Below are 72,089 nucleotides of genomic sequence, written 5' to 3' on the forward strand. Positions count from 1 at the left end.
ATTTTCAAGCACTAGGTTTCGTATGCAAATTATGGGAGAAGCATGTTCAAAATTGCAGGTCATGGGTCCTCTAAGCTTGGTAGCAAAAGTATGTCATTCCCTCGTTGCTTTTATAGCTGGCATCAAAGGCCATGGCAACATCACTGATCTAACTGTAACTACGGAGGAATTTAAGCAGAGTATAATTCCGCAAATCATCATTTGTCCACAATTATGTCCTAGCAGTTGCTCAGAAATTAGCCTACATGTTTTTTATTGTTTAGCTTTGGAGAGGCATGGCATCGTCCCCATCTGCTTTCCCTGACTGGCAAAGGCTCGACTTCCCTTGTTGAAGAGCCATTTCTCAGGCTGTAAGAAATTCAAAGACTGACAACCAGGGAAAAGACAGGCAACCAAACCCTCTTGCTCTTCAAATTGCAGCCCTGTCTAGTTGTGTGTGGTCTGTTGTGAACCATTACGGTTGAGCAAGCTCGAAAGCAAGCTCGATTTTCAAGCACAGCAGCCACTGGAGTACATTTAGGAATTGTGTTCATCTCCCACTGCATTCCCCGGGGGAGAAGGAGCTGCACAAGTCGAGTGTTTGTTGTCTTCCTTCAATGCGAGTTTTACATAAGGCAGAAATGCTAGTCTGTAAGCATGCATCTGTTATACACGTGGCGACCAGAAGGTGGCGGGGTCTTAACATTGACTAAGGACTGTCAGCGTCAATGTTGAATCCAAACGGATTTATTTATAAATATAACTGCTTCTTGGACTGTGTATGTTAATTTATGCTTTTGCGTCTGTTCACAGCTACACACGCACATTCACTTTCATATATTTAGAAATAGAAAACTGCTTGTTTTATTCTTCTTATTCTCTCTGTTTTTAAACGCACGTACACACACACAAACACACACATCTATGACATACTCAATTTGATTTGGAATTTTTTTTGTGACAAGTTCTCACTCTGCAACTTAGATTGTCTGGTAACTAATTCTGGACACCAGACTGGCCTCCACGTCATGGCAATCCTCACGCCACCTCTCCTGAATGCTAGAATAACGGAGGAGCCATTTGATGTATGGGTAAAATGAAATTCTACTATTTTAAAATCCTTTTGTTTTTATGGAGTTATGGATATAACCCAGGGCCCTGTGCTTGGTAGGAAAGTTCTCTACTGTATATATGCACCCCTAGCCCTTATTTTGCCTTATGCTTTAAAAAGATTCTAGTGCGGCCCTAATTATCTTCCTGTAAGAAACAGTTGGCTAACAGAGCCTTCACAGAGCCTTATCGTCTGAATTTTGCTCTGTCTGACTTGTAACCATCACACGAAGAAGACCATACTTTTATGTCCAGTCACTAGAAGAGTTTAGTTGTTTTTTGGCTTTATTTTTTGTTTGCTTGTTTATTTGGTCAATTAACAAAATGTGCAAGTGTACTATTTTAAAATGACAGCCAACATTTCAGATGTGGCAAACACTGGATTTATATAATGCTTCACTAAATCAAAATGAAAAGGGAGTGAATCTAAAAGTGGTCTTCGTTTTTTTTTTCTTTCAGAGAAGGAGAGCCCACGATTGTACTTTGTGAAACTGGGTTTAACATGCATTACAGGCTTTGTTAGTCACACTGAGCAATGTTTAGACTAATGATCAATGTGTCGTCACAGCTTGTGAACACTAGCAAATGGGACCATCTTTTTTGAAGCAGCTAAGGGAGCTTTATAGAATCAGGCGACTTCAATTAGGAATAAAATCAACTTCTGTGCTGTACTTCCTGGCATTTGTTTCTCACTCATTCAGGAGGAAACACAGCTCCTGCTTTCTGATGACCCTCTGTGTAGCTCCTCTACCCAGTGATTCTCTATGTGTCCATGCTCAGATCGTCTCTGGGTTTCCCTGTAAGCCATCTGACAGACTCCCCGAGCCTTGGTTTCCTCCCACCTTCGTTGCGTTGTCTGTCAGAATGCTTGTTGGGAAGGGTGACCCCCTTGGACTGGGCTTCTTTAGGCCCGTTCATCAGCCCCAGAGCACCTTAAAACAACTGAACGGAATAGTCACCTGTTCATAAGGAACTTGAGAGGAACATGGAAAAAAAGTCTGTGCTTTTTAACCACAACAAATCCATTCCTCAGCCCTTCCCCTGAACTAAGTCCTCACCAAACAATTAGAAAAAGGAAACCGTCATCACCAATAAACTACCTTCCAGCTATTTATTTGTTCATAGCACATAAAAAAATCAAGACCTGAGAGAAGCCCAGTGACTAAAATTCAAAAAAAAACCAGGATTCTTTAAAAATTTAAGTTTATTTAAAATAGAGAAAATGGTTGCTCCTCAGGGAACCCATAACTCCTGTCCTGTATTTCCTAACCTGAACTATGCATGCTTTAGAATCAACAGCAGTGTCTTCTGCTTTCCCCTCCTTCCGTTTCTACCCCTGCCATCAACAAGAGAAAGGGAAGCCTCACTCATCACGCATACACTATGACATTTCGACTCTCCCCTCAGGGTCCTGAAATGTCCCAGCATATGCCTATTCTGGCACAGATCAGAGGACAGCAGGCTCTGGGGACACCATATGGCCACAAGCCTGCATGTTACCCAGGGGCACACTGGGGCTTCAGGTACCCCAGCCAGGCTTCTGTGTGGTGATGGGCTCAAGGGTCTGAACTGCCTTCAAAGAAATCCTCTGAGGATCAAAGTCCAGTTTATACAGGGCTGAAAATAGGTGGTCCACCCTGGAAGTGTTTCAAAGATTCCCATTAATTGCACTGAATTATCATCCTGGCATTTGAATCATGAATTAACACCCCTACTGCCATCCGATGGCTGGTAAACACTTCTGGCTTCTGTTAGGACAAAGTGGAGATGAATTTCCCTTCCTCCAGAATATAGCATTGACTGCTCTAGAAAACTTTAGGAAGTTTTCTCCCTCTCCAACTGGCTCCAGAAGATAAAGGATAGATAGTTTTTGAATTGTGGATTCTCTTCTTGACATACAATTGGTGCCCAACTATTTTTGAAGGAAGCAAACCTTTTCAGTTTCTTTGAAGTTAAACCCAGGTGACGGAATTTCATACTGTTCTGTAGTGTTTAGCGAGACTTCAGTGCATTCTAATCCCAAAGTGATGTATTGGGTTCTGAGCAAGCAGAGATGCGAAGACAAAACACCAGGTGTCCTTAGGGAAGCCTGTGTCTGGTGAAGGAGAAAGAAATGTTTTCAAGAGGGCAAGACAAGCAAAACAGAATGGAATTACTATGGAAGATGGACAAGGATGGGCGTGGTTTTGTCTGAGGGAACCAAGGAAGAGTTCCCGGAGGAGATGGTGGTGGGGTACGTATGCTACACGCAACCCAGCAAAAGTGCTATGTGGAGCTTGGCCTGTGTTCCCGCGAGGAGTGGTTGTCTGGAGTACAAGGGCAAGCCTCTTCTGACCAATGACGTATTCGTGGAGGAGAAAAGCTGCTCCCCCGTCTGTGAATGCCTACAGCTCAGAGAGCATCAAGAAAGCAAGGGAGGGAAGGCAGCGAGAGTCAAGAATTAAGGAGCACACTATGAGGTTGTGCTCCTACAAACCACACGGAAAATGCACCCGTGACACCACAGCAGTTTGGCTGCTAAACAAGCCCTGAAGAAGGACACCAGTCGACTGCTACCACGGAAGGGGGAGACCTCATAGGCCACACCCCTAGACACAGAATGACAAGCAACTAAGGAATGCTAAGACTGGGAGAAACAGCTTTCCCAGGAATGAGCCTTCTCATTGGCTATCCAATACAAAATGGCAGCCCCGAAATCATATACATACAAGTAACACTGAACTAAGCAGTGTGTGTGTGGTGTGTGTATGGCAATAACAATTAAAAAGATGTCAAGAATTTGAGGGGAAGCAAGTGAGTAGATGATTGAGGTTGGAGGGAGAAACGGGACAGGGAAATTATATACAATCATGATTTAATTAAAAAATATTAAGACCTCTAGGATAATCTAAGTAGATATTGTGATTAATGTCATATTCCTTTTTTTTTTACGAGACAGGGTTTCTCTGTATTGTTTTGGAGGCTATCGGCCCAGCCCGGCCTCAAACTTACAGAGATCCACCTGCCTCTGCCTCCCGAGTGCTGGGATTAAAGGTGTGCGCCACCACCGCCCGGTCTAATGTCTTATTTCTAGCAAGGAGGACCTGGTGATGAGAAATACTGACAACTATGTAGCTTTTTCTGAGGATATAGACTACTTGCCATCAGTACAAATTCTAAATGTTTAGCAGGTATGGTTATGCTATTCTGCTTCCCACTTGAAGTTGTAATAATCAAATAGCCTCAAACTAACATTTGTTGTCATTCTTCTCTGGCTCCATGCTTCAAGTCAGAAGACGGTAAAGGTTTACATAAACCCAAGAGCCACCACACTTTTCTTTCTTACATACTAACAGCCATAATTACCCTTCAAGGCAATATGGTTGGCATTTTCATTGTACGTATTCTTGTTTGTTTGTTTGAGATGGGATTTCTCTATTAACAGCCCCAGCTGTCCTGGAACTAGCTTTGAAGCCCAGGCTAGCCTCAAACTTACAGAGATCTTCCTGCCTCTGCCTCCTGAGTGATGGGATTAAAGGTGTGTGCCACCACACCCAGCTTCTACACATGATTCTTAAACTGTATATTGCCAGATTGGAACTTGAATTCCAACTCAAGACTTCTTTTAATTCATATGGATAAGAACATCTGTGGGACAAGAAAGGGGCAAACACAAGTTCTCACCTGAACATAGGTACTCCAAACAAACAAACAAACAAACAAAAAACCCACCAGCACTTAAGGATATTATACTTGGGATGACAAGCTGAGGCACATTGCATTGCCAATCCTAAAACCCATTGTCTTATTCCACATGAGTTTATTTCTAATTTAGATTCCATGTGACTAGATTTCCATTCCCACTTACTTCCCTGATCATGATTACTAAGTAAGAGGAGAATGTGTGTGAATACACATACTATCTCCTAAAACTTCTGTCTAGCCTTCATCTAACTTTTTTATTTGTTTCATTAACTGAGGTCCAGTCATGCTCATATAACTTTCAATTGGGCAAGGGAATGCAATCCTATAAAACATCTAAAAGGAGAGAATAGATGGGATGTTTCTGAACATCTCTAACATGTATCAAAAGCACAGTTCCTGCCCAGAGAACTTTCCTCTTTAGGTCACTATAAAGTTTGAGCTAATGGTCATTTGAATATGAAGTGGAACCACTTGGTCCATACCCTAAGTTATCACTCAAAAAGCCTTGATGTAGGAATATAGGGGTAAAACAATATCCTCCCTTCTCAAGAATATTGCAGCTCAGTGGCAAGAAGAGGAAATGATGACATGTGTAAGTGATCCCAATGTCTTGTAACATTGCTGGAATGGAGGGAAACACAGACAGAGTGGGTTTACAGGGAAGAAGGAAGGGTTAAAGACATAAAGATGTATTTCAGAATATTTGGTGCCTTATTAGTCAGTTATTGATCACGAGAGACGAATAGTAGATGATCCCTAGATTTTAGGTTTGGTTAACTGGACAGATTCTGATACATTAATTAAGAAAGGGATCATAGCATTAAGAATAATCTTGGGAAGTAGAAGGGGGACTGTACGAGTTTCTTTTTGTTTAAAACACACTTGAGTACTGATGGGAGACTTGGATATTGATGAATATTGTTATTTAAGCACAGAAGTCTCATAAAGAAAGCTGTTTACACCTAGCAAAACAACTACTTACAGAGTGACTACTGTGGGAAGTACTTTGTAAGGTTCTTTAGATACTAAGTTCTATAAACAGGATCTATACTACCTAGGAACTATATTTGTGGTTGTTCATCAACATAATTATTCTGTCAAATCATCCCTATTATAAGAGAGGTATAAGAGTAGGGAGGCCCCAGAGGTTTCCAACCAATCTTAGAAAATGATGGCGCTCAATGCTCAAGAGGTGATGTCTGAACTGAGTGTGCAAAGTTGGAAAGAAATTCTTTGAGCACAATGAAACATCTGGGGGTTAAAATCCCTGGATTTAGATTCTTCCTCCTTCATCTTCTCATGCCAATCACTACACCCCTCGTGTTTTTTTGTTTGTGGTCATTAAAATGATTATTACAACAGCTCTACAGTGTCTGGCTCCAGGTACTTCTGAGGAACAAATGCAATGAGATATTGAGAACAAGGGGCAGCCGAGATGCCTATGGATGTTTAGCAACCATCAGTTGTCAGGGTTGTTATTTGTGGAGATTGGATGAGGGAAAGTTGCACATGCATGCGCATGCGCGTGTGTGCGTGCACACACACACATACACACACACAATTAAAAGTAAAATAAAATATTTATTTAAAAAATCATATAGCTGACCTTATGTGTGGAATAACCCCCAAGGCTATGTTATTCCCTATCTGCCAGCTTCACCAGACTTATTTATGGTCATTTCCTGCCTCTCAGTTTAAACTCCAGCCAAAGTGTGTTACACATAATTTCCAAACAACCTTACTCATCCAGTCTCTGCATATGAGCAAGATGTCTAGTTTTTCTGAGACTGAACTCATCTCCCTTACATACTCCTTTTCAGGTCCATCCAAATTTATAAGTTTTTCTAAATAATAAAATGAAATCCTATTACATAGCTATATCTACACACATACTTTTTAAGTATCTGTTCTTCTGTCTATGTGTATCGAGGCTGGTCCCATTTCCTTGCCATTGTGATAACAACGACAGGTGCGGAAATATGACCATCTTTGTTCACTAGTATTCTAACCCACAAAGACACATTCCCAGAGCAGTGAGAGTGACGCTGACTAAAGACTGTCACTGCACTTAGCAAGAAGAAATGTCACTGGCGGCCTACATAGGACTGATTTCCATAGATCTTTAAATGTAAAATCTTGAAAACAGTAGACTAAAGAATGGATTGTGACTAAAACAAAAGAAATACTAGTAGTAAATAAACTGAGCATATGTAGAAAAAAGGGGAATAAGGAGGGGAAGAAGTGAAGAATAGAGGAAGTAAACACAGTAACCAAGACATAAAAAGACTCATCGGGTTTGGTCTGTGTTAAAGAGCTGCAGAGCAGAAGAGTGGAAAGATTGTTCAAACATGTCATATTCTAAAATCTTAGACAAGCAAATGACTTCATATGGTCTGTGCAGGCAGGATTTATACACTTATGTCTATATGTGAATATATGCGTGTGCGTGTAATTCTGTATCTAGAGAAAGGGATACGTGGGAAGGCTCAGAAACAGGAAAGGTATCAGGGAAATGACATAATTAAATTTTAATGTCAAAATAGTTTTCATTGAAAATAAATAATACATTTATATGTATTTTTAAAAAGTTAACTTATACTTGATAATCATTGGCAAGAAGTTACATTCTCACTTATTTAAAGGACTCTTAGCTTTACCTTATGGAGTAAAAGAGCTGTTTCACAACCTCTGTCTGATACTTCTATTAGCTGAATGTTCTCAAGACGGACACATTTTGACAGTCTTTCTATTTAGAAGTAATCACAGTTTTTTCAAATTCCTTAAAGACTGGACAGCAGTGGTTGGAATCTAGATATTTTCAGTCTCATGTTGTGTGTATTAAAATCCTCAGGAAAATGTCGATCATTGTTGTCATTGTTCTCATGGTTTCTGCTCCAGTTCCTGCCCTGACATTCCACAGCAACGGACTGTCACACAGAAGCGGAAGCTGACATAACCCTGTCCCTCCCATAGTTTGCTTCCTCCTCTCCTTCCCCTCCTCATCTACGCTGGCCTCACCATCTTCTAAAAATGGCATGCCGGTTCCTACCCCAGGCCCTGGTTCTCACAGTCCTCTCTCCAGGTTCCATCTCTTTCTGTTGGGATCCATGCAGCCTCCTCTCAGATCAGTTTATGTGTATGGGGAAACTTAGGACTCCGCCATTAGCCACGTGGTGCTCTAAAGACGCATACAGATGTGGTAACGAAAGGGCGGAACGGAGCCGCTAACCACACCCACTTTGGGCATGACTAGAGACAGGGCGGTGGAACTGCGCTATGCCACTTTTGGGCGTGGCTGGGGCATGTATGGAGGAAGGAATAAAACACTGGACAGCAGAGCGTTTGCTCTCTTTTCGGCTTTCGGTTTGGTAGCGAAAGACTTGACTCATCTGGGTTACACGTTTTCTTTTGTGAGTAATTTCTACAATAAATAGTTACCTATACCCTCAACAAGTGTGCTATTTATCGTTGCAGCATCACTTATGAATGCCTGTCCAATGTCTCCGCGAGGCAAGACCCATGGAAAACGGTCTCTCACTTGGCAAAGACCAGTAGACTGTGGGGTAGACCAGAACTCTGCTAAATTCATGCAGCTTTTTTCTCTCTCATTACATTGCTGATTCTTTGGAGGTTTTTCATTTTACCTTGTTAGTCACATATGCAACAGCTATAATTTTCCCTGGACATTCTGTTCTTTCTCAAATGTTTTCCCCTTAGAATCAGCAGGGGGCTAATGCTTCTCAAATTTCTTATCTGGAATTACTAACTACAACTCCCAGTTCTGGGAACTTTTCTGACTCAATGGAGACAGTTAGGTACATATGAGAAAAATACACTTGGAGCATTAACCCTGTCTCACAGTTCTGGAAAGGAGAGTAAGGCAGGCATACACAGGCTAGGGGGGAAGCCTCAGGAACACAGATAGTGCCAACCATTAAGAGTAAGTTCCCTGGACACCAAGCATACAGAATCAATAATAGGATCTAGTATGATCCAATGGGGGAAATGCAATGTAAAATGTGGGACAGATAGATCCATCTTTGTCACACACAGGAGGTTGAATTGGTGGAAGAAGTATGGTATAGGGGGATGGGAAAAGCGTGACTTATCAAAGTCTGCCTTTTACAGAGAGACCGAGACATGGGACCCTCCTGCACAAATGGGAACTGTATTATAAAAGCGTATCTTGCAGAAGTGAAGTAATTGTTTCACTTTGAATATTGTTGTCCTTAAAGCATTGTGCCCATGTCTGCTACTTTTTAACTTAGTAACCACAAGTAGCTGCCAGCTGTAAGTTCTGCAAGAGGAAGATGAGTCTGGCTCAAAACTTAGTTAAGGCCTGCAAAAATGCTGGACTCTATATCTACAACAAGGTTATGCAGGGGGTGGGAAAGTGTATTTGGAGAAGCATGACAGGGAGCAATGGTGCTTTTATAATAATTATGATGTATTTCTTAAAAGTGAAAAATAGCCAATAATAAAGCTGTACCTGTAACACTGGTAGAAAAAAAAACTCTGTGTAAGTATAATTAAAGACAGCTTGAGCTATTCAGGGTCGCTTGAGTGCATCCATCTGGTAGTCAGAAGTTTTCCCTGCGGTGACACCCCTTCCTCATCTCAGGACCTGAACCCGAGCCAAGGCTGGCCCCTGGCATGTCTCCGTCTCCCCCTCCTCATCTCAGGACCTGAACCTGAGCCAAGGCTGGCCCCTGGTACGTCCCCACCTCCCCTTCCTCATCTCAGGACCTGAACCTGAGCCAAGGTTGGTCCCTGGTATATCTCCATCTCCCCTTCCTCATCTCAGGACCTGAACCTGAGCCAAGGCTGGCCCCTGGTATGTCCCCACCTCCCCTTCCTCATCTCAGGACCTGAACCTGAGCCAAGGCTGGCCCCTGGTATGTCTCCATCTCCCCTTCCTCATCTCAGGACCTGAACCTGAGCCAAGGCTGGCCCTTGGTATGTCTCCATCTCCCCTTCCTCATCTCAGGACCTGAACCTGAGCCAAGGCTGGCCCTTGGTATGTCTCCATCTCCCCTTCCTCATCGCAGGACCTGAACCTGAGCCAAGGCTGGCCCCTGGTATGTCTCCATCTCAGGCAGATCCAATGTCGCCCTTTGGCCCTCCGTGTAAAGGACCCTCCCCTCGTTGCTATCATTGCTTTTACCCTCTGTTTGTTTATGTTTTACAGAGCGTGCAATGGTCTACAACTGCTCTCTTTGCTTGTTTGCTTGCACACAAAGCCAGAAACTTCTCAAGGTCAGATGTTAAAACTCCCTGGATTGACTACTATATTCGTGACACGGAAAATGGGGCTCGGCTAATAACAGACACTGGTCAAATCCATGAAATCTTCTTGAGTCATAGAGGAGTAGGAATGAGGTGGCAGTGTCCTTCAATGAGCTGAACATAAGAAAACTTGACTGTTTGGGAAAAGGATTGTCAAATAATATTTTAACAGTTGTTTTTTTCACTTTAAAGAACTTTCTCTATTCTAGAGTTGAAAGTTAATGTAACTCATTACTGAAGTTTGCAAATACCATATGTATTCTCTCCATTCCTGTAAAGAAAGTGCTCTCTTACTCAAAGGCAAGACAAACATCCTAAGAAGGCAATTTTTGCTTTTTTGTCTTGTCATGGTTCCTAGGCATGTGGAATTAGTAACAGAAGAGAAACGTCAATTATGAGAATGGTCTAGCAGAATATTCTGCTCTGTTGGATGTCCAGCACATTTTGAGAATGTATTTTCTTCATTCCCAGCATTTTAATCTACCTCATTTATTCCAGAAATAAGTTCCTAGTTGTTATCATAATTTTCAGTCCTTTAGAAGAAAACTATGGGCTCTAGATGATGGAGGGTCTTGGCTCTTATCCTGATGATCCAAGTCCTCCAACAGGTAATCACCCATTGATTATATTTGCTGAGTACAGTTATATGCTATGAAGAAAATAGTCAAGTAAGTTTGCAGGTCTTGCTTTGAACATAGAGGATCTTTAAAAAAAAGGAGAATAACTGGAAAGTAAAGGGGGGTAATATCTGCCTTGGTTCCCCCATTTATAAAATGCTTACATTGAATTATATGGTCATGGCCATGAAAGAATTCCCAATCTCCTTGATTCTACCTGTATTTGAGATATGAGAGTTCTCTGCAAGGGCATCTCTGGGTCATCCACGACTTTCCAACAGACATGGACAGACGACAAATACATTGGTTTGATAAGGAAGCCAAAGTTAATACTGTAAATGGAGGGCGTATTCACCATGCCAGCACTGGAGAACAGTTCATAAGCTGCCGTGGCCCAGGGCAGAAGCCATGTTGTCATCTCTAGACCACCAGCATCTGGCAGCTTAGTGCAGATTTTTGGGGCCACCTCAGGCCAGTTGATTCTGGCATTGCAGGGACAGATCTCAGAAGTCTGTTTGAAGGAGTCCTCCCGGAAACCCTGGTGTGAAGAGGCGTTTGATACCCATGGGAATCAATACTTTCAGCTGGTCAATTGGCTAAAACATAGACCCAAACAAAGTGATGAAAGGAAACAGAGGAGAAAACCTGAAGGGTCTTGGACACGGGGACCTTGCAGCATAAGTAGAAGGTCAAATAAAATTTCCTCTACTCTCCTCTGTGCAAAGCGTGGAAGGTGGAGAAGCTCGCACCTATTGCAAGAAAGAAAATGGCCGGTGGGGACTGAAGTGCAGGGCACTGTTCCCAGGCCCTTGGTCTCTCTCTGTCTCTCCTCTTTGTTTCTCTCTGTCTCTGTCTCTCTCTGTTGCATGATGCTGCTCATGAAGTAGGTAAACACAAAGAGTGGACCTGGTGCGTGAATTTATTTGAAAATTAGGCCAGATACAGGCAGCACAGATTGAGTATGAAGACTGACTTTATTTGATTCATGCCGTAATTACTGATGAGTAATTCAGACAAGTTTTAAAACTTCATTTTGACTTTTCATCCTCGTCTCTGGTTTTTCTTGATGAAATCATGGACCACACAAACGAACATAGCAGCAACCAGTTGATGCTGGTAGCTGCTGTTTCTTTTGTTCAATCCTATAGTTTTTCACAGTCCCCATCATTCCCTTCACCTCTGTAGCGGTCATTCCTCTCAGACTGGTCCATTCACGGAAGAAATTGTTCTTCACTGAAACCAAAGGTGAGAAAATGCAGGGACCAAGTGTTAACTCCTTAAAAATGGGACAGTGTGTATGGAGAGACAGGAACATTATTTCTATTTTTATATATGATAATCACAGAAAATTTATAAACAAAATTTAATAGGAACAAAAATGAATTAGGTGCAAAACTTGACATGACTCAGAAAAAATTAAATACTAGTGGAAAAGGGCTTTGAGGAGTGTATAGAAGTTTTTCTATGTAAGAATTCACCTCTAACAGTTATTCATTTAACAAAGAGTGGCCATTAGGCAGTTTATTATTTTGGACATGTATAGCTTTTTTTCTCCCTGCAATTAAAATCATTTGATAATCTCTCATCACAGGTCACACATCATATGGTCATGTTGTTCAAGGCTACATTTTAATTACTCTGGCCTGAGGCTCTTCTCCAGCCCAAGGGTACCTAGAAGTCCTTTTTAATAAGGCGCTCCTGCTCCAGGCTCAGTGCAAAGCCACAGCCACTCTGCTATGAAAATGCAGAGCTGAGCTATATTCCATAAAGCAGACGCCCAGGGAGAAAAGTTAACCCAACATGTTCTGAGCTCTGCCTGGCTTCCTTCGGGGGACTCATTATGAATGAACACTGTGCTAGGTCACTGAAATATTTAAAGGTGAGGGGCAAAAGACACCAGACTGTAACCTTGTATGTACGTGTTTGTGCGCTTTTCAAGCTAGCATGTTCCTGGAAAAGGCCAGGTCAAGGCAGTGGTCTGTAATGGCGCAGGCCAACCCACTGCAAACGGAAGTGGGTGACGCCCTGTCCTTGGTCCTTAATGCGGAGCCTCCTCAGGTCCCAGCAGTGGTCATTACTCCTGAACTTGCAGTCGATGTTTATCCAGATGTACACAAATTCCTCACCCCGGAGCCCATCCTGGGTCCTGATAGCCTGTGCCAAGCACAGAATGGGCGAGTTGGTATACACCTGCTGGAGGGATCTTGGTGCCAGGGACTTGTTCCCAGCTCCACTCAGCTGTGTCTGTGTGTGCATGTGCCGGGGAGAGCTTTGCAACCAGGCAGGGAGAGTGTAAAGGCATCCCCTCCTAGCTGGAGGCCCGGAACGAGGATGTAAGTGTGATTACTGCTGACAGCTAATGGAGTGCCAGGGCCGGAGATGCTGTTTTTGGATCGCAGGTACTCAGATTCTCCTGCCAGAAAAATCTTTCCTAGGGAACTGATTGATCTTTCAAACAAAATGACTAAATTAGCCAAGTTTTTCCCCCTCTTTTATCTTAGTTCTCTTTCCTATAACCAAAGACAGGTGGTAGTTTAAAGGTGAAATGGTGGCTGGGAGACACAATGAAGGAACTGGGAACCCGCATCTTCCTCTGGCTGGAAGATGCAACGGGAAAATAAAGAGCGGCCACACTGGGCAGAACGTGGCTGGACAGGTTCTCGCTCCATTTAGACTGCTCCGGAGATTGGTCCATTGACTGGAGACGCGGCGTCAATGGATCTTGATAGCATCAATGGACATCACCAGCGATGAATCCAGGGGATATTAGGGAAGTAAATTAAGACTTGGAATAAGAAGTTGCGGCACTCACTCGCCTGCAGCTCTCACCTTCCCATGCTTGCCCTCCGGAGACAACCTGGTTTGTGTTTCTCTTCTGTGCCCCGTTAAGTCTGGCTCCTCTTCCAAGGCTCCACACTCAAGCTCTAGTTACCACTGATTTCAAATCTTCAGCAAATACCTCTCTGAGGATGTGTATCTTTATGCAATTATTATTTGTAATAGCTGTAACTGACTCCCTAATAGTGAGTCCTTCCCCAAATTTGATCCGTATTTATAAGTATCTGCATGGTCAGCAGTTATTTTAGGCACAGACAAAACTAGAGGAAACAGCAAATAAACAAGGGAACAAGCAATTTCCATTATCACATGCTTGACTTAGTCATTCAGAGGTGGGGTCCGGGTGGAAGCAGCTTCCGAGGAAACTGAGGAGGTCTCCCCTTGATTAGAACATTCTAGAAAGGACAGCTGCATTTGGATCTGCTTTGGACCTTGGAAAGTCATGCAAAAAAAAAAAAAGACCTTCCTGAGAGACAATGCCCACAGGAGAGTGGGAATAAAGGCCAGTGGAGGGACAGTGAAGAAAATGCATCCTTAAAAAACGAACCTCTATTGTCTTACACGCAGTAGACATTTACTAACCCTTGGCTGTGGGTTTGAGCTTCGTTTTGGGGGACTCTAGCATCTCTCATAGCAGCAGCAGTTTTTTCAGTATTAAATTTATCTGCACAATCATTTAGTCTCACCACACCAACATTCTGTAAAGAAAAGGGCTCTCCTATATTTATTTTTGTGTTTTGGGAACTCAACACCATTTCTGGGATAGAGTAGTATTTCAAAAATTGTATGTTTTTAACATATTTTACTATTAGTAAATTATTAATTCTTTGAGAATTTCATATATGCTGATTATGTTCACACTGACCCTTGTTTTTCCTTCCTCCCAGGTGTGTTTCCACTCCCCTCTCTTCCCCTGGAACTTCCTGTGAGCACAGTGAGTGGTCTTTCAGTTAGTATTGGGTGACTGAGTATTTGCCAGACAATAATACTTACACTACCTTTGTCCTAAATTCTGCTAAAAAGTTTCTGGTCACACTAGGAATAACCTAAGAAAAGGGCATGTAGAAAGATGATTTTAAATATAACACAGTTTCAGATAATACGATAAGAAAATTATAATAACTGAATAATAAAATCCAAGGGTTAAGACTTAAGTAAACTAGTGGCTACCATTTGCTAGATGCTTTTTTATTTGATTGACACCATAATAAATACAGGAACCTTAATTACTAGAACAATCATATTAGGTCATATTAGGCAAGTAACATTATTATTGTTCCCATTCTGTGGAAGGAATAAGATGGAAAAACCTGTAGAGAATTGTTTTCCATGCGTCATGTAATTAGAGACCTATGAGTGGATTAAAACTAGGCTCTTTCTGTTACTGTGTTTTTCTTCCCTTGAGTGAGACTTTGGGAGATACCTTTTAATAATGTAGTGGGGGGCATAACCAAGTCCCCACTCTAACTTTTAGGAACTTTGGTTTTAGTCTCTCAAATTACAGTGTCAACAATGGGGAGAGAGCAAGACTTAGTGGGTAAAGTGCTTGCCACACAAGTGTGAGGACCTGAGTTTGGGTCCCACATTTGTAATTCCATCACTGAGAAGGTTGGATACCAGACCGCTCAGGCTCACTGCTCAGGCAATCTAATGAACCAATAGATCTGGATTCAGTGAGAGACTGAGTCTCAAAAACTAAGGTAGACAGTGATTGATAGAGACACACAGAGTTGGCCTCTGGCCTCCAGATGTACATACAGGCATACTGGTGAGCACTCTCATGCTATGGGCACACACATGAACACATGTACATACACCTCACACCATACACACAAATAGAAAGATAAAATGATAGTGCCTGCCTATAGCAGTAAAATAACCGGTGGTCACTGTTCACATGTGGAATCCCAGGCAGCATGCCAGACGCTCACGCATGTGATGTCTCACCTTCATAGGGTACAAACGAGAAAGATGGGGTTCTAGGAACAGTCACCCCACTAGCCAATGTCAGTGGTGATATTTTGCCAAGGACCTGTTGTTGTTCAGATTCCAAAGCCCGAAGCATTTCTGCCTTGTTATCTTCCCTTGTTTGTGAGATCCAGTGGTATTGTAGTGTTAAAACCAAAGCAAAGGAAAACACAACAGCAACCTCTTAACGTGAGTATGTAGGATCAGCACACAGAGTTAAAGAGCTTCCTTATGTCCAAATGCGAAGACTCAATCATGGGATCCTAATACCTGAGGTGCCGACCTCGGAAGGAGGACTTGCCATGAGTTTCAAGGCCACTTGGCCTACACGATGAGTTCCAGCCAAAGCGAGCTTACAGAATGAGATCCTGTCTCAAAACCAAAACCAACCCAAGTCTTAAAGGCTGTTTGTAAATGATCAGCTCTGCACAGGTAGGCAGGGCTCCCAGGAAGTAATGCCACTGTAACAAGGAGCTCTGTGCATCCAAGGTAATTCTGACTCCTCCCCATGGCTGTCAGCCCCTTCTCTCTCTCTCTCTCTGTCTCTCTCTCTGTCTCTCTCTCTGTCTCTCTGTCTCTCTGTCTCTCTCTCTCTCTCTCTCTCTCTCTCTCTCTCTCTCTCTCTCTCTCTCTCTCCAGCCAGCTTGGTTTATTTGTTTCCATGTTCTGGAAAGCCTTGACGAGGTGGCCAGCACTGACTCAGCGGAGCTGGACCTTCACTCGGGTCCAGTTCTCAGCAGCTGCTGAAGCGCCGCACTTGCCTCCAGCAACGCGCCAGATGTCTCTCACCATAGTAATGCGAACAACTGGAAGCAATAATGTGTCTCCCCATTTGCCTAACAATCCCAACATGGACAATAACTCAGAAGACTGAAGATTTGTGCTGTAATTTAATAAACCCCATGCACATTTCTACAATTGAGCATCACATCTGTGCAATGGATCCTGGAAGTATAATATTCTTTTATAAGGGACCATTAACCAATCTTAAGTTTATAGGTTTCCTTAAATCTTTTTCATCAGCTGTTAAACTACAGTAAAGAGAAAATTGCCTCTTATGAGACGAGGGATAGTAAAATACAAAGACTGTGATTAAACGTCAATCAATTAAGGATGATAATATAATAAAATGCTGACTGATGATTAAGATGAGGACGTTCACGGAGAATTTTATAAGCAATATTATGAAATTTTAAAAGTAAATACTAGAATAAACTTCAATTATATCAATTTATATATGAGTCCTTGATATATATATATATATATATGTATATATGTATATATATGGGATTCGTAAGAATTATTTCTCAGGTACAAAGGTCCCAAAGTTGGCATTGAATCTTTGTACTAAACAGTATTTTTTTGAGCTTCTCAATTACTGTTCCCAAGTCTAGAGAATTTTAAATTTATTTCTGGGCAGAATAAATCAGGACATTTTGTTTCAGTTAGTTTTTTTAGCAGTGTGTGCAGCTGGGCAACAGTTTATGAAAATGGATTGTGTAGCAAAGCCAGCAAACAAACAAACAAACAAACAGTCCATTAGGATTGAGGTTACAGAGTGCTGACTAGAACTTAGAGCCTTGAAATAAATTTTCATTAAAGGATGACCTAAGCCTTCTGCAAGTGAGTCCTGGCAGGATGACCTCCTGTGAGGGTCAAGGCAGATCCTGCCCAGGAAGAGCTGCAGTGATACACAGTGATACCGCAGGATTCACTTCCGCCTTCCACGGTGGCGGTCTTCAGCCATCAGCTTCTCCGCTTTGGGCAAGGGTTCTATTGGAGGTCCAGCTAGTTACAGTGGGTTTGGCAACCTAGCGAGGGTCAGGTGGAGAAGTCTGAGAATGGCTTTTCCCTCCTCTTTTTTTTTCTTACTGGAATATTATTCCTTCAAGATTTCCCCCCTTTTTGTCAATATTAGTGTAAGACGTGCATCCACGTTGCCTTCCCTAAGCAATCTTTTGCCTTGCCGCTCTTTTGCTTTCCTGGCCCCGTCCGAACTCTCAGGGCTTTCAGACTCCTGCCAGTTTGCAGGGAGGATTTGAAGCTTCTTGCAACAGCTGGCTTATATGAGCCTTGAAGGAAACGCATGCAACCTGGCAGCGCATTGAAACGCTAAAGCATCTGGCAAGATAAGCAGAGACCAAAAGGTTCAGGTAACTCTCAGCTCTGCCAGGAACTGCTGGAAGAGACATGCGTGCAATTCAGTGGCAGAAACACAATTAATGAATGAGTTCCAGTGAAGTCTGGCTTCTGCCCTCACCACTCATGGAAGCCACCCAGTGAAGGTCACCAATGACCTTCTAATTACCCAATTCAATACATGCTTTCCAATCAATGTATTCTTAGGCGGCTCTGCTAGACTTGGCAGGACAGTTGAGTGACAGGCAGAAAATCACATGCTCGCAAAATAACAACTCTAGAATTTAAAACAGGTTTATTTAACCCCAAATTGAGTATCTGAGCATTAAACCAGGTAGCCTCTTATTGTTTTGAAAATATTCAAAAAGATTTAGTGGGATGAGGATGAGTTGTCCAAGCTATTAGATATTTTTTTCTTCACACAACAGATCTGGTATAGCAAGTAGTGCAGTATTTACAAACATTTTTAATCACAAGGAAAGAGAAAATGAGTACAGATGAAAATAGAGAAAGGTTTTAAAGAAGTTTTTGAAAAATAAAAAGAAGGCAAAACCAGGCTGGGGAGATGACTCCATTAGTAAAGAACCTGTCAGGCAAGAGCTAGGGCCCGAGTTCAGAACCCCAGTGCACACGGAAAAGCCGCACACTGTAGCACATACCTTTAATCTCAGCCCTGGGGAGGCACAGGCAGGAGGGTTTGAGGGACTTACCAGTCACTCAGCTTAGCTGAACTGGTAAACTCTAACTTCAGTAAAAGTCTTTGTCTCAAAAAGAAGGTGGAAAGCAATTGAGGAAGATAATGATAGTTGACCTCTGCTTCTACATGTGCACACATGTACACACACACACACACACACACACACACACACACACACACACACACACACACATCAGAGGCAAAACCCAAAGAGAATGCAAGGATCAGAAAAAGTAAAGTATTATTAAAGATCCACTCTTAATATCCTGAGAGACAAATATATGCATACTCTGTGAAACAGCAAGGACGTTTCCTGACTTGCCAGAGAGCTCTGGGAGACAGCAGGCCCTGGGGAGAGTACAGGTGAGCTTCGGTGAAAATGATTGGCTGAGAGGAGTTGCTGCCCCAGATCTCCACCTTTCCCTGGTGAAATGAAGTCACTGCATCTCTTCCCCATCCAGAAGATGTTAAAAACAGGACTGAACTAGACCCTCTGAATGTGGGTGACAGTTATGTGGCCTGATCTGTGGGGGGGGGTCCCTGGCAGCGGGACCAGAACTTATCCTGAGGACATGAGTTTGCTTTTCCCTGAGAGTAAGGAGGTTGAACACTTAAAAAAATTTTCCTAGTCATGCATATTTTTTTCTTCTGAGAATTTTCTGTTTAGTTCCATAGCCTATGTTTAGATTGAACTGTTTAACTTCTAAATGCTGAACTTTTGGGGTTCCTTATATATTCTAGGCACGAATCATCCATACCCAGATAGATAGCTGTCAAAGATATTTTTTTTCTCATTCTGTGGGAAAGTTTCCTTTCCTGAACAGAAGCTTTTAGTTTCATAAGATCTTGTTTTTGGTTGTTGATATTCCTTCCTGTGCCACTGTGACCTTATTTAGGGTCTTTAGTTGTGGTGAGTGTGTGTGTGTGCGCATGTGTGTGAGTGTGTGTGCGTGCGTGCATGTGTGTGTGCGTGCATGTGCGTGTGCATGTGTGTGATTTAAAGGGACTGGCTCGCATGATTATGGGAGGTGGAGGTGGCAGGGTTGAAATCAGTAGAGCAAGCTGGCCAGCTGGAGGTGGTTTGGGTGGGAATTTGTGTTGTAATCTTGACTCTGAAGGCTAGAGTCTGTGTTGAAGTGAGGAAATAGAATTCTTTCTTGTAGAAATTTGTAGTATACTAATGATGAATAATAACAACATTTAAAAATGCTTTTATACTCAAACCTACATTGATGTTTGAATAAACAACTGACCACCAAAACCTAGCCAAACTGATATACAAAATTAATCATCACAAAAGCCAAAACAGCACTGTGGTAGCACAATATTTCCTATAGTCTGCTGTCCAGAGTGGGAAAACGTTCAAACCATTGTATTTACATATTCAACTACAAATAAAAAAAACCCAAAATATAAAACAACAAAAAACCCTTAAAGAATAAAAAAATGATTCCCACCCAAAGCAGAAACAAGACAAAACTGTTCATCTACTCTCTCCACTTCTATTCAACATAATGCCTTAGGTCTTAGCTTGTTGAATAAAGGAAGAGAATAAAAGAAATACAAGTACTAAAAGAAGTCAAAGTAGAGATTGCAGATAATATGATTCTAAATGTAAGAGGCATTGGCCACTGGACTACAAATCTGTTAGAGCTGCTAATAAGGTCCAGCAAAATGTCAGTACACAAAGTGAACACACAAAAAACAATGTGCTTCCTAATATCAGTGACAAACACACTTTTGTCATTGAAACTGAAGAGTAAACCAGGCAGACAAATGATACAATCTCACTCAACACACACACACACACACACACACACACACACACACACACACACACACACCTCCCACTCCTCCTGTTTTCTTTATTTCTCTGGAGAATCATGAATAATACAACAACTAAGTGGGAATATGATGTTAGGCAGTTGAGCCTAAGAATCATAAGCTTAGATCTTGGGTACCAACTTGGGCTGAAAAGACTACTATAAAATATAATAACGATGCCACACGACTTGCTGCAGAATGAGTATCTTCAATTAACAGAAATATATTGCTTTTATAGTTCTAGATATCAGAAGTTGGACATCAAGATGGCAGATGCGTTGGATTCTCCAGGAAGCTGTGGAGGAGTCTGTACTGTACTCTTTCTTCATTTCCCATCAGCCTTTGCTGTGCCTTGGCAGACGTGCTACCCTAATTTCTGCCTCCTCTGTGTTCATATTCTTTCCTCTTGTATGTTTCTGTCTTCATATAAAAATACCTGTCAATGGATATAGAGGCTATTCTAATCCAGTATAATCTCCACTTGAGTTACTTAGGTGAAGTATATCTGTAAAGATACCAATTTTTGAATTCGCATATGGTCTTAAGTTTTATGTGAACATATATTTTGGGGGATATTATTAAACTTACTCCAATAAAATAAAATGTGAAGGATTGATATTTTTACTAATCACTCATACAAGTAGCATTGTAAGATTCCATTTGCTTAAAACCATCAAGCTCACTCATCATACAACTAAATTTTTGATGTATGCTAATTTAAATCAAAGAAGAGCCCTATATTTAGATAGCAAGGATTGATACTAAGGGTAATAAGCATGCCACTTTCATTGGCTCTGTTGTGGACACAGTAGACGCTTTTTTCAATAACAATGTTCCAATCCATAAAATAGACCCAAGCAGCTGATGGATTGATGTGTGTACAGTTTCCATCTTTCAGAATTTGAGGAAAGTTATATGATCAATAGTTTTGACCTATAAGCTTTCTAAACTTTTGTGGATCCCTACCCTCTAGAGATATGCTATTTTCTTTGCGCTGAATGATCTGCAAAGTGTCTGGATAAAAGTGACTAAAATTCCCCTTTCACCTCAAGAGAACAGACTGCAGACCAATTCCCTTCCTCGGCTGCCTTTACATCTAACTCTTGTGGTCGCCGCTGCTGATGTCAGCTCCCCTGTCCCCAGCTATCACCGTTGCTTTCATACAGAGATGGATGGCTGAGTAGATGGCTGGAGTAGCTATCCATCACCTACATCTTCGGATGATCAAGCCCACATTTGTGGTTCTGAACTTGGCAGCAATTAAGTACAGCCTGCATGTAGCAAAACGGCCCTTTTGTGCCATCCACGGAGAATAGGGGAATGCGAAATACTTTCTGTTTATTTAAGAATGCTACCACCCACTCACCTGCTGAGACTGGAGAGTGAGACTGCAGATGAAAAGAAAAATGAAAACGGAAAGAGGATGGGAAATGGAATATAAATATTCAGGAACGGAGACAGTGGTGTCTAGCGGATGGTGTGCTTGCTGATTTTGTCACAAGTAGTTTCTTTGTGTGTGTACTGAGGACTAATATAAAGACCACAGCGCCTTTGTTAGTGAAAGGAGTGAGATCAGTTTAATTAGATATACAACTTGGGGGCAAGAGAGGACTGCTGCTCACAGACAGGAAAACCCTATTTTCTTCATGGCCTCCAATATCGAAAGGAAAGGTATAGTAATGATTTAACAAGCATGAAGGGGAACCCAGTTCATTCTCTGGAGCACACATTTGCTGCTGTTATTCATATGGCACTTGTTAGGCAGCATGCATTGCTGACACATTGGTGAATTCCAAGCAAACACATGAATGGAACATGCAGTCTGAGTTAAGGACTTTTGAGAACAAGGATTCACGTTTCTAACTCTGTTTCACTTAAATTCCACCTTTAAAAAAGACAAAACGCCACAATTGTGAATGAAAATGGGTTAACTTTAACATAAGGAAAACATGAACGCCTTCTTCTAGGTAGACAGGGTAGCTCTTTAGAACCCACAGGAGCCACGGCATTTACTTTCTCGCTGTGGAGATAGTCACTCAGCAAATACCAACTCAGCATTAACTGTTCAAGTACAGGCTCGCAAAGCGTTTGCACTCTGGGAATGCAAGACCTTCACTTTTGGAATATGTCGATTTATTCCTTCTCTGCATCTCTAGCCTGGGTATGCTGTGTCTCTGAGGGTAGCATGTAGAAGACCTAGCAAGGTAATCCATGTTAACACTGGAATCTTACAGAACACCCCGAATGCCTTCTGCATCCTTCAATGTACAGAGATTTCTTAGGGAAGACTTCTGGAGGCTGCATCAAGACCAGTTTTAGGATAATTCGTCTGTCCTTCTTGTGGTTTTGATTATATAGAAAAGGAAGGGCTGACAAAAAACAAACAAACAAAAACAAAAGCAAGGGGTTGGGGTAGTGACTCATCTTCTCAAGGTAACTTTTAAGACAGGATTTAATACATCTGTATTTGTGCACTGTATCTCATAGTCAGCATATTTTTATACACTGACCAGTGAAATCTTTATCTATTTGAGAACTTCTGTGTTTACTGAGACTCATTAGGATGGGGATAGTTGAAATGCTGTGAAGAAAAGCAATGATATTACATTATGAGTGCAGCTGACACCATTTTTCATTCTACATAATGCTATTCTGATTGAAAATCCATATTCTGCTGTTAACTCTGAAATTCCCTTTCCAACAAACAGACAAAGCAAGCGATTATGTTTTTATTTTTTCCCTTTTAGAATTACGATTCTGTGGAGACTTGTATTCTCAAATGTACCAAGTTTAACTCCTTATTTTAATCTCAATGTGTTTTACCTGCTCATGGTAGACAGACATCTTTCTCATCTCTGCTACAGTTGTTCTTGCCTGAAATGCAGGAGAGAGTTTAACAGAGGATGGATAGATGCTGATGGGATCCAAATGTTTTGGCTGCTACATGATGGTTTAGGTGTGAGCTCTAGAAGTTTTGAGATCCTATATGAAAACTGAAGCCACCTTGTCTGAAATTAATTATAATAAAGATATTCTTGTTGAGAGAACCTAGCATTTTAACAGAAGTTGAGGTAGGGCTGAGGGCAGCCATGAGTCCCTGTGCAGGAAACAACCAAGGAAAACCCACTGGCTGGCTGGCTGGAGAGCAGTGCCTCTCCAGGAGACCAATATACAAAGTGGCAACCAGAGTGAAGGCAAGCATCCAGAAAACAGCCCGGCTGATAGACCCCATGAGAATGGGAATAAAGAGTAAAGACGTAAATATGCACCTTATTCAAAACAATTCCAAGATGGTCTCTTGCCTTAACTGCGTGTCATGATTTTTCTTTTTTATTTTTTTTTCATGATTTTTCTTAATCAGCATATTTGACTGAACAACCCCTAGTTCATAATTTTCTCTTACAAATAACTTAATGCTTCCAGATGGCATTTGTCAACAATGATTTCTGTTTTTCTTTTTTTCACCTTTGAAAGAGTTGATAAGTAGTTTAGTTACTCAGACCTAGTGATTAACTAAAGGTGATTAGTGACCAGGTGAGGACTTCCATGACTTGAATCCTAGCATCCAGAGGGTTGAAATAGGAAGATGGAGAGTTTGATGCCAGACTGAACAACTTAGCCAGACTCTTTATTATTATTTACAAAAATTAATTTATATATTTCAAAATTACTTCTTTTAGGCAAACTGCAGATATGTTTGCAGAATACACAGCTCAATCCATGAACTGTTGATTAAGCCTCTGTTAAGAAATACATGTGTTTCATAAAAGGACTGTTTTAGCCAGGGTTCTCTAAAGGAACAGAGCTGATTGAATAGATGTATGCTAAAAGGGAATTTATGAAATTGGCTTACAGAATGCAGTCTGGGTAGTCCAGTGGTGGCTAACTCATACTGAAGAGGCTGAGAACATAGAAATTCTTCAGAGCAAAAGGCAGGTAGTTTTAACAGTCCAAGTCTGGAACCAAAGGCCTAAAGGACTTACGGGCTACCAGTGGTCTTCTTGTTGATGTTGGAAACCAAAAGAAGTTCTATTAGTGGTTAAAGAATACCTCAGCAACAGCTGGATAGATGAACATGCCAGCAAGAGTGAGGGCAAGTAGGCACACAGAAAAGCTTCCTTCTTCCATGTTCTTCTATGTGGGCTGCCACCAGAAGTTGTGGTCCAGATTTAAAGTGGGTCTTCCTGCTTCAACTACATTCTGCTCAGAAAATCCCTCACAAGGACACTCAGCAGCTTGGCTCTAGTTTGTTCCGCACGCAGTTAGCAACCGAGAGTAGGTATCACAAGGACTGTTAGTATCCATGTGAGTAAATACAGAAAACCACTGTGATTGAGAACTCTTCCCATCCCCAAGGATCCTTTCTTCATGTTGTAAGCATTCCCCCAATGTAGACCAGGTATTTCTATTGAGAAAAATATTGCATGCTATTAACTGCTTACTTTCAAACACATTCTGCTTTGACATGCCAATATTTCAGTACCACCTCACCTGGAACCATCATTTATCACCTCCTTAGTCCTCCATCCAAGGTTCTCCTTTTAAAGCTCCAGCAGATAATTTTAGATGCATGTCTTACCATTGCATTGCTACACCCAAAACAAACATCTATTTTTCCCTGCCACGTGTACGTATAGTGGAGCTTCTTATTAAATATGCATGCAATCCCTGGTTGCATGTAAATGTGCCTTATCAAAAAAAAAACAAAGGAGACACTGCAACTCTGTTATTGATTGGTTTTAGAGACAGTGTAGCATCAGAGTCAATGTTTTACACTTTTATTTAAGAAAAAAAATCCCAGAAGGAGTTAAGTACTTTATCAGTGATCCTGGGTAGCGTTAATGTGGCTCATCCCTTCCTTATTTGTTAGGACGCTTTACTGTAAGTTTCTTAGACCACAGAAAGTGAAAGCTGCTTTTCACATTCATGAAAACAACTTCAAAAGCCACAGGTTTGTCTTCATGGAGAAACTACCATCACCCATGGGAAGATAGAGTGTGCCTGCTGACATCTAGAATACTATTTTGGATGTAAAGTGGGGAGGAGACTAAAACTAACCATGGTAAAATGCTTTCTGGTTCAGAGAAAGCACCAGGTATTGCCATGGAAAGCATTGTGTGAATCAGGAGAACAAAAGAGCATTTTTCAAATCCAAATAATTTTGTTTCACTAGGTGAAAATGACTTTGTATTCATAAAGATGTTGATGCCATGTAGGAGAAAACCATAAATCCATTTATAAAGAATAATAGAATACAAACTGGAAGGACAATCTATTGTCTCACAGAAGGCAATGGCTTCTTAGAACTCTCTTCCCACTCTGGTTCGAGAGTGTTAAATTACATTATTGGAAAACACACTTGGATGGGTGACTTGAGCCAAGTCTGCACACACTGGGTGAAACTGTAGCTATTGACTTACAAGCTGGATGCATGTGTCAAAATGCAATCCGGTATTTGCAGTAATAGCGAGCAGTCCTGGCTGTAAATTATTTATGGAGAGTATTCAGTGCAAACAGGTTAGAGCACACATCGTCTTCAGCCTGACTGCCCTGGGTTTAGCTCATGCAGACATTCAACTCCTCAGAGATCTGTTCTTATCACCTCGGACCCTAACAGAGGGCTTCCAGCCGCAGTCAGTTCAGTGATTCAAAGCTGCCTGGCCACTTGCTAAAGCTGCACTCAAGGTTCAGTGAGTAAACACGCTCCCCCTGCTCCCCCCCTTCCTCGCTCTCACACCCACCTGGCCCCGGCGATGTAAGGTAATATCAGACATGAAGGCGGATCGATCTCCGGGGCAGAGGCATGGCCGTGCTCCCCTATCTTTGTGCAGAAACATGGACGCATGTGAACTGCAAAGGCCACTGGTGATCGTAACGCAAGCTGACATTTCACTAATGCCATGTTTCTGAGGCTGCAGAGAAGGCTGACGATCCCGTGAAACCCTCAGTTTCCATTTAAAGAATCACAGAGCTCTGCTGCAATGGGAGGCATGGGTTGCCCCTCTGCCCTCAGCTATCCCTGTCATGGTCATTTTTATTTCTTCTCAGTGATCAACATAGGCTGGGGGAGCCTTCTGCACTACCAGGTAGACGGCCAGAAAGGTTAGAGCATCTTTTGTGCTCCAAGAATTAAACCCACAAGGGAAAACAATGCCTGCTAGAATTTCAGGAAGGCTGCCTTGCCTCCCCAACAAGCAGGCATTTAAGGATACAGACTTTAGACATCACAGGTCAGATAACTGAACATTTCACTCTACCTTCTTTGTCCTTTACGATGGAAAGATGTTATAAACTATCCACTGCCATGGATGGAAAATAACTCTATGTTGCCGTAAGAGGTCATAGGTTATATTCGTGGTCTATGAATAGGAAGTGGTTTAAGATATATGTACACGGAGGAAAGGAAGGGCTAGCTAGCACAATCCCAAAGCAAAACGAGAACACGATGGATGTTTCAAGGTGAACAAAAGCAGAAAACACAATCAGAGTGCTCTAGAACTTTCTTTAGACTTGAACATCAACTGCTAGTCTCCTAAGCGGTTTCACACCGTGTTAGAGAGTAAAGGAAAATAGTGTCCCTACAGCGAGCAGCACACAGCATGGGGAGTCAGGTGCTGTGGATCTGCCGTGTGAAAACCTTCATAGGTCTGGAGCAGGCATTAGTCTCCCGGAGTGCTTCCCGTATAATACGTGAATAGTAAAATCTTCCCTGGGAATCATTCTATTATAATAACAAGGTGGCCTGACATAAGGGAAGGGGGAAATATGGGTCTCCTGAAAAATGTGTTGATTTTTAAAATAATATTTTAAAAGCTATAATATAAACATGTCACTTCCCCAGTTCCTCTTCTTTACTCAGACTCCCTCGCATGCCCTTGTTCTCTCTCAAATTCATGGCCCCTTTTTAAATTGTTGATGTGTATGTATATGTGCATGTTTGTATATGTATATATACACAAACATCAACTGTTCTGCACACATATGCATTAATATATTTATACATATAATATGTGATATATATGTTATGTAATATAATATAATGTATATTATATTTAACATAGCATAATTTAATAGAATATGATATGTAATAATGTAACATAATACAATTTAATGTAATGTATATTACGCATAAATTAAACCTGCCTGGTTCTTACGTTACCTATATGTATATGATCTCAGGGCTGAGCACTGGGTGTTGAATAATCTATCAGGAGTCTCTTCCCTGTGGAAGATTATTTTTCTCTCACTCTCAGGATTTCCCAGTTGCCCGTAAGTCTTTGTCAGGTTTGAGGCCTTCAGCTTTCTGTCTTCCATGTTAGGGTGTGTCTTGCTGTTGCTGCTGCTGTTCAGGTCTTGTTTGGGCAATCATTTTAGTGAAACTTCCTGGGCGTGTTGTCTCCGAGCACCACATAAACTCTTGTTTGCATTTTGACTGCTTGTGGTTTTCTGTAATGGTCAGGTGATATGTTGTTATTTTATTGTGCCAAACTGAATTTCAAATAGCTTGCTGTATACATTTTTGTACAAATGTAAATATGTATGTAAATGCATTTATCTTACATATTGAGCCTCATGTGTATACTTATGTTGTCTTTAACATGCTCTCCCTCACTGCTTTCTGCTTAGTGCCAAAGGTGTTTATTTATAAGTTTACATTATAGCAAGCTTTTTGAGAGAATAGAATTTAGGTTTTATATAGCATGTGCATATAATATGTCTTCAAATAACAGTCATTCAAATGCTTGTTGAATAAATGAATGATATTAAAATGATTGTATTTCATTGAGAGTTCTTCACAACTCTTCAAAATTATTCCCATTGGGCTTTTTTAAAATTAAGCACAAAAGGCTTGTCTGGGCTTTGCTGTTTTAATTTATGTAGTTCACACTTTAGTATATACTCTTACTAACAGTTCATAACTGTGGAGCTCCAGGTTTATTGTGAGTAATGTGCCAATTACTCAACATTGCACATGATAAGCATTTAGAGTATGTTAGCATTAAGAAAGACCTCAGTTGCTTGGAACTGGAGTGACTAGAAGGACAAGACAAGCATTTGAGAATGGAACTGGATATGTGGCTAGCAGAACAGTGAGTCTTTTTTCCCCTCAATATATTTTTTATTTAAATTAGAAACATGCTTGCTTCACATGTCCATCCCAGCTCCCTCACCCACCCCTCCTCCTTTGCTCCTCTACCAGCCCCCCTAAACCGCTACCCAATCCCCACACCATTCCCTATGGAGGGTGAGGCCCTCCATGGGGATCCTCAGAGTCTGTCACTTCATCTGGGGCAGGGCCTAGATCCTCCCCTGTTTGCCCAGGCTGAGAGTGCATCCCTCCATGTGGAATGGGCTCCCAAAGTTCATTCGTATGCCATGGTGAACACTGATCTACTATGCAGGGCCCAGTGATTTCCGAGGCCTCCTCACTGACACCACATTCACGGGAGTCTGGATCAGTCCCATTTTGGCCTCTCAGCCATCAGTCTTGGGTCCAAGACTTGTCAGGTCCACTGTCTCTGTGGGTTTCACCAGCACCGTCTTGATCCCTTGGCTCATCACTCCTCCCTCAGTGAGTCTTATTGGAACAGCTTCTAGTTCTCCCGTGTTATCTCTTATCTGCCTCCTGCCTCTGTTACTGGCAATAGCTTTGTAGCTTTGTACCACAGCGTCCTAGCATCTCTGCTGGTGGCAGAATGTGCACTCAAGTAGTTCTTCCCCAACTAATCTGTCCCTGAAAGAAATGCACAGCCCCTCAGAGAATGAAAATTATTTAGAACTTTTGTGACTAAAATTTTAACTTATAAATAAAAATTGTACGTATTTATCATGTGCAACATGCTGCTCTGAAATATGTATATATTACACAATGATACAAGCTAATTAATTACATGTATAACTTTTACCACCGATCTTTTCTGTGATAATGCTTAAATCCACCTTGAGTGAATTTCATAATATAATGTTTTTCATTGTAGTTACTATAAGGTACAATAGGTCATTTGGCATTGTTTCTCCTATCAATTTTGATCATTAATTTATTTGTTGTATGTGTCTGGGGATTTTGTCTGAAAGTTTATCTGTGGCACAAATTCTAATTGGTCTTAATAATAAAAGTCCAGAGTCAGGCATTGGGGCAAATGCTGAAAGATCAGAGTAGTAAAGAAGCCAATCACTGGAGAGACCTTTTACCTTGACCAAAGTGGGCAAGATCCTGTCCCCATGAATCCTCAAACTGAATGCTGAGCTCCTGTCTCCTCTTGCCTTATATTCCTCTTTCTGCTCAGTCTTATTCCTTCCTGTCTCCACCTTCCAAGTACTGAAATTAAAAGTGTCTGACTCCCTAATTCTGGAATGAAAGGTGTGAGTCATCACTGCCTGGCTCTTTTTCTCTTTTAGACTGGATCAATCTTGTGTAGCCTAGGGTGGCCTTGAACTCACAGAGATCCATCTCCTTCTGCTTCCTGAGTGCTGGGATTAAAGTTTTGTACCACCACTGCCCGGCCTCTGTGGCTAACTAGTTTCTTATCTTTGCACTCTGATCTCCAGGATAGCTTCATTTGTGAGATCACAAACAAAACACTACCACATATGTCTGTGAACTACTTGCATGCCTGGTGCTCTTGGGGTTCAGGAGAGAGCATTGGATCTCCTGGGACTGGAGTTACAGATGTCTGTGAGCCATCACCTTGTGGGTGCAAATATTCAACCTGGTCCTCTGGAAGAGCAGCCAGTACTCTTAACCTTTATGCCATCTCTCTAGGCCCTTACTCTTTAATTCTGTCACCAACATTCTCTTTTCCCAATTATATTTATTTTAGCCCTTGGTAACCATCATTCTATGCTCTGTTTCTGTGAGTCAACTTTTTAAGTATCACATATAAATGAGATCATGTTATATGTTTCTTTGTTCTGGGCTTGTTTCACTTAACATAAGCTCAGAATTCATTTTTTAATGGAAGGATTTCCATTATTTTTATAACCAAGTATCATTTAATTGTGTATACATACAACAATTAATCTATCTTTTGATGGGAACTTTGATTCCATTTCTTGATTATGATGCTTAATAATATAGTAAAATTAGAGCACATCTATGTCTTTAATGTCTTGGTTTCATTCACTGTGAGTATTTGTGTAGTAGTGGAGTTCCTACATCAATGGATAGTTCTCACTGTAATATTTTGAGACACTTCCATAGTGTTTTTGTATTGGGTATATCAAGTTACAATACCAGCAATAGCATGCAGCGTACAGGACACTTCTCCAGTTCATCAAGATTCATCTTTTGCTTTCTTGATAGTTGCCATTTGAGTGCATATGAAGTGATGGCATTATGATTTTTTAACTTCGGTTTCTCTGACAATGTGTGGTTTTGAGCATTCTTTTCATTACCCATTTACCATGATGCCTTTTTAGGTTGTTCACCCGTTTTTAATTGGAGTATGTATTTTATTCTTATTGAGTTGTTTGAACACCTTATATATTTTGGATATATATCCTTATCAGACACATAGTTGGAAAATTCTATCCATTTCTATAGTATCTCTGTTGATTTTATCATTGGGTGTGTGGAAGCTTTTCATTTTAATAAATTTCCATTTGCCTACTCCTGCTGTCTGTATTTTTGAGGTCATATCTAGAAAAACTGTTTGCTCAGCCCACTGGCATAGAACATTTGCTTATAGTTTGAAGCTTCACATTTAAGTTTTTAACCAATTTTGAGTTGACTTGTATAGGCTATCAGACAAGCATTCAATGTCATTCTTTGATCTACGCTTCAATATTCAGTGTTCTCAATATCAGTAGCTGAAGAGATTTTCCTTCCTCCATCATATATTCTTGGCAACTTTTTCAAAACTCAATGGATTACAAGGTATGCACTCATTTCTGAGCTGTTTACTGTCCTATTGGTTGCCTTCTCCTTCATTATTATCACTTGGTAATGTTTTTTCCAAAGGTAACAAGATACTGTTATTCCAAGTGAAGCAATAGTGCAGATCAGAGTGAGACACACTGTCAAGATTGACAGTGGGCATTTGTGTTAGGGAACACAAGGGTTCCAAAATACAGCCTGGGATATCTTTATTTCTCACCTTTTATTAGTTCTTTGTATCATTTTGAAGTCATATTGTGTTCTATTCCACTTTCAAAAAACACGTAAGTAAATATATGATATAGTATTGCATAAAACTTTACTGAGACCAAAGTTGTAGTTATGTCCAACCTGTGTTTTATATGCTGCATGTGACTGCGGATACCTAGGCATGCAGTCCAACACACGTACTTAAGAAACGTACTTAAAACATGAGATTTAAAAGCCTCTGCTGTACAGTTCTTGAGTGTGGACTCTGTAGACAAGTATCACAGTGACAAATGTTTGGACACACTGGCTCGAAGTTAGTGAAGGGAAATGTAGAGAGTTGAAATAATAATGCTGCATATTTCACAAACTGTCTGTGGCTCAAGATACCTTGGACATTTGCCTAAGAGGACTGGATCAGAATCAGGGAGGGGGTGGGGAGGATGTCTAGACGGAAAGAGAAAACGTGAAGGAAGAGACGTTAAAGTACCAGGAAGACTGAAAACAGAAGTGTCCCTTACCGCCCTTGTTTTCATCAATTTCCTGCCATTGCATTCCAGAAAGTCTCTGGAGATAATGATGTAGGTGCAGCACGTTGAAGAACCAAGGAAGGAGGAGGTATGAAAGGGCCAGGTGTGAGGCCGTCAGTGCAGCTTCAAACCCTGATATGCAGAGACACTGGAGCATCTGCATCTTAGTGAAATCTCCGACGAGATCAAGTCAGTGAAAGGCACAGCAACCAGTGAAGTACCCGTCTTCACGCACTCAGAAAAGATGCCAGTATCCTTTGCAGTGGCACATTCTCAAAACTATCCAAGGTATAACATTTAAACTCATTACATAGACCATAAGTTGACCTAACAGAAAGACCTGTGCCCTGGGGGCTGAAGATCTGAGGGGTTTTCTTACATAGGGCACCTTTTCATCCAACACCCTCAATCAATACGCTAAGTCTGAGCTGAGCTTCTACTCTAATCAGTGGGTAACACTCTCACTCACAGGGCCAGGTAGCTGACAAGTGTGTCATGAGGAGGCAAACAACATCATGAAGTTATTTTTAGAGCTAACATCCCTGTAATCTCCATGACTACTTGTTATAAAAAGATCAAGGAATTTGAAAGCATGGAAATATTATGAGACAGGACCAAAGAACTAGAAGCAAATGGGGATTGTACACACATGTTTAAATGTTTTACACTTTGAGACATGCATGCAGCTCTGCGCAAGAAGATGGAGCATGAGTCACTATTACAGTGTCTCTTACAAACTATCTCTAGATGAAAACCATCACTGTTCCTTGGGATCCAGGATCTATACAATGCTGTTTTGCTGCACTGCTTCATCAGGGACTTGATATACATTTGATTCACTAAGAATTACAGAAGGAAATCAGAGTGGTACCTCATTTTCCTGTCTAATCATTCTGTCCATTGTAAGGGAAAATGAAGACTGTCTATGTCTCCATCTGCCTGCTCTTGTTGTAGCACAGTAAATAAAAGACCCAGATGCAATCCTGGCTCCACCAACCCTCCAATGGCTGCCTCTCCTCAGCGTGGCTGGAGAGTCCTGAGACTTAAATGTTCTTCTATCCTCAATGTGGCTGGAGAATGAATTACTGATACTGACTACTGAAGACCCTGCTCCTATTTTTTGTTCCCCTCTAGTGCTGGAATTACAAGTGTGTGGTTCCAGGTGCCGAGACCACCTTTGTGTGAGTTGTTTCTCTTTGGGACTGGATCAATCTTGTGTAGATCTAGATCTGGGTGGCCTTGGACTCACAGATATCCATCTACCTCTTAATCCTGAGTCTTTAAATGTGTGTACCACCACTTCCTAGCTTCTAGCTTCTGGATTTAAAGGTGTGTGTCACCACTGCCTGATCTCTATGGCTTGAGGCTGACTTTGCTTTCTGAATCCTCAGACAAGCTTTAATAAATCATAAATAATGTATCACCATATTTTATTTCACTACAAATGAAGATTCTCACAATCTGAAATAGTTTCCAAAAATTCTTTTATCAATAGAAATAAGCCTAAGATGATATTAATATTTCTAACTAGGATTTCTAATGCCGTTGGAAATACTAAAGGCATTAGAAACACTACTCACCCCCCTAAAATACTGCTGCCACATTAAATACAGGACACAGAGTTAAATTAGATTTTCATATGAATAGCCAAGTAATTGTAGCAATATACGTATTTGATACATGATTACACTAGAATATCAACCAGTGGATTTTGGAATAATTTAGCTGTCTCCTGGATTTTTATTTGCTAAGTCTGACAGTGAAATTTGAAGAAATGAGTAGCCCCCTAATCCTGTGTCGCTGTGTCTCAGTATCCTCCTCAGCATCACAAAGTCTTGTGTGGTCCCCACCCCCTTGACTTGTGTGGAACTTGGTATTTCTCTACATGCTACTAGACAAACAGAAGGAAATGTCAAATGTTCATTGCTTTTGCTGTAGAAGGCCCAGGTGCTTGGACCAGCAAAACAATTTCTTTTTCCTTGGACACTTGAACCCAAATACACTCACAACGCACACACACACACACACACACACACACATACCACACACAGGAAAAATGTGAGAAAAAAGTCACTTTCATAGTTAGAAAGCTCTCCAAACTCCTAAGATACATGTAAGATGTAACATCCTTAAAAATCATAAAGCAATCTTCAGTTCCCACTTGAGGAGTTATTTTAATGAATTAAAGCAAGTGAGAGCAATAAATGTATCTTTTATTTAACTGCCTCTTGAGATAGATGAAATGAGAGAAATACTCTACTACAGCAAAATAAAATTCAGTGTCGCCTTTGACTCTTCTTTATGTTAGAAAAGAAAGTTAAAACTTTTTTTTTTTTTACTTTTACTTTTCTTTTTCTTCTTTCTTTTTTGTTTCCCTTTTGGTAACCTGCTGAGCCCACACCAAAGAGACTAGAATGTATGGGTGAAGGTTCTGCATAGGCACCATCTCGACCTCTCCATGTTCTGTGAGTTGTGTCTGTATAGTCCTTGACAATGGGGCCTGTTGGGGAAGTCTTATGCCAATAAAGCACTGTCTGGCCAATAGGGAATCTAGATAGGAGGGACTAGGAGTCCAGGAGGACTCTGGGAAGGAGAAACACAGAGAGTCAAGATATAACGCCATGGGTTAGGAAGCCCGGAACTATTCTCCGGTAAGAGAAATACTTAGATTAACAATTATGGGGTAATTACTTAAGTCAGAGATAGCCAGTAAGAAACAAGCAAGGCCAACAGCTTCATAATTAATATAGCCTCCTGTGTGTTTATTTGGGAACTACAATGCGGCAGAGCCCAGGCGACTGGCGGGTGATAAACCAAAGCGGCTAGCAAAAGGAAAAGCTTCTCTTAACAAAATGGTGATCAGGAGTGGGATGATGAATTTCCACGCAGAATGACAAAAGCTTTAAAGGAATTTTAGAAACAGAAGAATGGAGAGAAGCACAGATTTTTGGTAGCAGCATTTTTCTCAGGTGTGCTCTGTTTTGCTAGCCACAAGCCGAGATTCACGTGGCTCGCTTACTGGAGTCTTCCTGACTTGGCATAAAAAGAAAAAGAAAAAGAAAAAAAAAAAACCAACAAGGTTCTTTTAAGAGACTCTGCTAACGATTAAAAGTTGTACGTACAGCTGGAAGTGGCAGCTTTTGCTGGATGTCAGCATGGACTGAGGCGGTAAACTGGAGTCACGCTTACGCCCGCCATCTTGAAACGGCAGTTTAAAACAACCTCGGTTTTAACAGATAAGACACGTGGCCAGTAAAGATTTACAGTAAAGTCAGACTTGGATGAACAAACCTCTAAAGGTTTACAGTGTGTTTAAAAATATACGTGAGATTGAGAGAGAAAATGAAACGGCAAAGTGGTAAATAAATACAAAAGCCGGCGTTGTGGTGGCGCACGCCAGTAGGATTTACTCCAGAGGCAGAGGCAGGCAGATTTCCAAAGAGAAACCCTGTCTCAGAGAAAAATAAATTAAAATAAATAAAGTAATAATATGTAAATAAATAAACCACGTAAAGATGGAAAATACGCAGAGAGTCTGGATACTGTACGCTATTATGTTTTTCAGTTTTTTCATTGCTAAGGAAGGAACAACTAAAGTACACTTGATTATAAATGCTGCTGAATTAATTCAACTTCTATCTTTTAAAAATGCCTTGACTTCAAAATTTAAGTATAAGGATATGTTACTTGGAAAAGGAGTTTTAGTTTATGTTTCCACAGAAAATGAAAAGCTGAGGATTCCTTCCAGGCTTCTGTGGTTTGACGAACCAAGACCCCCCCAGAAGCAGTGGACCAGGTGTTCCAACAATTGAGACGGCTAAGATGATGCAGCTTTACAGACCCCAAAAATACGGATTTATACAGGTTTCTGAGTTTTGTCATGATCCCCATGGTATGAACAACGCCCCCTTCCAGCATGAAGCAGTTTGGAATGAGCGACGTCCTAATTCCCATCTTGTTTATGAATCTTTGTTTTCATTTAAATGGGATTGTTTATAATTGGCTAGTGATCACAGCCAATCTTTTTTAATGGTAAAAAGGGGAATTATGTTATGGGTATTGTTTTTCATTTATTGATACAAATTCAAGGTCAATTTTGTGATATGTATATTTCTCCTCTTGATTAAGTATTGTGCTTATACTGATCTTTTAAAATATAATGCATAATTGAATACAGACTACAGATAGTTAATGATAATAAAATTTATAGTTAGGTAAGTTAGGTTTTCTAGATATACAGAAATATATTTGAGATAGATAAACAGTCTTCAAATCTCTCAAAGACCTTCAGAAAATGGCATTTAAAATGGTTTAGGGTTTTTCTTGACAATGAGAAATATCTGCTCTTGGCAGCACCAATTATGTCTGAGAGGAAGATGGGCATCGAAGAAACTTGTTATGGAGTTTGCTTTCAACATGGCAAGATTAGCCATTTGGGCAAGAAACTGCTCTTGTCTAGATTGTTTGACTGTTGTTGTATAATATGGGCATGCAGGACCCACAGGAAAGTGACTACTGAACTCAGTCTTACAGGGTTCCTGCTTCATGAAGAGTCTACGAGACTTTCTGCAGGACAAAGAAAAATGACTGACAGACTGCCAACCCAGATGGACAGTTTGAAATTTCCTGCTTTGCTGAGAAGTGTTCCAGACAAATTGTGGCCTATGGCCTGAAGATGGATGCCCCAACATTACAGAGGAACTTTGGGTGACTGTCCAGGCAGTAAGATATCTCTGTCAATCCTAGTGTTTATATATTATCCTTCTGTGGTCTTTGATGGAGTTGAAGACAGATAGTTATAATTATAGTTTTCCTTAGTTATGATAAAAGATAAGCTACATATAGGACTTTGGGCTCACAAGAATGGGATGGATGATATTTTCTTTAAATCTTGCTAAATGTTAATAGACAAAATTGTAACTGTGTTCTTACTTGATAACTGTTCTGTTATATACAATTTGACTGTGTTAAAGTTAAGACCTTTCTTTTTGTTTAAACAGAAAAGAGATGTTGGGGAAGTCTTATGCCAATAAAGCACTTTATGGCCAATAGGGAATCTAGATAGGAGGGACTAGGAGTCCAGGAGGACTCTGGGAAGGAGAAACACAGAGAGTCAAGATATAATGTCATGGGGGTAGGAAGCCCGGAACCATTCTCCGGTAAGAGAAATACTTAGATTAACAATTATGGGGTAATTACTTAAGTCAGAGCTAGCCAGCAAGAAACAAGCAAGGCCAACAGCTTCATAATTAATATAGCCTCCTGTGTGTTTATTTGGGAACTACAATGCGGCAGAGCCCAGGCGACTGGCGGGTGATAAACCAAAGCGGCTAGCAAAAGGAAAAGCTTCTCTTACCAGGGGCCTTGCTGTGAAATTGTGGAGGGCAACCCTTTACCTTAGCAATGGTCTGGATTGTTTGGGGATTTCCATGGGACCACCTTGGCCAACAATGCAATTGAGTGCAGCCCAGTCCCGCTACTGGATACTTTGTTTTGTGGCAAGAGATGGCCTGTTGAGACATCATATCTCCCATTATTAGACCTCATGAGGATCACCTTCTATTTTAGGGAGTTTTCATTACACTTCAAATACCACCCAATTCTAGATGTCTTTATCCACTGTAGCAGGAATTCTATTTAGTCTTAGTAATAAAAACCCAGAGACAGATATTGGGGTTAAAGCTGAAGATCAGGGAAGCAAAGTGGCCAGTTACTAGAGAGTTCTCACCTCTACCAGCGCTCATACCTAAAGGGAGATCCTGTCCTCAGACTGCATCTCCAGACTGTATCTGTCTCTACCAAACCTCAGACTGCACTGAGCTCCTATCTCCTCCAGCATTATATTCCTCTCTAGTGCTGGAATTAAAGGCTGAGATCACCTTCTTGTGAGCTCTGTTTCTCTTTTAGATTGGATTAATTTTGTGTAGCTCAGGGTAGCCTTGAATTTAACAGAGATCTGTCTGGCTCTATCTCCTGAGTGCTGGGATTAAAGGTGTGGGCCACCACTGCCTGGCCTCCACGGTGAACTAGCTTTGCACTCTGATTTTCAGGCAAGCTTTATATGCTAGATCGTAAACAACAAAATATCACTCCTCTCCACATTCTCTCCCTCTACCTTATCTCCCCTCCTCTCCCTGTCGGATCCTTCCATTCTCATCCTCTCATAAAATTTATTCTAGTTTCCCCTTCAGAGAGACCCAGGTGTAGTTCCCTCCCCCTCCCCTTCTTTTTAACCTATTCTTCATGCTAGAAAAGAAAGTTAAATTTTCCAACTTTTGCCATTTTCAGTGTAATCATACCAAGTGAAAACTATGTAGATTAAAGGACAGATAATCATTTCTAGGGATATTGAGTTTTACAGCTGTAAGAAAGGAAAGTCTAATTTTCTTATGTACATAGTTATTTTTGTACTTTTGTCATGTAGCTCACTAATTAAAGAATGAATTGATAGTTCCATCTCATAAGTAACTTAGAAACATTTTCAGGGAGGTTCTGAGGCACATGTAATAATTCACACGATTAAGAGCTAACTGAGGACCATTAAATGCTGTTAAACACTACTTAAAGTAATATGTTTCGGGAGAAAAGGATACAGCAATCAGATAAGGACAATCAGGGGTTTTTTAGGAAATCAATGTGGCTATGAAAATTCAAAATGTGCTAAACTTAATTCACACCTGCTAGCAACTAGAAGAGAAAATCAGATACCTTAGTCAGGGTTTCTATTGCTGTTTTGAAACACCGTGACCAAAAGCAACTTGGGGAGGAAAGGATTCATTTGATTTATTCTTCCACATCATAGGAACCTGAAGACAGGAGCTGGTACAGAGGTCATGGAGGAGTGATGCTTCCTGGCAAGCTGTTTATGGTTTGCCCAGTCTTCTTTTTATAGCACCCAGGACCACCAGCCAAGTGGTGGCCCCATCCACTTGAGCCCTCCCCCATCAATTACTAATTAAGAAAATGCCCTATAAGCTTATCTACAGCCAGGTCTTATGGAAACAATTTCTCAAGTGACACCCTTCCCTCTCGGATGACTGTAACTTATGTCAATTTGACATAAAATGAGACAGTACTACAGATTCACATCCCTAAATGGCACATGGTATGTTAGCCTACTAGGAGAATCTAAATTGGTCTTTACTCAGAAACACAGAGCATGTGGGGAAATGATGTAATGGCGGTGAGGATTGAGGATGCCTTTGCTCATGGCTCTAATGGGGTCGGGCATTTCTGAGCAGCTTGCAGCAGCACCAGATCAGGATCCCTCCAAGTCCAGGTGTTCAAACTTCTTCCCAAAGCTTCAGTTCAGTCCTCATTCACTGCACTTCCAGCCATGTTTGCAGAAGTAGTGACTCTCTCATCATGGTTTCTGTTATGTCTTTCTCACTTCTACTTTTATTCATTTTTAAAGTTATGATTGTAGCCCTCTTAATGTTTTTGATACATCAATGGATGGAGACCCACAATTTGAAAAGCCTCAGGCCAATGGACACAACGTTTTCTAAGAACATAAGAAAATGTACGTGGTATAATATCTATGTATGTATACAAACATAAATAACTGTACCAATCAAAATGTAAGCCTTAGATTTTATAGATGCCATTAACAATGTGCTTGAGTTCATGAGACATCTTAAAGAATGTCTAAAAATATGATTTTATCACACAGTTGAGTTTATCTCATCAGTACCAAAATGACGTGTTTTTTTTTACTGTTTCATAGAATTTAGCTTACACTTAATATAAAGTTCTTTTAACTAGTAAGAAGAAATAACAAAGCTGACCTTAAGAACTTTTGTTACCTCTCTCCTATAATTATTTTGGTAAGGATTTTTTTTATTTCCCAGGCAAAATCTGTGTGGCCAAGCAGATGAGTATGCTACTCATATGTTTCTACATATATGGCTAGTATATACTTTCACTTAGACATGATTTAAATACTAAGTAGTCATGAGCTCAAACTTTTTATTATTGCTGGATTTTTCCAAATGACAAATATTTTAAGTAAAAATCACCCAGTTAGATGTCCCCCTTTTACCGACAAACTATTCAGTTATTTCACTTTTCTGTAATTGCAAAGAATGTCAATTCTCTAGAGTTTTAGTTCTTTCTCCTTTAATAATATTTGATTTGGTCCTTTTTTCATTTGTTGCAAGTGAAGCAGACATTTCTTTAGTTAAGCTCTAGGGGAGGTGAGATCATCATGTCAGAGAAGGTCTCTAGAAGGGTAACAGCTTCCCTTGAGAAAGGTAGCAGGGAGCCTGAGAGAGAGAAAGGAGCAGGAAAAACACCCCTAAAATGGTTGTACTGGAGATTAAAGTCACAGGGAATAGCTAAAACAAGGGCCTGAATAAAGAACAATAGAAGCAAATGGCCCAAGTGCAGGTAAGGATCATGTCTGATGTTTGTAAGTTCTTACACACAACGGGAAGCTTGGAATGTTCCCAAACAGAAGAGTAGCATGATTAAAATTTCATTTGTGGAAGGTCACTTTGGCAAAAATACAAAAATTGGATTGATACATGAGGCTGAGGATTTAGTGAAGAGCCATGGCAAAAATCCAGAAGGAAAAAAATGACAGGTATTGGTTTTAGACTGTGGTAGAAACCAAAGAGGGGACAATCCTTCCAGGGAAACTTATGAGACCAGTCTTGTTCCCACAATACTCCCATTTGATAAAGGTTTGGTACAGAGCTGGCGTTACTGTTGAGACGTAATTGGTTCACAGGATGTAATTCTCATTATTGGATGAATTCAGAGCTGATTGGGCTATTGGAAATTGAAGCCTGGTTGGAGGAAGTAGGCCACTGTAGTTTATTAGATTATCACATGCCTTTGAAGAGTATGTCTTGTGTCTTAGTTAAGGTTTCTATCGGTGTGACTACATCAACTCTTACAAGGGAAAACATTTCATTGAGGTGGCTCTCTTACACTTCAGTTCCATTATGACCATGGTACAACATGGTGGTGTGCAGGGAGACATGGTGTTGGAGAAGTAGCCAAGGGTTCTACATCTTGCAGGCAACAGGAAGCGGACTGAGACACTGGGTTCTATCTTGAGCATATATGAGACCTCAAAGCCCACTCCACAGTGACACACAATTTCTTCAATAAGACCACAACTCTCCCAAACAAGGAACACAAATCCCATTAGTGCTACTCCCTTTTGGGACCATTTTCTTTCAGACGGACACATCTAGTCTCTGAATCCTGTATCTTTTTTCTCTTTATTTTTTTAATTTAAATTAGAAACAAGCTTGCTTCACATGTCAATGCCAGCTCCCTCTCCCTCTACTCCTCCCCTGCCCCTCACCAACCATGAACCCTATATCTTATTTCCTGTTTGCCAAGGGATGAGCAGCTTCTTGTGTCACATCTTCCCATATTTGTACACTGTTTATATAAAGTCTTTCATCACAGCAATGAAAAACTGCATAACACAGGAAGACTTGAAAAAGAGGACTCCTTTTTTCTTTTTTGAGACACAGTTTCTCTGTGGCTTTGGAAGCTGTCCTGGAACTCGCTCTTGTAGACCAGGTGGGCCTCAAACTCACAGAGATATGCCTGCCTCTGCCTCCTGAATGCTGGGATCAAAGGCGTGTGCCACCACCGCCCAACTTAAAAGAAGACTTCTTGAGTGGACACCAGTATAAAGGGAGCATCATAAAGGTCACGCAAAAAGATAGAATCACACTCAGGCTTGAAGTGTTGAATTGGCTGGCTGTGCCCTTCTTTGGCTGAGATGTGCTCAGCCAAAGAGATAATGGGGTGTTTTAGAAATATGAGACTTTATGGTAAGCACATTACTGATATCCAAAGATTCAGAAAATCAGGAGCTTAGGGCATCACACCGCATATCCACTGTAAGGAGTTTGAGTTTTATGCAAACTTCATTGGGTAGAATGAACATCTTTAGGCAATAGAGCACCTATTGTGTGAGATGATGCAGACGTGTTTCAATACAAGCTGAGAGGTTTCCACAAAATGCACTGCTAACCCACCCGCCACTGAGGTGGGAAAGCAGCCAGAGCAGGTGGACAGTGTGGATATCCGTAGTTACGGGAACAGAATGCACGAGTGAAAATGGAAGGACTTCTATTTTCTTAATGAGGCCAAAGGCACAATCATCTACTAAGCTGAATGGAAAATGGTGCAATACAGGTTCTATTAATCAGCTTCATCTGTCACAATGCAATATAGCAGACCAAGTGACACAACAGAAATTTACCTCAGAGTTTTAAAGGCTATAAGCACATGATTAAGGTACTATCTAGTTGGTGTCTAATAATGGCTATCTTTCCCTCATGTCCTCACATGACATCAGGAGAGACATTTCCATTATTTGAATGCTTTAAGCACTGCTTAGTGGCCATTTCAATAGGAGAATGGAAGGCAGTCATGCTAAGGGTGATTTGAACTGTGTGTGTGTGGGCGAGCAATAAGTTTAGAGGAGAAGAATTTTAGTCTGCTGCTTAGGAATTGTTCTTGTGATATTTTGTTGTAAAAAGTGGTTGCTTTTTGTCTGAGTCCAAAAATTTTGCTGGAGGCTAATGTGAAGACTTTTGGGTTAATTCTGTTGGCAGAGGAAATCTCAAAACAGTCTAGTATAGAGTCTGTTGTGTGGTTTCTAGTGTCCACTCTAATGAAGATATATAAAGAAAGGGAGCGAGCTGAGCAAGGAAAAATGTTAGAGGAGAAAAGGAGCACCGGAAAGTGGAATGGAGCTAAATCCTGTGTTCAAGGAGATAAACAGATGAAGACATGGAATAAAGGGAGTGGTGACCTCAGGACAAGATCCCACCCAGGTAACTTTCCAACTTGTGACAAGGAACTACAGAAAAGGTGTGAGCTGGCTATGGTGGTGAATATCTTTAATCCAAAGGCTGGGAAGGCAGAGGGTGGCAAGATGTCTGAGTCTTGTCTACAGAGCAAGTTAAAGGACAGCCAAGCGTAGGCGGTGAAGGAAAATAGAAAGATGGCGAAGATGTAATTGAACAAGGGGCCATGTTACAGCCCTCATAAGCAGCAGAGCTCGGCAGCTTTGTCCACATGGTTCTGGAGTTAAGGATAGAAGGGAGGAGTTATGGAATTTGCTTGTGTGACCAAGAAAAGCCACTTAAGCCAGACATGTGTCAGGGTTTTCCCTGAATAGAGGCCTAGAGAGGCCATTGTGTGAAGCTGTGAAGTTAAAGCCTGGGTTGCCTTGGAGACCCCAAGATGTTGGAGCTGTCAGAATCATGGAATCCCTGATGAGGAGAGCTGCCAACAGGGAGTGGAACCAGTTCAAGTCAAAGAGGGTGAAAGGAGTTGGAGATCTGAAGAGTATTTTGACATCAGGCATGGGGATGCAGAGTTTGGAGTTTGCCCAGCTGGTTTTTGCTCTTGTTTTGGTCCAATGTTACCTCACTATCCTCCCTTTCCTGTATTTTGGAATAGTAATATATATTGCTTGGAAGCATGTGATCTTTTTTAAAATATTGTTATTATTTTGATTTTATAGGGAATTAAAATATAATGCTAAGAGATTGCATGAATTTCAGAAGAGACATTGGACTTTATACTTTTAAGTAAGTTTGAGATTATTATAGACTATGGGGACTTTTGAAGTTGGACTGAAAGAAGCTTTGCATTCTGGTATGGCTACAAGCCTTTGAGGGCCATGAGTGGAATGTGGTTTCTTGAAAAAAAAACCAGTCCCCAAAGGAAGTGGCACTAATAAGAGGCATTGCCTTTGTTGGAGTAGGTGTGGCCTTGTTGGAGGAAGTGTGTCACTGTGGAGGTGGGCTTTGAGGTCTCATATATGCTCAAGATACCTCTCAGTGTCTTAGACCACTTCCTGTTGCCTGCAAGATGTAGGATATTAGGCTACTCCTCCACTATCATGTCTGTCTGTATGCTACCACATGTTGCACCATGAGGATAATGCACTAAACCTCTAAAAAGGTAAACAAACTCAATTAAATGTTTTTCCTTTAGAAGATTTGCTATAGTCATGATGTCTTTTCAGAGCAATAGAAACCCTAACTAAGACACCATGGTACTGGCATTTCTGAAACTGCTGGGGTCCCTTGCTGCAACTGGGCTGCACTTTTACCAATACCCCTCATAGGGTCACTTTGTGGTGTTAAGTCTCAATTTCTGTGCCTGACCCTTGTAATCCTGAGCCTTCCACTGCCACTGAGGCTGCACCTTCACGAATGGCCTTTCCTGGCCTCTCATAGTGCCAAGTCTTAGCTGTTTTCCATGACCCTTCATATCATCAAAACAAGTACCACCTGAGTGACTCTTACACATTACCAAAGCCAGGGATGCAACATTGGCCACCTTAGAACACAGCTTTTCTGTGCTCTCAGGAAACACTTCCCAGATTTCCCCTCAGTGGTGCTGGTCTCTTCTTAATTACTGCTAATTTCTTAGCCCCAGCTGACCAGCATCAATTGTTCCATTAACACAAAGGTTTCACCTCAGTGGCGCTGGTCTCTTATTAATCTGACCAGAATGTCAGAATCATAATTGAAAATAGCAAACAATTCTCATAGAGTTTTCAAATTTCCCTCTGAAATTTCACCAGCCAGGCCTCCATCCTCTTCACTGCTCTCAACAGTCTTACCTCCCACAGAACATTGCACTGAGCGCTGAACATTCAATGGCTTTTCTAGTCCAAAGTTCCAGTCTTTCCAGAATCCTCCCCCAAACATGGTGAGGTCTGACAGAGAAGTAACCCAATCCTGGTCCCAACTTGTCTTAGTTAATGTTTCTGTTGCTTCACCGAACCCCCTTGGCCAAAACTTAGGTTGGGGAAGAAAGGGTTTATTCAGCTCACACTTTCATTTAGATGCCTATTACCTAATGAAGTCAGGGAATTGTCTATCCTGATTTCTCTTTGCCTGTATTAAAGTTAATTTATTTCTGTTTATTCATGATTCCAAACTTTAAATATCTGGATAAGAACACTATTGCCCTTTATGTCCAGTCTTCCATTGACATGAAAGTTAAGTGGATCCTGGTACCTAATGAATTCTTTATTTGGAAGCAGATAAGGATTGGAGCCAAACAGCAGGTGAGGTAGGCTGCATAAAATAGGCCAGAGATAAGGGAGAAACAAGGAAAGAAAGATGCTAAGGACTTGAGTGGAAGCCAAAGTGAGGCTTGGACAAGGGCATAAGTGCCTCAGCTTGTGTTAGTTTCCTCCTATTGCAAATAGACAGCTGCTTTCCACTCCTTGATACTCCTCAGCCAAACACACAGTACACTTAAAACCATTTGGGGTGGCTTTGCTGTTTCTTAGAGGGAGCAGGGAAGGGAGTCTTGTCTTTCCACCATCACATGGAAAGGACTCAGAGGAAGACAACCACACAAAGCAAACAAGGAAATTAATAAGACACGGTTTATCACAGCTTCCACAAGACCCAATATATTTACTCTTGACTAAGGGTCATTTTTTGAAGGTTTAGTTTTATTTGCAGATAGTTAGTGCATGCTATTTCAAATTGAAATCCTTTCACAACTTCTGTTCAAATTGAAGTACTGTTCACACTCCAAGCCTCCCAAACCTTGGCCTTTCACTATAGCTTTGGATGCGGCAGTAAGGAATCTGCCTTATCTGAGTAATAATAGTTACTACTGAGATATCTGACATTCTTTACTGACCTCAGATATGACAACAAAGATGACTTTCTAAATTCGGAACTTGAGTAATTCAACCCCTTGTATACAAGTCAGTTTGTATCTTTATTGGCTTTAGGGCAGTTCATATGGGTTTCTTAATTAGTTTACTGCCCCACCCCACCCCAGTACCTATAAATTCTATCTTGGTTGCTTACTTCTCATTAGGAGATACTTTCCCATACAGATGGTATTTCTAAAAGGCTAGATAAAGAGGGTTGCCCATCCTTTCCTTTCTTTGAGTTTCCCTATCCGTCTAATACCTGGAGGGACCATTCACCAGTGCTGGTGGAATTGACGAGCAGATGAATAAATACTAATTAATGCCCATTTTGACTCACCTATTGGGAAAGCCAGGGAAATTTTTTTATAGAAGTATCTGCTGACTAAAGAACTTACTGACAGATGGGAATAAAGTGGCCACTTTATTTTCCAGGTTCTCCTAAATATCTGTGCGGCTCAGGGCTTTGTGGGTTTCCTCTGCCGGTGATTACAGACGTGGCACGTGGAGAATAGACTGCAAGGCAAAATATATGCAGGAAAAGTGGAAATCACCAAGGAAAAGGACTGAAGAGGAAATCAATATGAGGGGAGAGGTCAACAAGCCTCCTGCTGTTAGTCTGTCAAAATGTATTTAATGGGTTCATTGGATACTTTTCACATTTAAGAAATTGACATGAGAAAGGCTTAGCCTGTAATAATTTTTTATCTCTCACTTACAAAATAGCTTTATTCTCTTTTTCTTTGGAGAATTTTATCTCTGATCTCAGTATTGCATTCTTTTCCAAGGGTTTCAAGTGTTATCGTAATTGTGATGAAGTGGTTTCTAAATAGATCCGAATTAATCCTAAGTAGTTCATTCTGAAGTTATAGACAGATTAACTTATCAAAGTGCAATTCTAAATTTAGGTATTGAAATTAAGCAAAGAAACAATACAGCACAGGGTATATCCAAGAGACTATTAACATATTTATCCAAATGGTGTCATGTTAATTGTCTTTACAGCTTGATTAATCTTTAATCAACTCTATTGCAAGTAAGAATTCCAGTAAGAATAAGAGTAACAAATATAAAAAATCAACTAATTGTCAGCAACAGATTTTGCTAAATGACTTTAAAAATTAAAAGTCCTCGCACCTGAAACCACACAGATGTTGTCTTTTAAAGCACTGTGTATTCCCATTTGATGAAATTCTTACTTATTTATGTTTTTATTTTTAAATAGGTCTGCTATCACCTTACTAGAGATTTAGATTTTTGTGTTGTTCTGGCATATTTAATAAAAGTACCCTTAAGTAAGCTAAAAATATTAATTCATGCAATGACTCCTGAGCTATACACAGAGATTGCATTAAACTTTAATACCTTGAAAATTCAGGATGGTGAACTTGTATGTGATCTTCTATTTCTCTCTTTAAAAAGATTAAGCTATTTCAGTTCAAGACCCAAATTTCCTTTTTTTGAGCCCCTGACACCAATTTCTGCAGGCCCCACTAGCATTTTGTATTTCAGTGAAGATCTGTCTCATTGATTTTGTGAGCATTACTACAGAAGTGAGGTATGGCTTGGGATGTCTGTTTACACAGTTAGCCCCTTCCCCTGGACCTAGCACCACTGTTTACAGTAGATGGTGTTACTAGGTCTCAAGATTATCAGATGATAAATCCTTTGAGAATCAAATGGGACTCATTACACATCCCAAGATACGTTGTGATTTGAAATTTGTGAATTAATATGGAAGACACTACTAAAACCCAAATAGGTCTTTTCGTATTTTTTTCATTTTCAGAATGTTAGCTATTAAGCATTCATTAACAAAAATTATTATGTTTGTTGTTGTTAAAGCATCTTGCTAGATATTGATGCAATCAGTGATAACGCAGAGACACTGTCCTTTCAGAACTTTACCTGGTAGGCAAACCCTAATGCAAACAAAAACTATTGATATTACTGTGTAACAAAGTGTCAAAAAGCTGCAGAAGCAACACACACGTCTTGTAGTTTCTGTCAGTCAGGAGTCTGGGCACAGTATAACCAGATTCTGCTTCTAGAGTCTCAACAGCTGCAATTAAAGTATTAACCAGGGTCAGTGTCAATCTCATCCGAGTCTTACACCTTTCCCAAGCCCCCATGTTTTGAAGAATTAATTTATTAGGAGTTACAGAACTTAAATGTGGTAGGAACATTTCTCAGCCCAATAAAGCCCTAAGCCCTCTTCTGGTCCCTGTAATAAATCAGACCCACCAGAATAATATCCCTTTTAGTTAGCACATGGGGACCTGACTAGGGGCCTTTCAGCTTCTTCAGATGATACAAGTGGAAGGCTGGTTTCACACCATATCTACAGGTCCTACCTGCACTCAAGGGGCAGAGATCATTAAAGAGTGGGAGTTACTGGGTATCTTACAGTGTTGTGTGCTACCTATCAGAAGAGACACGTTTAAGAACACGGTAGCAAGTGACTGGTGAATGTAGGGTGGTGTTAAGGAAAGATTACGAACTTCAGTTCATCATGGACATAGTGGATTCTTGGAAGATATTATCATTATTTTTGTGCTACTTAGAAAGAAGATGCATTCAAGTTTTATAAAGAGTTTGTGCTGCTTAGTTTTTTTTTTGTCAACTTGAAACAAGCTAGAGAATCATCTGTGAAGAAGGAACCTCAACTGAGAAAATGTCTCTCTTGGATCGGTCTGTGGGACATCTGTGGAGCTCTGTCTTGATTAATGACTGATGTGGGAGGACCTGGCTCACTGTGGGAAAGCCACCTACAGTCAGGTGTTCTTGAATTCTATATAAAACCAAGTTGAGCAAGCCATAAAGAGCAAGCCAGTAGGCAATATCCTTTGTGGTCTCGGTTCCAGTTCCTGCCTCCAGGTTACTGTCTGGCATTACTGCTCTAACTTTACTTCATGAAGGGCTATAAGCTGTATGGTGAAATAAACCCTCTTCTCCCCAGGTTACTTTTGGTCATGATGTTTATCAAAATAACAGAAAGCAAACTGAGACATACTCTAAAAGCGGAATTAGACAGGTTGTACAACTAGGAGACCACAGATACGTAATAGGGGTTCAATATCCATGCCACAATCACCAAATTCTAGAAAAGCAAAGATCTAGACAAGCTTGTGCCCAATTGGAAAATAGTTGGGTCTCTGTGAGTAGATTTATTTTTCTTTTTGAGGTAGGGTTCCCCCATGTCATGGGACTGGCCTTGAAATCTTTCTATTTCAATCTCAGGTTGCAGGGGGGGGGGGGAATAACACACATGGGTCACTGTGCCTAGCCAGATAGTGGGCCATAACACTTGTTAAGACATCTACAGTTCAGCTTAGAATCTACTTCAGACAAAATACAAGTGTGCCAATAGCCGCTCTGACAGTGAGAACGTAATTCCTGGAAGGAAGAGGGGTGGGCAAAACAGCTGAAGATAAAAAAGAGGGAACATTAAGAACAAAGCAAGTTGCCGGGCGTTGGTGGCGCACGCCTTTAATCCCAGCACTCGGGAGGCAGAGGCAGGCGGATCTCTGTGAGTTCGAGACCAGCCTGGACTACCAAGCGAGTTCCAGGACAGCCTCCAAAGCCACAGAGAAACCCTGTCTCGAAAAACCAAAAAAAAAAAAAAAAAAGAACAAAGCAAGTTTTGAACTAGTTATTACTTGCTTGAGATCTAGAAATCTGAGGAACTTTCTGAAAAGAATATCAGAATTTTGCCTTCTGGGGTAAAAGAGAAAGAGATAGTCTCATTGCTTCCTGGAATCTCCCAGTCAGCAAAATCAAAGAACAATGCACACAGTGGAGTGGGAGGGAAATCCTGGGTAAGCGAGCATCAAGGGGCACAGCACAGTGCCTTCAAGCTACAGAACAGACTGCTTGAAATGCGTGAAGACAAAATGGCCAGAGCAAGAGTAGAGTATTGGTCTTAGTATAGGATACAACAGATGGTGAGGGGATTTTGAGGACATAATAAGCATCTGATACAATGACTTTTTTTGAAAATGCAGCGTAAAGTAGGTAACCAGTGTGGATTAAAACATAAGCGCGCTCACACACACAGACACACACACACACAGAGAGAGAGAGAGAGAGAGAGAGAGACAGACAGACAGACAGACAGACAGACAGACATACAGACAGAGAGAGAGAGACAGACAGAGAGACAGAGAGACAGAGACAGGGAGAACCAATACTTAAGTTGCTTAGTACAAATGAATGATCTTGAATATGGTAGGAAACTGCATTAATGCCCTCAAGAAAAACAAAATTTATACATTTTCTCCATTATAATGAGCTTCTTTTCAATTACATTTTTATTGTTCAGAAAGCAGTGGTTCATTAGGTGGCTGTCTCTAACAACTTTATCTCCTCGTCAATTGCAGGTACGGATGATGTCTAGTTTTTCTGAAGTCACCATCTCTATGAATCATTAGAAAGAGGGTGAGAAAGAAACCCATGTTAAGGCAAATACTCAAGATTTGAGAATTCTAGTTTGAGCAAGCTATCTGTACTGTATGCTTTTCATGCTAAAGCATTCCAATAATATTGATAATTTGATTTCTAACTCTGAATTTGATGACAAAATTACTACAGATATGGGAAACAGTAAGATTAATCATCATATGCCCATTTTTTTCTACACAGGAGACATTTGAGTTCTTAGTCCAGTCAACTATTCCGGCTATGCTTGGGAAGGAAAATGTGTGTATATGGGTCTGTACAATTCCACACAAAATGTCTCCTCATCGGGAAAGTACGTAACATCCACTAACAGTTTAAAAAAACTTTCTAGGTTTGAGTGACTATGTAAATTCTACTAAAATCTCCAATACAATAAAGACATTTAGAAGAAATGTAGAATGAAAGTAATGTTTGGTAATGTAGCCATCAATAAACAGGAATGTGCAGGCATACAACAACATAGAGACTACTAAGAAACAATTAGATTCCCCTCAAGAATTTCATCAGGTGCCCAGCATAGCAGAGTAAGGAAAGAAACGGAACACGATCTGACATCAAATGCAGATTTGAGTATAGCCTTTCTGCGGCTGTTTCTTTCTGCATCCTTAGTGATAAGTGGGAATGTTGAAAATGTGAAGATGCAAAAGTAGTGCAGCTGCTGAGTATTTGATGATTGCAAAGCCCATCAGAGATAATTCAGGAATCGCTATACAAAAATCATATCTTAATTTCTGGTGAATACTGTGATTTTCCAAATTTGTCACCTTTTAAAAAATCGATCTTCCAATGAACCTGTCAGTACATTAAGTACTGACCGTTTTGCTATTTACAGTCTTCGAGGAGCCTGAAACCAAATGATGTCTGTGTAGATTATGACTTCAAATGTCTCACTCTCTTATCATTCAGAGAACGATTAAAGCTCTCCGGTGACGTAAACCTACTGGAGATGTTGGCCCTAGATGAAAGGGTTGCTGACCTGGCTCATAAGTCATATGAAGTTTGCCTCACTGGATGTCAGAAAACTCAACGACTATTTGAAAAGTTTCCAGTGAATATTGAGCACACTAGTAGACACCATGCACATATGAATTCCAAACCTGCCTAAAATCATTAATACTTTCACCTTTGTTTTTGTTTTGTTTAGTTGTTTTTGTTTTTCAAGACAGAGTTTCTCTGTGTAGCACTTAGTGTCCTGGAACTTGCTCTGCAGACTAGGCTGGCCTCAAACTCACAGAGATCCACCTGCCTCTGCCTCCCAAGTGCTGGGCTTAAAGGCGTGTGCTAACAATGCCTGGCTTTTCACCTTTAGTTTTAAAGAATAGTTATCATGGGCTTTAGAATTCTAAACTGATAGTTTTTTCTCTGTTTATTATGTTATCAACATTATATTGTCTTCCACTGCTCTTGTTTTCAAAAAAGGAATATTCAGCCATTCTGTTATTTTTTACTCTGTTTGCACTGTGTTTTTTTTTTTACTGGCTACTTTTATGATTTTCCCCACATTACCTATAGTTAGGAATTTAATTATGATATGCTATAATATGACTTACTTTATTATTCTTCTGGTTTATTGAGCTACTTTAATACATGGTTATTTTATAGTTATCATCAAATATGGACTAATATTACATCACATACTTTTTCTTCCCCTCCTCTATATATCTTACAAAAATGCTTTTATAGGCTTGGGGATTGCTCAGTGGCTAAGAGCATTTGCTGTGCAATCATGAGAATCCAAGCTTGAATCTCCAGAACCTACATAAAAGTCCAGGCACAGCTTCATGTGCCTGAGATTTCAGCACTAGCAGAAGTAGAGACAGGAAGGTCATTAAAGTTCATTTCTCAGCCAACCTAACCCACATAATGAACTTCTGATTCAGTAAGGGACCCTTTCTCAAAGCGATAATGTGAACAGTGCTAGAAAAAAAAACAATGTTCTGCTCTGGCATTCACATGTATGCACAGGACTGTGTGGCCACAGACACACAAGACTGTACTGCACACAGCAGAGGAAAAAAGAAATAAAATGTCTCTTTACTGTTAGAACATATAAATACTCTGAGGGATTTGCTGAATGAATGATGCAGAAAGTAACACTCTTAGAGCTTCATATTTGCTAGATCTTGGGTGAGGCAGGAGGTTCTGCATTTCCAATAGAGTGCAGAGTCAGCCTTCTGACAGTGTTGGCCACCAGCCTAACTCTTTTAGAACAACTCTTAACAGAACTCAGATTGGAACGTTGGAGTTTCACCCAACAAACTGAAACCAAAAAGAAGAGCACAACGAGGCTGGCTTGGCTCAGCACCCCTCAGGAAGTTCCTGTTACGTGTGGGAGTGACTGAATCTAGCTTCCTAAAATGGAGACGACTGATGTTACATGGAGGTTATTATTTCTTAGGGTGGCTGCCCTAGGTCATTATGATGCCTTATGCACCTTACTTCAGTTTCCCTTGTATAACTTGGTCAATGTTAAGCTACTATTCCATCATGGGTTCTCTTTCAGTTTTACACAAAATAGTGACAGAGCATTTTGACCAGGCTGAAGAAGAGAACTCTTTTCTTTGTCTTCGTTAAAAGGTGGAATAGCATTTGAGCTGGCTTAATCTTTGGTTTGACATTACTCCCTTCACAGTGCTGGGAATAGACAGGCTTCACTGCTCATTTGCAAGAAAGAAAGGCCAGTCTTTCCCATTCTAAAACTTCCTCTCGGTGACCTTGACGTTTAGATGTAGAATGCAGTTAAATAATTGTGGATTAATCTGGTTTTGAAGCAGCCTAATAAGGTTGTACATTCTAGCATGCCTGGAGAATCTGCAACTTTCCACAACGAGTGCTCTTTACATCTGTATGAATCAGTATTGTGAAATTAAGGTCCTTGATGTGTTTATATTTTCTGACAAAATTTTGTTATTAATTCCCTAACATTTTGGTATTAATGAACTAAAATAACAAGGATTTTAGAATAATTATCTCCTTATATTATGATCTTATGGTATGTTAGGTTTGCGGCTTACATATTTAATGAGCACAAGGATTTAGCTTTTGGTTTTATAATTTAACTGCCCTGGAAGAATAGGTTTTCTTTAATCCTATCAATAAGGAATGGTGTTAGTTATCTGAACTAAGTAAGCAACTTTATCAAGATTTTTATTTTCTTGAGTTCATTATTAACAGAAATATTGATTTTAATGTAGGGCATAGTGTCACTGTACTTTAAATTGTTTTTATTTAATTAAAAATGTAATTATATCATTTCCCCTCTCCTGCTCTTTCCTTATATACCTTCCTTGTCTGCACTCCCAACTCATCCCAAATCCACAGCCATGTCTTCTTTAACCATTGCTGTTACATATTTGTATAAAGGAATAAACACAGAATACAGCTTGCTGAGTCTGCTCCATGTTGCTTGAAGAAATATGTTGCTAGGATTGACTACTTAGCATTGGATAACCAACCAGGGGTTAGTCAGCCATGTCGATGAGATTTGGTGAGTGTAGCCTCCTTGCCATAGCTAGAAGGCATGCTCTTATCAGAGGGAAAAATGCCATTTTTTGGCACCCAATTCATTAGATCAGTGGATGAAGGAAATAAAATTTATGGGACATTGACTAGTAGTAAAATATCTGTGTCAACTCCAGCCAAATTTGGGGGAAATGTCTTTTGTTTGAGATTTGTAAAGATTTTAATATAGTATATATCAAGAAAAATCTGCAACTCAAAAGCAAGAATTCAAAGAAGGGTGTTGTTCATTATACTATTTGTCCTCAGTTTTATGAGCATGGGACAAAAATCTCCTCTAGTCTAAGAGTCAAAAGCAATTGTGTGTATCTAAGGAATTTAGTACAGTTTTATTAAACTCATCTTCTGGCCATGTTCCCATTATTTTCTTCATTGTTGGCAAGCTTTGAGTCACAATGAGTCAGTAATGTAGAAGTTATGTAATAATACATGCCTTATTTCTCTATACCTTAGGGATTTTTGTAAATACTTTCCTATCCTTTTGTATTTAGTTATTTACTAACTTATGTATTTTCTGGAGTTTTAAAATACAAAATAAATCCAGCCATGTATTTCTAGTCTCTTAGGTTAAGTTCCCATCAACTCTGAAATCTTATTACAGCAGAGTAGCAATGGCACAGAGATGGATATATAACTCATCAGAACAGAATTGAGATCTAGAAATAAAAATGTTTAAGGTCAGTTGACAATCAACACAGGAGTCAGGGCAATTGAATGGGGTTGATAACCACCTCATTAACAAATGACACTAAGACATCTGGATATCCAAAACTATGAGAAAACATAGACTCATTCCACACCTTATTTAAAATGTAACACCACCAGATGACAGAGCTAAATTTATGAACTAAGAATACAGATTTCTCTTTGAAGACAAATGGATGGAATTAGAAGAAACATCATCTTTAGTCAGGTAACCCAGACCCAGAAAGACAAACAGGGTGTGTATTCAGTCATAAGTACATATTACAGGTAAAGCAAAAGATAACCAGGGTACAATCGCCAGCCCCAAAGAATCTAGGTAATAAGGAGGACCCTAAAAGGGGTACATGGATCACTCTGGGAAGGAGAAATAGATGAGCTCTCCTGGGCAAAGTGGGAACTGGGGGGCGGTAAATGGGTGGGATAGGGATGTGAACATGAGGTATTGGAATGGCAGAGTTGGGGTTAGGGAGAAACCTGGTGCCAGGGAAACTCATAGGAATTCACAAGGAGTACCCCAGCTAAGACTCCTAGCAATAGTGGAGAGGGTGCCTGAATTGTCCTTCTGTAATCAGATTGGTGACTACCCTAATTGTCATTACAGAGCCTTCATCCAGTAACTGATGGAAGCAGATGCAGGGATCTACAGCCAAGCACTGGACTGAACTGCAGGAGACCAGCTGAAGAGAAAGGTGAGCTCAGTCCAGTGCTGATATGGCAGGCTTTGTTGATTCCCATGGCCCTACTCTTTCTGAGGAGTCGATGGGCAGCATAGAAAGAGGTGGGAGAAGGGAATGGGAGGAGAAGAGGAAGGGGAAATTGTGGTTGATTATGTAAAATAAAAAATTACAAAAATAATATAGATTTCTAGCCAAAAAAAGTATTTGCATGCAAGCATAAAAATCTGAGTTTGATACCCAGAATCCATGTAATAAACACTTTTTATGGTGGTGTAGTAACAAGAAAACACTTGGTATTCATTGGTTAGACAGTTTTGTCTAATGAATGAGCTCCAATCCAATGAGATACCCTGTCTCAAAAACAAACAGACAAACAAACAAAAAACCAAGGTGAATAGTTTTTAAACAACAACACTTCATTTTTCTCTGGATTCTACCCACATTCATGTATACATGCAAACATACCACAAGCACACACATGTGCACCCCTACAAAATAAAAATTGAGAGGTTGAAGTCAAGCAAAGATTTCTGGTATAATATCAAAAGCAAGAGAATGAACAATAAAATGGAAATTAGAAGTCATCAAAATAAAAAACTTTTATACTTCATGAGATTTGATCAAGAAAGTGTAAGACAACTTACAGAGTGGAATAAAGTATTTGCAAATAATTTAATTTACCTGCTAAAATATTTTCTATAAAGAAAACACAAACAAGCTTTACAACACAATAAAAAGGATGAATACCCAGTTTAAAATTGGGCAAATACTTGAGAAATGTTTCACCAAGAACAATGAAAAATCTTTCCCTAAAAAGTGAGATGGGTTGTAGGAGATATATGGTGAAGAAGAGAATCGACTCACACAAGTTTTCCTTTGATGTACACACATGCACATATACACAATAAAGTAAGAAAAATAATTTTGAATTTTTAAAATTAGTCAATAACAAGAAAAAACTAAAACAAAAAATCAGATCATTTTGTTCCATTACAAAAACTTTCAATCCAAACAAATACAGTAATATAAATATGTTGATAAAGATGTGACAATTGGAGCCCTCATATATTAATCAGAATACAAATATTAAAGCCTCTTTGAAAACAGTTTCTTAAGATGTGAAAACTAGAGTTACAGATGGGCAGTGGTTTTGCATGCCTTTAATCCCAATACTTGGGAGGCAGAGGCAGAGGCAGGCAGATATCTTCGAGTTCTAGGTCAGTCTAATCTACAGAGTGAGTTTTAGGCCAGGGCTACAAAGAGAAATCCTTTCTCAAACCACACACACACACACACACACACACACACACACACACACACACACACACACACCAAAACAACAAATCTAGAGTTTCAATATAACCTAACAATTCCACTCCATGTCTTCTTTTCAAAAGAAATGAAAATACATATCCTAAAAAGAAATTGAGTACACCCACATGCATAAGCAATGAGCAGAACTTGTCAACAATATGCTGATGTATGACTGGCATAAATAATTATCAAAACTGTTACACTGAGACAGTTATGGGGCTTGAAGGAGGTAGAGGAGAGTGTACAATGGGTATGATCCATAAATGTTCTATATATAATGAAATTACTAAAGAATATAAAAGGAAACTAGACATAAAGGATACATTATTAATATATATTCCCATTCATACAAAACACATATGAATGACAAATCTATGAGGACATGAACTAGACAGTTGTTGCCCAAGTTAGTGAATGGGAATGAGAACTAACCATAAAGTCTTATTGAGATGACAGAAGTAACAATTTAGTAAACTTGAAGACATTGTTGAATTGTAATCATAAAACAAATCAATTTGTGACATGTAAATTCTAGACTCAATAAATTAAGTTAAAGATGCAGCAAATATTTTTAAGGAGAGGTACTTAAGTTGGACCGACCCAGTTTTGTCTTGATACCCTTAGCACAAGGTAGGAAGGAAGCCCTTCCCAGAGCAGATCCAAAGACCCAGTTCCCTTCCTATTGGATGTACATAGCACAGCAGTGCATAATTTAGTAGGGTTGCATCTTGTTTTGAAGCACAACCTTTCTGAAGCATCATATGACATCTATATAAACAAACATCCCTAAACAGTTAGATCAATATGAGCAAAATCTCCTCTCATAACCAAGAATGGATAATCAATATGTCAGACTACATTTATCTCAAGTGAGGAAAATCATAGTGACATGGACAAAGTGATTGATCATACCTGAGTATCAGAGATGTACATGCCTCAGGTGATTATGGTGATACTGAAGGTATTTATGGAAAGAAGGGAAATATTTGTTTCAAATATTTTAAATTTGAGTAAGGATGCTTTTAATTGCTTTCTTAAAAACTATTGGGAAGTGGCTGATTCTTTTTGAGGATTTTGACAAGGTCCAAAACAAAACATGAGCCACTCCAGGAACATATCAAAATTAAACAACCTATGGATTATTGAATATTTCACATATAATTATTCTTTGTCTTCACTACAGCCCTTAACACTTAGTTATATTGTTATTGTGAATAACAATGGAGAGGTGGCATGGTTTTTTTATAGTGATGTTACAAGACCTGTCAGAGGAAAAGGGAATTGATAAGGAAGGAAAGGTGAGGTGTGTTCCAAAGAACTCACGTGTGCAGTAATGAGGCGTGAGGCCCAGAGTAGGGGGAGGATGGAAATAGATTTAAGAGGATTTTTAGAGACTTAAGAGATGGAACAAGTGAAAACAACTGTCCTGGCTTCCCACAGCAAGGTTGGTAGTAAAGACAAAACCAATACATAAGACAATATAGACTAAATAAACTGCTTCATCCTGTTAAACTACTTATTAAAGACAAACATTAAAGTTTCAAGGGTTTTCACAATTACCAGATGTCATGATGATAATAACACGCATACTTTGACAGTAACCAACACTCTCTCAACACAGAAAAACCATGTCTGGCATAAGAATCCCATCCAACAATCTAGGGCTAATGAAGTCACAGATCTTGGAAAAGAACCTACAACCATCACTTTCTCCAAACCAGCATAATACCTTAACTACATTCTAAATATTTGTCTTCACACCCACAGATAAGTATAGTCCTCATTCCCACATTAAAGTAACTTCCCTTCCCAATAATTGGAAACCATTACAGAAAACCACACCCAATCAAAATACAGAATTATGGAGCGACAGTCCCAATAGATATATCTGTAAAACATTTCTGACTCTAAGGCTCAGAGAACATTGTAAAGGAGTAGATGTAAAGGTTATAAGAGCCAGAGAATTCGGAGTAGTCTCCTACTAATGTCAAAACTACACCCATAAAGCCTCACCAACATGACTCCTAGACATGAACTAAACAAGTACAACAACAATAGACATGTCAGTGGATAGGAGAAGGTCCACAAGGCCTCAGCCCTACACCAAGAACTACAGGCAACTAACGAATGCTGAGAGCAGGAGAAATAATATTTCCCTAGGAAGAACACACCAATTGGTTATCCAATACCAAATTGTCAGCCCTGAAGACATGCATACAAGTAATATTATACAGACTGAGCAAGGTACCTGTATACACATATTTCTATAAACTAATGTAACAGCAAGTTTTAAAAAAGAAGCCATGAATTTGAAAGAAAGCAAGGAGAGTTTGGAGGGCTTGGGTGGGAGGAAGGAAATGGTGGAAACAATGTCACTATATCATAATATGGAAAAATAAAAGAAGTAATATTGTTAGATACTATGGTATCAAATTCAATGTTTCTCAGTCCAACATAGTTAATGTTAGTGATCATTCCCTTCTTGAAGAAAAATCCAACCATTTGGAAGGCAAGAGAAATTCACAATAATTTGTATGATGTTAATTTTTCCTAGTTAATACCAATATCAAGTTTTTAGAAATAGTACTAACACAGTAAAACAGGTACAAGTCATAAAACACTTACTATATTAATAACATTATATCAAAAGACTTATAAACTCATTTCTATATAACCTGTTTCAAAAATTATTGTCTCTAAAATAAAATATAATAATATGAGACAAAAGCAAATACACTTGAGTAGGATCGAAGAAACAGAAGGAAAAGTGTCCAAGAAACAAATACAGATGCAGAGACCCAGTAATTCACACACTCAGAAATCCCATAAAAACACAAAACGGGAAGCCAAAATATACAGGATAATATGCAAAGGACCTGAAAAGTAAAAAAAAAAGGAAGGAAGATTAAAATTAAAAAGGTAAAATCTTTAAAAGACAGAGAGAGAAAGATAAAAAAAACTCTGACGTGGCATTATGAAAAAAGGAACCTACAAAGATGCCCAACATCTTCTGTTGTCCATCTAACTGCTGAGAATGCGGCCCATTGTCACTCTTTACCCAGTGAGACTCCCTTGTAGAAAACGAAAAAGTGGTTTTCAATTGGAGATAGCTTTTGGGTTATGGATGGGTGCATGTGTCCTCTCCTCCTTGATGGTCTAGGAACCCTTCGGGTGCAGGCCTGTGTAGGTCCTGCGTATGCTGCTTCAGCCTCTGTGAGTTCATGTGTGCACTGTTGATTTCCATCCCCTCTGGCTGTTACTCTCTTTCTGCTTCCTTTTCTATGGGCTTTTTGATCCCTAGGGGGAGGGATTTGATGGAGACATATCCTTTAGGAATGCTAGTTCCAAGAATTCTCTATTTTTAGAAGAAACTAAACACTGCCTCTGAAAATCTAGTTACCCAGAGCCAGTATTCACCCACCCCTTGTCCTAAACCCATGTCTCTCCTCTACTCTCTACCATGTCTCTGTATTAAGCTACTTTATTATCTGCTATTGCTGAAGTTATAGAATTGGAATCTATAATAAAGTACAGAACCATAGTGTAAATGGATAATTTTCTTAGTGCAAATCATTTTTTACTGTGAAAATTACAGTGTTCTTATTTTAAGAGCTGTTCTGGTATACACCATGAGAACATTCTTCATTTGTCTGTGAGATTGTTTCTCCAATTGTCATTTTGTTCCCTTATCTGGGCTGACCTCCATCTACCCTTCATTCTGAACTCTGTGTGTGTGTGGTCTACCCACTTTTCACCCATCTGTTACCTTGATCTCCTTATAAGTTTCAATCTGCCTTCTAAGTGTCCTTAATCTGCCTATGTTTTATTTAAAAGACTTTCTGTAAGTTGTTTCCCTTAATGTTTCCCTACAATTACTGACTTCTCCCATTTCTTCTGTCCCTGAAGAATGTTAAACTTACTTGCTACATAAATTCAAACCAGTTTATGGAAATACCTGTTTTGTTAACTCAAATTTGATCTCTGAGTGGGTAAGAACTCATTCATCATAGTTCCATTACTATTGATCTTTGCCATTGCCATACCTAACACAATACTTTAACCTGAATTGATAAGTTCATATATATTTAACTTATAGATAACACGCAATATTAATTTGTTAATGATTGTGATGGCTATTTTGCTGTCAGTTTTTCTATGTCTGGCACTAACTAAAACCCCAAATGGGCTAGACACACCTACGAGGGATTGCTCAATTAAATCATTTGAAGTGGGGAGATCCATTCCTCATCTGGATCCTTGAGGTGTGGAGACACACCTTTAATCTATATCTTTTTAGGTAGGAAAATGCACACTTAGTCTGGGTCACACCTTTTGCTGGTAGCCTGTATAAAGCACACGGAGGAAGAAACACTCCTTCCTTGCCTTCTTGCTCTTGCCCTCACTAGCAAGTCCATTCCCTCGATGCATTAGAGCCTACTTCTTCAAGATTCCAGCATCTATTGAAGACTGAGACATCCAGTCTCATGAACTGAGCAACTACTAGATTATTGAACCTTCTATTTTCATAGCTAGCCATTGTTAGTTTAGCTGAGCCACAGTCTGTCCATCATTCTAATAAATCCAATTTCTCTTTCTCTCTCTCCTCTCTCTCTCTCTCTCTCTCTCTCTCTCTCTCTATATATATATATCTCTATATATATATATATATATATATATATATATACCTACATATTCATTCTGTAAGTTCTGTTACTCTAGAGAACTTGGACTAACAGAATATTATAACATAGTCTTTGAGAATTTCCTTCATTTTTAGCATACTCATCTCTATCCTACCATCTCTTTGATCTACTCCCTTTGTCCACTGGTTTAACTTCGTGCTCTCTTTAAGAATAAAGAAAAACAAAACAAAACAAAATAAAACACGGCATCAAGTTCAATTTGTACTGCCCAAAGGAGCATGGTCAACTTATGGAGGACTACACGCTAAAGACATTCACTCTCCCTCTCCCAGCGCCTAACAACTAACTGCTAATAGCAATTGCTAGGTGTGGAACTTCATGGCAACCCCCTCTCCATGCTGGGATTTGATATGTCTTGGGTTTGCACAGGTTGTGTGCATGCAGTCACAATTTCTATGAGCTCACTGTGCAGCTGCCCTGCAGGGTCCAGAAGGCACCGCTTCCTTATAGTCACCCACCACATCTGGACAAGTTTTAAAGGGACACTTTCAACTTTGTATTCAGAGTCCACTGCATACATAATGTAAACTTTGCTCCAGCTCTGTTTTAATTGCTTTTTTCCTCCTTCCTCTGACTAAATACCCAACACAAAGCAACTGTGGGCAATGAGGGTTTACTTTGGCTCCCATTTAAGAAGAGGGAAGGCATAGTGACATAAACATGAAATGGCTGGCGGCATTGCAACCTCCGTCAGGCAACAGAGAGATGAATGCTGACAATAAGCTGGGTTCTTTCTTTCCTCTTAATTGTTCAGCCTCTAGAAACACCCTCACAGACACTCACAGAGACATGTCTGCTAAATGAGTCTCAGTCTGGCCAAGCTAACAGCGAAGACTAGCCATTATAGTCACCGCTATGATACACTTCAAGGTTTTGACTAAGGTTTTCATGCAAGGAACACATACCCTAGAACAAAGAAAAAGCAAGTTTAAATAACTCATCTCCATGACCATGGCTGGCAGAATCTGCCGCCCGGAAGACATTAGCAGTATTTCCAGGTTCACTTGGCAAACTCATATCCACTTTTTTTTTTTGGCTTCATCATGATCATATTTAAATCTCTTTAAGTACTACTCTCATCCAAATGCTTTTTCCCAGCTGTGCTGAATTATTAATGAAATGGAATTAAATATAGGGGTTTGAAAATGAACTTATTTCCAAATATATTAGACTTCATCTTCCCGTTTTGACATTATTTCTTAATATTGCTATTTTTCACAAACTCATTTGCTCCATATCTTTATCTGTTCCTCTGTTCCTCTGTTCCTAGTATCTAGCCAGTCAATACCTCTTAAAATTTTTAAATAATGTAATATCTTATCATTTTTGAGAATTTCACACATTTTGATCACATTCAGTCCTTACCTCTTTCCAGATCTACCCCATCCTCACATGTACATGTCTGAGGACTTTGGTTATCACAACCCTGTGTCCCCTCTTCCATGATGGTCCCTGATATTTACATTTATATCCATGTCCATGATCCTTAAATGTGTGATCTGGGAATGGAAAATCCACTGCCATTTGATCTTCACATTATGACTAATTGTGGATTTCTGTAATGGTCTTTGACCTCTCCAAAGTAAGCTTCTCTGTGGGAATATGCCTAAGTATCTAGAATGATGACATTTGTAATATTTCTTGTTAAGATAATTTCTTGCTCTATTCATGTGATAAAATACCACAAACTACCTCTTAAAAAAACAGAAAAAAACATGGGCTAGACTTATAGCTTGTATTGAAGATACAAGGTCGTATGTTCAGTTCCTAGCACCACCACCATTACCGCAGCCAACAACAAGAAGGAAAAAAAGTACAAAACCAGCCAACTAACCAACCAAAAACCCAGAAATTTATTTCTCACAGTTGCAGAAGCCCAGAAATGAAAGGTTGAGGCGCCAACAGACCTTTTTCCTTGGTAACTTTCTCTCCCTGTGACCTCATATGATAGCAGTGGTGAAGAGACCCTGTGAGACCTCAGTTTGGGGACACTAATCCCACAGTGGCATAAACTGGAACTTTATTACCTCCCAAAGATGATAGTGATCTGGTCATCCTGAGGATTATGATTTTAACACAAGCTGAAAGAGACAAATGTTCAGTCTTTGCTAGACCCTATGCTGTGACTTCATACTGATCTTTTTGTTGTGCTCCTGGGTGGGTTCTTCTAAGTTGATAGGCTGCTATTTATCATGACCACAGACTTACATACCCTTCTTTATTCTTTTATCTAAGTAATGCTCCAATCACATTATAAACCACTGCCATCATTCATTTATCAGGTACTGAAAATTAATATTTTATCCAAGACAGTCTATCAAATTATTTACTCTAGCTGGGCATTTCTCCTTTGTGTGTTGATATCCCCTAAGAGATAAGAAATAACTCACAGCCTTGGAGACTCCAGGTTTTGTGCGGGGGTTGAGAGATGATGAAGAAGGAAGAGACAAAACCTGATCTAGTCAAAAGCACAAACGCTCAGAGATTCACTCTTTAAGTGCAACAACTTGTCCTAGGTTTAACCTAACAAAAGCTTTAAGAACACATTTTTAAAAGATGTATTTATTTTTACATGCCTAAGTGTTTTGCCTGGATATGTGTGTGTGTGTGTGTGTGTGTGTGTGTGTGTGTGTGTGTGTGTGTGTCTGGTGCACACTAGAGACTTGAAGAGGGTTTCAGATTTCCTGGAACTGGAGTTATAGATAATTATTTAGCTACCATGTGGGAGATGAGACTCAAACCTTGGTCCATTTTAAGAATCCCATGTGGCCTTAACTGCTGAGCCTTATCACTACCTCAGCATACACTTTTTTTTACAAGAACTAACATTTTAAGTATATTCTTTAAACTGCAGAGTTCTGATATTCTTCGTTTTCTAATGCAAAAGAAATACAGGATTCATTTAAGATGTTTGTCTAGGGATAACGGTCTGTAAAGAGTCATTGTAGGGACTCAGTGGGTTAGTGTTTGCTTTACAAGCAAGGACCTGGGTTTTTATCTCCAACACCCATGTAAAAAGCCAAGTATGGCAGCTTACACTTGCAAGCCCAGGGATCCAGAGATGTGAGAATTCCAAGAATTACTAGCCAGCCATTCTAGCTCAATCAGTGAATTCCCAGTTCACTGGAAGATTCTGCCTTAAGAGAACAGAAAAGAGCTATCAGCCTTCAAATTGTATATACACAACAAAATGGACCCAGCAGGGTATATATAACTATATAACTATGTTTTTGTGTGTGCGCGCATGTGCGTGTGTGTGTGTGAGTGAGTGTGTGTGCATGTAATGAATATAATAAAAGAAAAAGAGATTGTTTGAGGGTGGGGGGTTATGGGAGAAATTCAAGGGAGAATAACTGGGAAGTGCTGGAGGAAGGAAAGAGAATGGGAAAATGTTATTCTATTTCAATAAAAATATTTTAATATAGTAAGGTGGAGAGAAAAAAACGTAGGTACCCAATACTGACCTCCACTTTCCACACCTGCATTCATGAGCAGTCACAAATGTGTGCATGCCCACGCACAAATCATTTTAGAAAAACTGTCATTCTTCTTAATTTACTTAGACTGCTGTCCCATCTTTCCAATCTTGAGTAGGATATTATACACTAAAATAGAGTCACATGTGAAGCAAGCATGTTTCTAATTTAAATAAAAATGGAAAAATATTAAAAAATAAATAAAATGGAACAAGACTCATTACAATATCGACCTCTCTTCCCTGGGTCATCCTTCCTGATTTTTCTTATTTTAGGAACAAATGTTGATAGGATAGCTATAAAATGCCACTGGACTCATGTTTTGCCTTAAATAAATTTTGAAAAAGGACTCTGATTTGGGAAACTGTCCAAGAAAGACATGGAGAAATTTTTTAGCTCATTGCATTCTGTAATGTAAACTACTCAAAAGCAGCTAAGATGCATTTTGGGCATACTACATGGTAAACTCTATGATAATCTATTTTTATATCATTTTTAAGTCTCACAGTCATTCATGAGGTAAATATTAGATTATCAGAAAACTGAGACTGGGGCAATTCAGGAAACGTAGCTAAGACTACATGGACAGTGCTATTGGCATGGGAATGCAGAACCCTGAACACTGATAGACATTCTTCAGTGCATATGGCTAGTATCACAATAAAGAATTACTAATCCCAAGTTGTCAATGGATTGACAGACCCTATTCTACAGATGCAACTCCAGTGCTTTAGGAAGGCTGGAGCTCAATCAGTAAAATTTCTGTCTTTAATCAGAAAGAAAAGATTTTTTTCATCCAAGGGTTAGCCAGGTCTGTCTCTGCTTAGCTTTTGAGATCAAATGAGATTGTGCACATTCAGGGTGGTGTGGTTGTAGGTGGTAGGTTCCATGATTCCAGATGACTGCTGCACTGAATACTGTCAGTTCAGATTCTTGCTACTGGTTGCGTATCACTAAGCCACGGTTTCTATCTTAAACTAAATGGTGGCACAGCCTGGCAATTATGGCGTGGGGGGGTAGTGAAAGCCTTTAATCCCATCACCCAGGAAGTAGAGATAGTGAATCTCTGAGTTCAAGGCCAACCGTGTCTACAGAGTGAGTTCCAGGACAGCCAGAGATAAACACAGAGAGACTCTGTCTCGAAAAAGCCTGACAGCGCGATGGCTGGTGTTCTGGCTGTTGGCTTCTACTTGCATGGTCTTTGCTGTTAGACAGATACTACAATGGGTCGTCAGTAGTGTAATGCCCCTTAAATGACACCACGTTTCTTTCACAAAACAATGTCTAAACCTAAAGTCATCTCATATTTGAGAAATGTCATCTTGCTTACTAAATAAGATCATCAAGCCTTCTCCCCCATATGGAAACAATCTACATATTTCTCAATGTTTTTGTGTCAATGTCATGCAGGCCAGCCGTATGTACCAGAGGTAATCCATTACTTCATTTATTATACACCTCCAAGTGGAATTACTCCAAGATAGACTAGAAAAATACTGTTAACCCGAAATATTGTTTCGGAGTGGCCTAGAAAAGGCACTAGAAGTGGTCAAGGTCAGCAAGGGGACACAAAGCAGACAATGGAACGGAGGCGGCCGAGGGTGAGAGCTGAATCGTCAGAAGGTCATATGCAGATTTAACTGTGTCGGAGCTTGGGGGCCATTTACTATTAAACAGTGTTTCCATCAAAAATTACCAGATTATTTTGTAACAGTCGTGGGGCATTTTGATATAAGAAATACAACGACAAGTTGGAGGGGGTTCAGAGGGCAACAATAAAAGTGAGTGAGTGCTTAGAAGAACCAGGGAATCCGTTCTGTGCTGGCTAAACAAGAAGGGGAGAGGGATGGCCTGTGATGAACGGAGGTATATGTACCAACCAGCACACTGTTTAGTGGTCGACAGGCTGAGTCAGACAGCATACACCTCTGGAGCTATATATTTTGGAACTGAGCAATTTTTTTTCACCCTGTCTACAGCTGGACTCCCTTGCCCTGATTAATGTAAGTGTTCCACAAGGAGTCATTGCTGCAGGTGGTGGGAGTCAACGAACAGCCTAAGACTTCGTGAAAGTGTTTCCTTCCTATTCTAAAGGTGATAAAGTATTTCTAATTATAACTCATTTCTTTCGTCCCTGGACTGAAGATCGTGCAATGGAAGCACAGAGCAGGTAGTAAAGGGATAATCTGATACTTACTTTTCTTGTTGCTATGGTAAATTGTCAAGCCAGCTTCTCCCTCTTCGAGCAGCTATCAATGACTATAGCTCCTTGTCTAAGAAGAGGCCTATTTGCCTGCCTCCTTTCTTCATGCTGGGATTTGGTGTGGTTCCAGCTTGTATGAGTCTTGTACATGCTGTCGTAACTGCTGTGAGTTTCTGTGGGTAGTTGCCCTCCTTTAGTAGGGAGTAATAACACATTTCAGCACCATGAAAGATAACCTGTAGAGATGAAGCTTCCAGATCAATGCCAGCTTGACATATCCATATTTTTTATTCAAGTGTGTAGTGTCTTCAGTAAAGGATCACATAATCAAGCTCTGTACAGTAAACAATAGCAATATAGCCAGAATACCAGAAAGTTGATTGTGAAAGACTCTCCTAGAAATGGCTACATAAACCATGGACACTTTGTTCTCCTGGAACAGTGGCAGTGTTCATAGATATATCAACATGGAAAGGGTACCAGCCATAGACAAAGAACTACACGCAACTTATGGGGGATAAAATGATGGTTAATATTTCTAATTTTAACATATTTCAAGATGTTGTGATATAGTACTTCTTATTAAGACCAAACACCAATTACAAATATTAATATTACTTTTCTTTGTCATGCACTACACCTCTCCCAACAGCCCTGATCAAATGTAGAGCATACATCTGATTTAGAAGACTGAAATTCTCTGCCTCCAAACACCAAATGCCAACTTTAAAAAAACAATCCAAATTGGACAACCCCATTTTATTTGCAAACTGTCCAGGCACACACTCGTCATCATCCTTAATATACGGTGCATGTACTTCAAATACATTTGAAACATGAGTCTTTATATGCAAATACATTTAAAATGGATTGGACACTTTCTGTGGAACTGTGTACAGGTGTGATGCTTTCGGTGAACTATAATAAGATAAGTTCTGTAGAGATGAGTTGAGTCTGGTAACTGGAACTCTCCCCACATAGTTCATAGCAATAACCAAATCTTTACATGAAACAATGTTTAGGAATTGGTCTGGCACCAAGGAGACCAAGTTCTCCAGTCGATATTTGAGAATTAGAGACACTGTGTGAAATGAAGTGCTAGATTGGAGAGCTTCCAGCTGCTGAAAGCATATGTACAGGAGCTGTGACTGGGAGAGTACCGTTTCCAAATGAAGCCAAGGCAGGATGTGAAGGAGAGTGTCTCATTATCAAGTCATGTACCTGCCCAGTCTTTGGATCTGTCTTTTCTCGCTTTTTTCCCTTCCTGTCCATGGATTCTTTAGCTTTGAGTTTCTTTTTCTCCAAGTGGAATGTTATTATCTATCATCAGTTGTTTGGAGCCAGGAAAGAATAGCAAGCTATCGGTATTGCTTGTGTAGTGACTTGGTTTTGTGTCAGCTCTGTGAAGACAAATGCAGCATAATGGCATAGGTTGCATAATTACAGCTGGCTGGAAAGTGAGAAAAGCATGTTTGCTTCAAAGTGAGAAGCATCTTAGATTAGCAGCCAGATAAAAAGTTCCTGTGGAAATTTGTGCAGAGCTGAACACATGAACATTAAGTTTGCATGAATATTTTCTGCTCACCAGGACACATTTTTTAAGACTTTTTCCTTTCAAGTACCTTTGTAAATGTCTGACAACCAAAGGACAACAGTATGTTCTTTGAGAAGAAGGGAGACATGAGATCCTGATATTGTCTCAGGCACAGTATAATCAGGCAAGCAGACACCGTGCTAAGTTGTTCACTTTTTAAAAATTCATATGTAAAAATTCAATATAGAAATGTTGTTGAGAAAGCCAGAAGGCCAACCAGGAACTGAGAGTCATCCCAGAGATTCGATTGCAGAAAGATGCTACAGCCTCAAAGACTGAAAAGACAGGGAAGTGGGTCTGGCCAGCTGGGCATTGTGCAGGGGTGTGGAGATTCAAGGGAAGCTGCCCTGTGTTTGCAGGAACCATGAATGGACAAGGTTTGTGACAGAAAATGAAGGCATGGAAGAGACAGCTTTTATTACAGAGGGTGCCTCAACAAATGTTGGCCAGAAGCGTAAAGGAATGTATCATCTTTCTCACTCTCTAGTTTTCAGCCAAAGCACCCCACCTACTGAACAAAGAAGGATGGGAAATATAGTTTTCAGAATCAGTTTCACAAGATGTAGAGTGGGAGCAACAAAATGGACAGAAATAGAACAGAGGGCAACCTGGTAAGTCATGATTGTACTCACATATGAATTGGGAAAATATGGTTTTCTTTCCCTTACAGCTGTCTCTCTGTATAGAAAATCCAGTACCTAGTTATGAGATACTGTGATGTAGAGTTAAAGCATATCAGAATGACCTATCTCCCAGTAGCAATCCAATGTCCATCGAGAGTGCCTAGACTCATGCAAATGCAAATTAGCCAATCAGATAAGCTTAAATGTGCTACGGGGGGGGGGAGGTGAAGTCCAAAATGCAAGCTCAGGAATTATCAAACGATGTGATACAAGTTAAAGCACCATGTTTTATTATATACACTGAACTCAACATGTGTGTGTGCATGTGAACACACACAGAGATAGAGAGAGATATAGAGAGATAGATAGAGAGATAGGTAGATATAGACAGAAAGACAGACACACAGAGAGAATAATAAATTTCTAAGAAAGATAAGACCAATAAGAATCCATATTGAGAGAAGGCTTCAAAAACAGGAGTTTTCTGAGCATGGTAGAAAAAAAAGGAGGCCAAATTAGTATAAAAAGAAGAGCAAATATTAATGCTTTCAGCTAGCAGCAAATATAGATGTAGACACAAATGAAGCTCATGTTTTCTTTTCTTGGATTAATGAGGTAGCTATCCTGGTTAGGAAGAGTATATGAAGTAGTGGTGCTGGGAAGGAAAGTCATGAAATGTTAGTAGAGGGACTAGAACACTACCCATCCCAACAGGCCCTTTCCCAGTTTTGTTGTTCCTATCTGCAAACAGGAATGGCTCAGTGATGGAAAGGGAAGTCAGACTTCTTCTTCACACCTCCCTGCTCTCCATCTCCATTCTAAGAATCATGTTTCCAAGACATTGTCTTCCAAATTAGCTATCTCTAAAACATAGCTGACACACTCTCCTTATACTGCCTGGAAAATTAATGGGCAGGAGTATGAATAGATAAAAGCAAGTGTAGTGAAAAAGGTTTTGGCCTTATATTTGTAAATTTTCATGATAAAGTTAAGCTTTAAAAGGCCCAGGACACTCTCTGCAGCAGGTCGATGCCCAGGACTAGTTGGCCAGCACAAAACAGGCTCTATTTTATTTTGTGTTCTTCTTGTTTTGTTGTTTTTTTAATTTTTACCATATTAAGTTTTTTTGTCTCTTTGTTTTGATTTTAAGTTTTTGTTTTGGGGGTTTTTTATTTTATTTTTTTAAAGAAGAACGAGTATTTATTTTAATAAATAATTGGGAGGTTAAATAGGTCTAATTATTATAGAAGTTAAGATAATAAAATTTTAGTGGATAAAGTCTCTTCTATAAATGTGCCACTTTTGGCATAGAATTCAGAGAAGGAAATATTTTTGGGCTTGTTTTTGGGAGGCTATACATTTCCCCCCACTTTCTTCCTCTTTAGCCCCTTCCATGCTCCCAATTTACTCAGAAGATCTTGTCTTTTTTTTCTGCCTTCTAAGCAGATCCAGGTATGTCTCTCTTAGGGTCCTCTTGAATGTGGATTGTATGCTGGGTATCCTTTGCTGTTTGTCTAATATCCACTTATGAGTACATATTGTATGTGTCTTTCTGGGTCTGGGTTACCTTACTCAGGATGTTTTTTTCTAGTTATCTCCATTTGCCTTCAAATTTCAAGATGCCTTTGTTTTTTTACTGCTGAGTAGCACTCCATTGTGTAAATGTACTACGTTTTCTTTACTCATTCTTCGGTTGAGGGGCATCTAGGTTGTTTCCAGGTTCTAAGTATTACAAATATTGCTTCTAAGAACATAATTGAGAAATGTCCTTGTGGTATGAGTGTGCATCTTTCGGGTATATGCCCAAGAGTGGTATGGCTGCTTCTTCTGGTAAAATGATTCCTAATTTTCTGAGAAACTTCCATACTGATTTTCAAAATGGCTGTACAAGTTTGAACTCCCATCAGCAATGGAGGAGTGTTCCCCTTACTCCATATCCTCTCCAGCACTAGCTGCCATCAATGTTTTTGATCTTGGCCATTCTGACAGGTGTAAGATGGTATCTCAGAGTTTTTTGATTTGCATTTCTCAGATGGCTAAGGATGTTGAACCATTCCTTAAGTGTCTTTCAGTCATTTAAGATTCCTTTGCTGATAGTTCTCTATTTAGCTCTAAACCTCATTTTTCTATTGAATTGTTTTTTGATGCCTAATTTTTTTTAATTCTTTGTATATTTTAGAGATCAGTCCTCTGTAAGATATGTGTTTCTTACCATACAAGTGAAAGGCCTGTCTGATAAGAACTCTTCATCTTTGAAGAAAGAAATTGAAGAAGACATCAGAAAATGCAAAGATCTCCCAAGCTCTTTGATAGGTAGAATTAACATAGTAAAAATGGCAATCTAACCAAAAGCTATCTACATATTCAATGCAATACCCACAAAATTCCAGAAAAATTCTTCACAGGCCATGAAAAAATAATACTAAAATTCATATGGATAATCAAAAACCCAGGATAGACCAAACAATCCTGTACAATAAAGGAACTTATGGAGGCATCACCATTTCTGACTTTGAACTCTACTATAGAGCTACAGTAATGAAAACAGCTTGGTATTGGCATAAAAACCAACAGGTGAACCAATATAATCAAATCAAAGACACAGATATTAATCTACACACCTACGAACACCGAAATTTTGACAAAGAAGCTAAAACTATAAAAAAGAAAAAAGAAAGCATCTTCAACAAATGGTGATGGCATAACTGAATGTTGACATGTTGAAGAATACAAATATATCTATATCTATTGCCATGCACAAAACTCAAGTCCAAATTGATCAAAGACCTCAACATAAAACCAACCACACAGAACCTTATAGAAGACAAAGTGGGAAGTAGCCTTGAACACATTGGCATAGGAGACTGCTTCCTAAATATAACACAGACCCTGAGAGCAACAATGAATAAATGGGACCTCGTGAAATTGAGAATCTTCTGTAAAGCAAAGGACATGGTTAATAAGACATAACAATGGCCTACAGAGTGGGAGAAGATTTTAAATTTATTTTTTAAGAAAAGATCCTGAAGGAGCTTGAGTAGGGGAAAGATTATGATCAAAATACAGTGTATGAAAAAATTAAATAAAAAGGCATGAGAACAGAATATTTTAGTTTCTTCCTTCAGAAAATATCAGAGCATTTTTAAAATGATAAACTTCTTTGTGCTTCTTTAAAATGAAACATTTGCACTAGTTCTTAGAGAATTTTATATATGTAGACAATGTATTTTAAATATACTCAACTGCCAGTCTCCCTGTATTTCTCCCTGTATTATTCCTACCACCCTCTTAATATGTCCCCTCCTTCCCTTAGAAGTTGTTGAACCCTATAATGAATTCCTTCAGTTATCAAATGTATAGTAATTATCTTATGATAATTTTCTTGATTTAAAA

Source organism: Mesocricetus auratus, unplaced genomic scaffold (assembly GCF_017639785.1).
Source record: "Mesocricetus auratus isolate SY011 unplaced genomic scaffold, BCM_Maur_2.0 Super-Scaffold_2245, whole genome shotgun sequence".
Lineage (NCBI taxonomy): Eukaryota > Metazoa > Chordata > Mammalia > Rodentia > Cricetidae > Mesocricetus > Mesocricetus auratus.